Here is a 70,599-nt window from a genome sequence, read left to right as displayed (position 1 = left end):
TTTTTTATTTTCCATAATAAATTAAAAATTTTAATTGGATCTGCGGAGTCCTATACTTGTTAGAATTGAACCAAATTTAGTGTGCAGCGTTTTTTAAGGTAACCTGACAATTTAATCAGTGAATGGCTGGAATCCGGGAAAAAAGTTATTTTCGAACAGCCCTGTACGGGTGTACCGGAAATTGGTCAGTTCTTATGGGTGTGTGTGTCTTCGCGTGATAACTCCACTAATCAATCTGACTTGGATGAGTACATTGGATTGGAGTTTAAGCGACAACGATAGTGAGGTACTGCTTGATCACAATCTCTCTGAATATAATTTGCGCATTCCAATATATAATCCAACTAATTACCTTACATAATTGTATGCATATGTAATGTTACCATTCAGAAACGATAAAGAGAAAATGTTTTTTTCATTGCTACTCGTTACTCGCGCCCTTCTCCGGCTATGCAGGCTATCCTGGGATATGTCCTACCTATAAGTAACGCACGAACGCGACTGGAACCAGCTGTCGGGAAGTTCGAGATGCCATATATGCCTATGATTTATGTAAATCTTCCTGCAAATTTCTATAGCTGCGGCTTTATATATGTATTGATAAAAATCTCATATTTCTTACTGTATACTATATCTGTCAAAAGATACCTTCACACCTGAATACATGCTGGTTACGGTGTTTTGGCAAGTACCAGCAGTAAGCACGCATAGTTTCATGCTGTACGAAATAACCGCTACAAACTATAGCGGCGGGAGAGATTGAAACACCGTTAACAAATGATTCGCTTCAGCGCTGGGTGAAACGTTATCCCCTATAAATCCCCATTGTTTATGATGCCTTATCGAATCTCCGGTAGCTCGCTTACAGCAGGCTTACGTCTACCGTAACAAGGCGTTTAGATTGTGTTTAAAATTCACCCTAACGTAACGGTTTCGCAAGAATTACCGTCGTATAACGTCTCAAGTCATGTAGTGAATATTTCGCCGCTGAAACGCCGATGGACTGTGCGCTTCGAGTACGAGTGACGACTGAGGACTGAGGACCATTCTATCTATAGCATCCCCGCTTGAGTCTTATGACTTTCTATCTGCGCTAAGCCGTCAATCGAGCTGCCTGGACACTGGACACTGGACAGTAGAGCGCGATTAAGCCGTGCTACAAGCAAGCCTCGTTACATCGCCTAGGCTCGGGTGGGTGTCTGATCTCAAAGGCTACCCAAGTCGTTTCGACGCCTTCTTATCTTTTCATTGCATCGCAGTCTTGTGGTGTTTGGAATTGAAAATTCTTATTAAAATGAACCCACCTGAAGTGAACAAGTAAGCTGAGAAAGAAGTAGCCACCAACATATAGGCCCGCGATGAAATCGAAGCGATAATATTTCAAATCACATTCCCAAGTATTAAGTATGTATGTACCAATCACGATCTATTGATCATCATTACATGCAAGCCGACTTATTTTAGTTGATTACAGACCAATTTAATGCGCTATTTGGTCTGCGTCGGATGTTTTTAGTCTTTGCGATGCCGTTTCCGTGCCGCGTAGCATCTGTAAATGACTCAATGCGCGTAAGATCATACGAAATCAAGATATTCAACGTTCTTAATGAACATATATTGGGAATCACGTTAGTGTAGAAATAGAGTATATATTTCAGTTTGTAAACACCATGACTACCTCATTACTTGCCCTCTTGCAATAAGTCTTCTTAGTCATTCACCTATCAATTATATGTTGTAAATCTATGGTTCTGCTTAGCTAGTACTGGACTACTTGGACTCGCGATCCTCGACATAGAGCTGATGCAGTAGTCCCACATTTCCATATACTCGTATAACATCGAATGCACATTAGGGCTGTTCATATGAAATCCTTAGGGCGTCACCCATAGAAGTAACCGAAAGTGATGCACGAAGGAATTTGTCTCTGTGACCCATGCAGTCACGAGGTGCACAGTACAATGCACGTGCACGTGTTTAGGGTCCCGTGATAAACCGTTCAAAATGGGGAGAAAACGCGATTGAAAAGAAGGTTGCGAAAATATAATACATCGAAAGCATAGCTCTTATATTGTGACTGTTTTTCAAAAAGGAACTAGCATGTTTGTTGTCTCATCAGAATGATTTCCATCGCGTAATTAAAATGCGCTAGAACATGAGTCAGCAACCTTTATGAAACCAAGAGCTAGGGGAGATGTGGTACCGATGGATCACTGGGACCGAAAATACTTTGAAAATTCTCTATGATAATTCCATGATTACACTCCGTGAACTTTTCTACAATTGCATGCTGGTAACATCTTTCCTCACATACAAAAAAATTCGACGTGCGCGAACTATTGGGTCTCTCACAGATGTTTTTTGTTTTGGGGGGTGTAAACTAAATTTAGATCGACATATACATTTTTCTTCGTAACCTTCAACACGAACAAACCAGCAATCATTTTTATTGTGAAGTCTAGGGCTTGTATCAGGCTATATAATGGAACCTATTATTTTTTTCAGTTCTTTCCTTGAGTGGAATTTTTTTCGATTCATGTACAAAATTAGTAGGGTGGGGACCGATGATACAATAGCCAAATCAAGCAAAATAATCAAGCATACTAATCATGAAACAAATGAAACATGACTACGTACAGAAAATCTTTATGTAATAATTGAATATGATGTTTTATCGCTATAACGAGGTCTTTGGACGTCACACTGTCGATTTTCGGGTAATATGTATGTACCCTCAAATTTATAAGCCCGAGCCTAAATCGAAACGTGATTTTATGACAACATTTGAGTCAATATTTAATCTATTTTTTGACGATTGCGACCGAAAATTCTTGTTTGGCTTGCTGTAGATTAGATTATAATACTGAGCAAGAAAAGTTGTCACATCTGAGTATTTTAGGGTATATGTGTCATAGGTCCCCGGGTCGTGTGTCATTGGACCCACCGGGTGGGGACCGATGACACGTTCGAGCAACAAATTTTAAACGTCCATAAATATTTTTTGAAAAGACGGATATTCATGTATATGTGCGCGATAGGTAGAGCTTGTATCAAAGTGCCGAGCCAGCAAAAGATCTGCTGTTTTCGGCTGAACATTTTGGGGCCAGCGAACATTTTCCAATTTTTGATCCATCGGTACCACATCTCCCCTACTTCCTGCGTACTGTTTAATGCGAAGGCTACCAGTTTGATACACGCATAAATGGATTGCCAGAAATAGTTAATTTGCTCAATACCTTTACCTAGATATGTTAATTTGTATTTTTGTAATAGTAATAAATATTTATCTTTGTTGAAACACTGATCATCTCAATGATTTCTCACAATATATATAGAAACAGATAAATGTATAGGCTATTTTACTCTAAGTGAACATTTTTTAAATTTAACATTTTCAAATTATCACATCTGAGACAGTCTTGTGAAATCGCAATATCCCACTTAACTAGCTAGTCAATAATATTTTTAAACAAATCATGAATTAATTTGCACCATGTTTGTACTCGCGTAGAATACAAAAGTCAACCCCAAATCTTGCAAGATATCTTGTCACACGTTGAAGTGGACACTAAATGTGTTATCTGTCTCTTTGTCAGTTAGTGGTAATCCTGGCATTGCATAGGCCTAATGTCAATTATATTGTGTTCTATACTCTGGTGTGTAACTTGACCCTGCAAGTGAGTCTTGCATATGTACATCAGTGCGGGCTGAGCACTAGGGATGGTGTGAACGTGAGGTTCACGTTCGCGTTCTGTGTGTGAACTTCGGAAATTTAGAGGTTCGCGTTCACAACAGAACCTTGGTAGGTTCTGCACTGTGAACCTTTTTCATATATTGTAATTTTCACTTCATTATAACATCATTGGTTCAAATCTATTGCATTTCAACTGCGGGCCACTCCATGCATGGCGCTGGCAGCATTCAAAATCAACACTAAACGAGCATGCACCTTGACAATCTCATATGTTTTACTTGCTTTGTTACAAAAGTTTGCGCGAATTATCCAGTTTTCCGTTTGTGAATATTTAGTGACTCTCTGCTGTGAGCTTGACCCGCAATCACACAACATCACGAGCGAAATACGTAGTCAGCGAAGGATACTTATTCAACCAATCAATAAGATTGATATCGTTTTCTGATGTAAAAATTCGAGAAGGCGTATGGGGTCACTTTGGACTTCGTATCTTTACTGCATCATTAAAACCAAATCTGTGCGATTGAGGAGTTGGCTACTGTTGTATAACTTCTTAATGAGGTAATATCGGTAGCAAATATAGAAACCCATTTTACACTCTGATCAATATCAATGTAGCAATACTCAGACACCGAATACATTGTCCGGTCTGGCCTAGACCGATAAGGGATAAGCGTATATTCCCTGGTAAGTCCTCTTCAAAATTGTTGGCAAAGCGACGAAAGATATTGATTTTATGGTAGTATTATATCCTTTGATTGCCTCAGTTGATACATATAGCGACGTTTAAAACGCCAATATGTACTTCAGAATTGTTGCATTATGTGGCCCAAGTCGTCGCTAGGTATTGTGTACATTAATATAGGCTATAACTTCATTGAAAGATAGGGTTGGAATTAGCAATATGACGTCACGTGACGTCATGAGGTTCACGTTCGTGTTCACACAGAACCTTTTAAAAAGGTTCGCGTTCACACGAACCTGAACCTTTCAGGGGTTCACACCATCCCTACTGAGCACAATAATTCGAGTACTCTAATCTGAATCGAGTATTTCGAGTACTGACATTGTACGCTCTTTGCAACTAATATTGAGAAACATAGTTTTGTTACTGTTTTCGATCGCGGGTGGCAGTAAACCTCGATTGGTCATGTCGCAGCATACGACACCATGCAATAAGCTACTCAGAGCTACGTTATTGGAAATAACATATCTGTGCAGTATAGCGATCAACCCACTGCATCTGTGAGGCCCGTATATTTGTCCCAGAGAAGAAGAAAACGTAATGGTCAAAAATAGTGTACTTCAACCTGGTACACTCTTTTAACATCTATACTCAAAACTCGTACACCCTTGACAAAGATTCCGTATAGTAAACCTAATGCGGATACGAGCTGACTCATCGCTAAACAGCGCAGTTTGCGCGATCATTCGTTTTCGATTCATTCATTTTGTGCTGGACCGTAACTGGTGCACCCTAAACCACCCAATTGGAGAGGGGCCGAGCTTGAAAAGGGCCCAAAATTATTTGGCTAATGAACCTAAATCATAGTACATTTTTTTGAAACTGATCCCAGCATTTTTCAATTTCTTTTCGCGCTTTGCGCGATTTAGTGTCACTAACTGCCTCGCTTATAGGTGCCCTTCTCCGAGAAATACGCATGGTTTATAGAAATAGGCATTTCGGCGTCAGCCATTACCGCGCTACGACGTACCAACACATAATGACGCCTGGGCTAACATGGAACTCTGAAAGTTGTGTCAAATATCCGGCAGCGAGTAAACCGATTCAGTCATGAATGATCGAAAATTTTCGCTATTGGCGCGATTAAGCTAGATAAACTCTCTGCTTACACTGAGTAGAATTAATGTGCTCACAAGTACAGGTGAAAACATCTACCCAACTGTAGGGTCTGGGGGCACAGCCCCCGGAAGTTTGGCTTATCGCCCTGAGGGGGCCCAAGACCAATGTTTTGGGGGTGGGATGACGAAGTCATTTTTCTGCCCGGATTTGCGTATGGCCGGTATAGCTGCTGTAAGGTATTTTCCTGCGGCACGCATTGTATTCGCAGTTGCCAGAGTAGCCTGCGACTGGTGGCAGTGGGCAATGAGCAAGGTAGCACGACAAGGTGCTTGGTTCTAACCCGAAACACATATTCTCTCGCGATATTGTCAAAGACAATAATATTATTAGTGTTGGCGTGGTCGGTTAAACCTACGGCCTTCGGCACAAAAGACTGTAAACGACTCTCGGCAGTAGCACGTTTATCTGGACGAGGAAATTTCACCTCGACTCAGCAGACTCACTACCATAAAACCACATGGATGCCATCATGAAGATAATTAGTTGCAATCAAGACCCTCTAAATGTCACTATCTAGCACCATATAGTTGCAAAAAACGGTTGCATACTTAACATTTTGGCTTCATTTCAATTTTGAAAGTTCACCGGTCCGCCAGACATTTTTTGAAATTTTACCGGTCCGCGAGGCGAAAAAGGTTGAGAACCACTGATATATACTATAGTATAGAGCCGCATCTTATCGAAAAGTCTTATTTGTTCCATTTGGACTACAAATACTCGTGTGAAATTGGCGACAGGGAACTTCACACGGCAGAGAGCCCTTGTGGTGTTCTGTGCCATCACTGACTTATTGAGATATAGCCTAACTTGCGTATAATAGTTTCCGATTGCAGAAACAGCACATCCCAGCAAGCTTATACTATGTATGTACCAAGATCGCGAGTATAAATGTCAGGAAGAGTATATTCAGGATTCGTTTATTTCAACCTCGTGAATGAATTTCGTCAATAAATTAGTAAATTCACATTTTGCTGTCAAATATTTATCCTTTCTCAGCCCACGTGATCAGATTTCCGGCAGAGCTGATGGTGGAATGTCATTGAAAATTTTGGGCAAAAAGTATTGATGATACACTTCTGTTTTTTATTAAATCTTTTGTTGCATGATGTTATTTCTTGACCTCCCATCAGGATTGTCGGTATAGTCAAAATTTATTGGAATTGCCCAAACATACCAGAAAAGCCTTCGTGGTATTTCTTTATGGGCCGCATTATTTCCTCTGAGATTCGCATTTGCATGGTGGGTTCAGATCGCAAAAACACTATTGTATTAAAACGAAAAATTCTTCGTTAATTCAAATTTCTAATTGACGGCCACTGTAATTTGATTATGTGTAGACGGCGGGCAGCATAATTATTGTTTTCGGCTGCATGTGGCCGTATGTCCGCAGATTGGCCACCCCTGGCCTAATCGAAACATAGATGAGCAAGGCTGCAACCTGCAACGATGTGTGGCGAGATGGCGGATAGTGGTATAAACCACAGCTGCAACACCAATGGGTTGCGGGTTCTAGTCTGAGGTCGACTCCAGAATTCCTACCTAAGTGTTGGAGGTTTATCTAGGCCCCTCCTCGCCATGTGATCCGTGTAAGCGGTGTCTTATACCGTGCTGCAAGTCGACAGATACGAATAAATATGAAGAATATCAGCCTGATGTAAATGACAATTATTGTAGTCGACAAACACCATGAATACCACAAACATACAAACAAAAAAACAAGGCTGCAACGATCTAACACAGTGATTTTCAAATCGACCTCCGAGACTCCCTGGCTGCGCCTCTGCAATTATGTACGCGGCGCTATTTAAAAGCATCTCGCAGGAAGTATGAATTCAGAATGTACTGCGAAAGGAACCAATAAGAACCAATGAAAAGCAACTCCTTATGACATCACAATAGGTATGTACTTTACAGGTTGCGTACAGCTGATATGATTGAACAACCTGTTCTGCAGCATAAACTTGTCTATTTAATGTGATAGCTAGTCATCGGTCATCTGGTATGTACACCCCAGTAAACCTCATCCGAGGGGAACACCCTTTTATAGTTTTAGGGTGTACGATTATAGATAACTAACCTACCGTAGGTTAGTTGAAAATATGGTTGGTGGTACTAAACTTGAGTATTGCTTTCACAACTACATTCATCGCAGCAAAGAATTTATTAACTCGAAGACTTTTCCTGTGCCCCTTATCGAGAGTTAACGGCACAATAACAAGCATACAGAAAGAGATTCAAACGAAAACCAAATTGGTAAAGTACGACGTAATAATACAATAATAAAAAATTAACGCTAGGTAAAGTCCGCTGTAACGGTAGTCATACCAAGAGACGAGAGAAAATCAAATTATACAATAATACACGGAAGACAACACACAGACAAATAGCGGTATTTATTAATGGGATATTTTGAGATTATATAGAAACTCTTTCTGCCGACATAAATCCAGATTGGTCAATTTTATTATAGTTGATTCCAAGACAGACAGATGGAAGGCAGATATGCATTTAGCCAGGGGTGGCCAACCTTTTTGACCAAAGGGCCACATTTCATTGGCGAACCATCGCGCGGGCCACTAGCCGCGCGAAGCGCGAAACTTTTTGGAAGTTGATACGTCGATATTATTGTTACTTAAGTATATTGCGGGTCTGCTGTATATTGCTGGGCTCAGTTTGCAAGAACTGGATTATTCGGCGCCTGGACATATCGATTTCGAAATCTGCGGCCAACACGCGTTAATCAATTTATGCCTATGTTTCATCATAGTGTTCTAAGGTGGTGTAGACACTAGCGATCGTTCCACATCGGCAATTTGGGAAGGCTGTCGCCAAGGTGCATTCTCTGCCGCTTGAGCATAGGGAAAAGTTGCGTTATAATCAGATGTAGGAATTAACTTGGTTAGCGCGGTATGTTTTCGGTGCGCAATTCTTGATGATGAGATATCAATTTATAAATTAAGATGTCAAATTTTGCTGCCGGTAAGGTTTTTCAGACAGTGTAAACGGCATGTTATCGTGTTACATTGCAACTGGAGTAACCTGTCATAGCTTCCTTGTTAATGTTATCGCTAGTGTCTACACCACCTTAGCAGTGTTGGGATGACTCGAGTCACCTTTTTGGTATGACTTGACTTGACTCGAGTCACTTTGCTAAAATGACTTGACTTGACTTGACTCGGCGTATCAAAAATGTGGATTGACTCGTGACTCGGAGCAAAATTCACGAGTCAATTTCAAGTCATCAAGTAATCGGTGTCGATAAAAATCACTGTATCTTGCGTCTGTTCGGTTTGCTCACGAAACGCTGGTGTAACCCGCGAGAGCGACCAATCATTCAATGATCGTGCGTTTTACTGAGCCTCCATTGTTCTCTCACTCTAACAAATATATTGACCGCAAACAAAGTCGAAGCTTACAACTTAACTTTGTCGTAAACTAGTATTATAAAGTAATATAATAGCAAAATGTATATTTCTCTTCTCTGTTCTTACCTTAACCAAACCCCTTCTTTTATTGAAATTGAATTCGAATATAGTTTACCTCACCAATTGGCGCAGGCTCGAATTGTGTCATATCAATTTGTAAATGGGTAATGTATTGCATATCCTATCAAATCGTTTCTCAATTCTCTATTTTGGATGGTAACTATGAACTGAGGCTATGCAATTACTTACGTAGTTTAGCAGTTCTACGTAGCCTATATGTGAGCGATAGAGCGCCTTCTTGCGTGTATATTTAACTCTATATTCGTTCATCGGTTCGAAATCAATGACCAATCAACCTGTATTTTAGACAGCTAGCAAAATGCAATGACGTTATCATGCTTCATACTTGGAAAAGGCAACTTGACTTGAATTGTGACTTGACTCGTGACTTGACTTGACTTGACTCGACTTGACTCGAGTCACCTTTGAAAATCGAGTGACTTGACTTGACTCGAGTCACCTTTGAAAATCGATTGACTTGACTTGACTCGAGTCAAAATGTGCAATGACTCGAAATGACTCGTGACTCGAAGGTAGTGACTTGATCCCAACACTGCACCTTAGAACACTATGGTTTAATCGTCGACGGTCTTTCTGCGAGCGCAAACGCAAGGTCGCCCGTTGGACGACACTTTCTCTCGTAATCGCGATCACAATTAGACTTAATATGTAGGCGATGGTTCGTTTTCAGGAGGGGTAACAATATTAAAAGCAAGAAATCCATCTACAACATATTGCGTGAAGCATGATTTATTTTTTACTTAAGATAAATCTACTGCAGAATATTCTGCTTTATTGTAATGTACGAAGATCGACCAAAATTCGACCGGCCCATGGATCCGCCAATGCGTCGGAACTGATTTTTTGTCGTCACATCCCAAATGTTGCGGCCAGACTAATCAAATTTTTGGTTGGCCATGCAAGTTCACAATCGGGGCAATCCATTTTTGGTAATATTACTAATTTCTAAAATCACCTCGCGGGCCACTCAAAACCTTCTCGCGGGCCACGGGTTGGCCGGCCCTGCATTTAGCAATCACAGTGAACATACTGTCATTTTAATGACTGGCACACACCGGGTAGTTCATTAAATGTTGACCAATTGCAGAGTTAAAAGCTGAGACCTGGTTATAGGAAGTAGAGTCAACCGCTTCCTTGCACCGACGAACAAGCACAAAACGGTCGATAGGTTTGTTTACTGACCTAATCGATTTAGGGACATGTTGGTTCACTCGTTCAGCCAACCGCAAAGATGTGCGACCCACATACCGACTATCACGGGGGCATTGGAATTTATATGCAATATTAGCCTACTTGTTTGTAAAGCAGGAAGCACATCCGTAGGTTAGTTATGTATAGTACGATACACCCGGTAGAAGATCCCTGGTCTAAAAGATACCGCATGATAATTAATGTGATGTAGAACTGGCAGTATGTCGTTTGTAGGTATGTAATACGTAGTATACATCATTCATACTATTGTGGCTTCTACATCAGTATTACCCGACTTAACCCAAAGCCCAGCACCGTAACTGCCGCACCCCAAACCCGCCAATTGGGGGGGGGGCCCGAGCTCAAAGGGGGCCCAAAATTATTTCGTGAATTAGCATAAATCATAGAGTATTTTTTGAAAATTTATGCAATTTTTTCAAAATTTTTCGCGCTGCGCGCGATTTCATGTAGCCGTTTCTCTATATTATAGGGTATTGGGCCATTACCGCGCCACGACCAACCATGACATACAATCAAGTTTTAGGCCATATAACATGCGACTCCAAGAAGTGTGCCAGAACGATCGGCAGCGAGAAAAGCTTGGCCGAAAAGGTCTATGCTCTTATGCAGACCGAAGACCTCGTTATATAGGCTATACAAAATGCCTATAGGTTTAATTGTCCATAGGCGCCTAAATGACTGGCACCGAATGTTCCTGTCTTTGCAATCTGAACCTCACAAGACAAATACCATCCCGCTGGGAAAAATTTTATTCCGGTGAAGAAATACCAATTTGAAATCGTGTGCGTCTCTTAGTTTAGAAGCCTACGTTTGGGCGATTCTATATTTTTTGATATAGCAGACTGGAAGTCACGAAATAACATCATGTAACGAAGTCATACCAACTGGTCCGTCCGCCCGAAGATGTTTAATCAATATTTACGGGCCCTCCCGTTTTCAAGACACTTCACTCAGCTCTACCGGTAAATCTAATTACGTGAGTAGAGAGGACAATAAATTGATAGCATACTATATATGCAATCGCCGATCTGATTGACCGATTTTATCATAAATTATCGAAAATTTTCGCGCCTCGCGCTGGCTCACAATACAGTACAGATAATTTCGTGACAAACGCGAACAACGTGATGGGGGGGGGTCGTTTTATCACCCTATGAGAGCCCAAGACCCACGTTTTTGGGGGCCTGACGAGGTGCTGTTTCGTTCCTGCCAACGGGTATACGCCCGAAGATGTTTAATTATTATTGAGTGGTCCTACCTTTTCAAACACACCTCAATCAGCTCTACCGGCAAATCTGGTTACGTGAGCAGAGAGAAGATAAAAATTGATACCAATATATGCAATTCCCGATCATAGTGACCGATGAAATCATGAATTCTAGAAATTTTCCGCGCTTCGCGCGCTCAGGCGGCAAAAGCTGGTTCGCTAAACATACTCCCAATGAATTTGATGAATAGTGGTAAACAGTGTATCGCTTGACTGACTGTCCTGTGAAGAGTTTTGTACTTTAACTAGACTGATTTACTACACGCGGCGTAATAATATTGATATCGGGTACTTTGTATTCCCACGCTACTAATTCACGATTATATAGCCAACAACGAATACTCGTACGGCCAGAACTTCAATCAACTCTCGTTGAGTTCGTCCTGGCCAGCAATGTGTTAATTTATTAAGCAATTTATAGGTAAAAATGATTTGCGACATGTAATACGAGATTTTTGCCGTGGCGCACCAGACCGACAAGGTGATAAGCGCCACAATGTCTTATTTTCACAATCAATAACGTAACGTTCGATTCGACATGATCGAAACGATCACGTTATTGGCCACTGTGCATGTGCATATTCTTCGGAAGGCCTTGAATGCACCACTGGACTAAAATTACACTTGTCCGCATGAATCACCGCATAATTTCGATTCTTCATTTTCAATCATCTCTACCTCCTGCTCTGCAACCCTTGCCAATTCTTCATCTACCGCAAATCTGTAATCTAACCTCTTCATATATTGCATACGAATAACAATTTGACTGTATTACTGAAATTTTAGAAATTTACTCCAATCTCGCCATTTTTCATTGGGGGCAGGTTGCTCCCCGGATTATGTGTATATTTACCAGTTTTACTGTGAATAAAGAATATAATAATGATACAACGAATGACGATGCAACGATACAACGATGCAACGATACAACGATACAACGATAGACCAGTGTTCCAAAGTGAGTTGCGAGACATCATTCTGTCTCGCATTTGTCGTAACCGCAACATAGAGTCGATTTTGAGACACATAAAGCTAGTTCGACGTTTCCGCCATGACTCACTGTACCGTAAGTATGGTTTGCAAAATGACTTCGCAGTCGATTCATTTTGATCGATATTACCAAAAGAAAATAACTTGACCCCGGTGGTGATGTAGATCTGCGCGCATCCGTCTGTACCGATGTCATAGTGATATTCTTTTCAGAAATGTAGTTATCTACGAATGCCGTGGGCGGAGTGGATTGTATGCTTGAATGCCTACGATCCCCGAAAATTCACTAATTCATTTAACCACAGTATGACTCTGGTAACACTAGCGAGATAAGTATGGACTCACTACCATTATAATATGTGATTCCATATTACACTTGCAACAAGAAAAAGCACTATGCCAACAAGTCACAGAAAGGTTGGCAGTCTATACCGCATGTATCTACGTTCTACGGAAGCTAAATCGCTAAATAAACCCACTTTTCGCCGTGTTTACACAACCAACGGGATGATATTTGACAACAGAAAAAGGCAATAGTATAATTTATAACATTCCAGGGAATTCCTATCGAAACGGTAGACTGCATGACAATAGAATTCCAGTGCTATTGAAATACAATAATAGATAAGCTGGGAGTTTAAGGGATCGGATATTATATTTTTGAACTTTAGAACACCTTCCTTCTTGTCCTCTAGACATTTCCAACAATATCAGCATACATGTTAAGATTATAAGTAAAAGTAATATTATCTACGAATGTGTGTCACTCGATGATACCGAAATCATTATGTATAGCAGGGTTTCTAAAATTATGGGTCGTGGACTCGTGGGTAGTATCACCAATAAGCGGGAAAAGAAGAAAAACGGTTACGACAATATGGCCTGATCATAAATATGTGCGGAGCTTTGTATTACAAAAATTGTTTGATTTATCTGGCATTGGTTATTAAGTTATGGGGGCCATAACTGCGGCACCCCATAACTTTTTCAATGCGCATAATTCACAAAAATAATTCTAACCGTATTCGCAATTGTGAAATAACGGTATATTCCCGGTATCGCTTAACACTGCCGGAGACCGTTTGGATGCTTTAGTCTAGGGGTGGTGGCAACATGCTGCGGGCGAGAGACTATTAGACACAGGCATTCATGGGCTGACCCATTCCTCACATGGCATGACACGGGAAAACATACGTTTGAGCCAAGTGCGGTGCAAAAAAGAACCCCCGATGTAGATGGTTGTCTTTGAAACAAAGGGTGTTTTTAATTTTTTTTCAAACGTTGTTCTATTTATGCCTTGATTGTGCAAATACGTCTGAAAAACATGTAGTATGAACCTAAGGACGATTTGCATCCATGATAGTCGACGTATACGATGTGGGGTGGCTGGAACCCTTGAAATCGTCGTCGGTTCAACAGTTTTAGCTTGTAGATATAGATCATTTGTACGGAATGGGTGTTCTCATGATGATGACCGCCGACCGTAACAAATGCTGCATAACGATGTAGCCCTGGTTGACGATTATTTTTGGTCTGTTTATGACAGTGGTCGGAAGCCCTTTTCGTCGAAAGAGCCATATTTACCCTGTATTTTCAATTGTCAATGCCAATCCACTGTTACATCACAACTAAATTTTCGTGACGTCATGGATAAAAAACAAACATGAAAGCAACAATAAGAGCATGTTTTAAACATAATTGTTTAAATTGATTTTTGTTTAAAATGCAATCCATATTATGTTCAACTTCTCTAGCCACAAAATCGAAACTATACATTCGGGTGGTTCAAAAATAACTTTTTTTCCGGATTGCAGCCATTCACTGATTAAATGGTTAGGTTACCCTAAAAATCGCTGCACACCAAATTTGGTTCAATTCTAACAAGTATAAGCCGCCGCAGAGTCAATTAAAAATTTTAAAAAATTTAAAACTTTTCTGTCAATCCCATGAAATTGTTGAGTTGTCTTCAAAGCCGATACAAAACAAATTTGACTCAATTCCAACTAGTAGACGCGGAGTTGTTTGAGCTTTTCGTTGATCATTCTCGGATTATCCACCAATCACTCTGAAATTATTCCAAATACATGAAATCTCTTCATACTTCACTATCAAATCACTTTCAAAAGCTACCATGCGGTTGAAATTCAGCTATTATGTCACATTTCTAGTTTATCATGATAAAACATGAACCGTAGATGATTCGTGACTGAAACTTGTGATTTCGACTCGGGCGCGACCGTTCGTAAAGTTATTCGAATTCTGACTGAGCGGGTGATAAAATAAAATTGACTCGAGTAGAGTCGGGTCAAACGTAAAAATCAAAGAACTTTTTACTCCGGACACCGTGACTTGGCGCGACCACAGTCGCAACAAACTATCAAACTGTCGTGGGGAATTGTCACATATCAAAGGACCGTAGCTTGCGTTGTGTAGCGTATATAGCTATCTAATTAGGTCAGTATGGAAACCATTGGCATTCTGTTGCCCCCAGTTAGTTACATCTTGGGTGATCTTTGGTCTTTTTATCCATGCTATTATCGTTGGTGGCGATTAAGGTAGTGGTACACTCCACGGTTGTTACACCAATGGATTCTTCGGCGATTGGACATTTCTATTCCTGTGGTTCTTTACCAGGGGATCATGAACCCCTTAGGGGTTACGAAGCACCACATCAGGGGGTGCGACTACGAGATTCATTGTGGAATTGGACCTATATCCTACCTAGAGCTTAAAATTATTTTGCAAATCAACAAAAACGAAATATTTTCTGGGCCAATTTATTCAACTGAAAAATATTCTTCGCGCAAAGCGCAATTTTATGTTTGTACGGTTTTTGATGATAATTTTATAGCATAGTTTCCATCATAAATTATGTTGAAAATGGACAGGGGGTATGAGAACTCTTATTGAAAGCACAAGGGTTAGGATGGCTAAAAAAGTTGAGAACCATGCTGTTATTACTATGGCACAAACAATATTATATTTAAGTTGTTATTGATCTGTTCCAACGACATGAACAATAGCCTGCTTATCAGGACTATACCAGACTCCGGATGAGGCTGCACTGCGCAAATGCTCCAATATCAGATCAATCTTTGGTAAACTCTAAAATGTTCTACCCCTGACGAGTGTCAGCCGAAAATATTCGGGTTCATTTCAATATGAATATACTATTCAATGCTACCTATAATTGTGGCAAGTCAAATGTCCGCTAGCTTCAATTTTATAACGCGACAGCTTTTATGGTGTCATGGTGAATTTGTCATGCTGGTATCTATAGCTCATTCTTTTGACAAATTATGCCACACATAAAATAATTTTATTCAAATACTAGAAAATGTGCTATTTTTTGTGCCAACCATGAATAGTAGGGTACATAGGCGCCGACTTTTATTTTCGCATGGGGTGGCGCCAGGTGCGTAGCTAGGGGGTGTCGAAACCCCCTCCTTTGGAAATGACCATTCTGACGCTAATATTCAGTTGCAATTCAACAAGTCGTATAATCAGTGTTACGCGGGCCGCGATTAATTAGCGAGATTTCTGTGTATGCATACCGCACAACGTAACGCGACACGATCTGCCTCTTAGATATTTGCGAAATTAGGTCAGTGATTGCCGCGCACTCGGCATTCGTCACTGGACTGAGCAATAACACGGCGCAACAATTCTGGAACACAAAAGACAGATAAGATTATGATTACAAACGAGCGCGGCCAATCAGTATTAGCCCTTACCGTCAACACAATGGGGTTTTACTTAGTATTGAGTAGCTCGCATCGCGACAATTGGTTGCTGATTAAAACATCGATTTTGACTGCATTGCTGCATTTCCAGATTTACGTTCGCAAAGCATAATAGGATTAATATTATGGGCACGGGAATAAGTTCCAATTAACAGGGACTCACAATAAAACACTGTTCAGCTTTGCGCTCCAAAAATATTTATCACAAAAATGGTCCACAAAATATTTTAAACGCGGCTTGCGACCCTCCATCGATTCAGATAATGCACTTTAATTTGTAGAAGGTCAACGTATATTTGGTCGTCAAATCGCGAGAGAAGATGGTGTTTCTCAGAGCGCGCGATGAAATCTACGTTTCTAACGATGAGGTCGAATTTGTACATCTAAGGATCGTTCGTTTGCTGAAATCATCATCAGTACGCTGTGCGAAATACATAGTAGTGATCAATTTTATCGGACTGTACAATCATGCGGTAAGGTTGCCCTGATAATGAAATTACAGACATGCCGCAAACCTGCAATAATTACAATTACAGGGTGCGCTAGTCATACCTAAATACCCAGCTACGGCAATGGCAACGAGCACAATTTGTTCAGACGCGGGCGTAACTTTAATCAAATAGATATATAAACACGAACTCAAAGATTCAGAGACTCAGAGACTCAGAGATTGTTACTGTTTGGCGAAAGTGTTTCTGCGGACGGTAGCAGGCCTGCAAGCGGATACGCTAAATCAAACCATGCACCGACAATAGTGCACATGAGATATCGATGACCCATTTCGCATACAAATGATTCTCGCTAATTTGCAGTACGCAGCATTGATAGTACGAATTAGTGAATTGGCATTTCAAAGGGACGGTATTTCTAGTTATAAATCAGAAACTCCCTGGCTACGCACCTGGGGTTTTAATGCCGACAACGCGCTGGTTAATATCAGCCCGGTGCCTACGGCTTACGTATGCCCAGATCAGCCAGTCTGAATTTGATCGTAAAATGGTGCGCTTTTAATTATACACGTGTGATTGCAGCAAGAGCATTATGGGCGCATGCCGCGACCTTATCAATAGAAATACATATCCCAAAGGTTTGAAATTCGATCCGCTATATGGTTGCGCTCGATAGAGTCCGTCCAGAAATGAAGTTTATTGGAACATAGAAGGTTCCCGTTCAAACTAGTCGAATAAATTCAGAATTTGCGCTACCGAGAATCTCGTTGCATCAATACTTGGCAACGTAATTCAACGCCGTGCACTGCACAATGCGCAGTATTAATAACAAAACAAACACTGACAAGTGACACCGAGGGAATACGAGATGTATAAAGCAGACAAGAATTAGTAGCCTACAGATGATAGCAAACGAGAAAGCGCGCATCTAATCATTAATTGCTCAGCTTGCGTACAGCACAATTGGGTTCCGAGTAGGGCTGGGCAAAATCGAGTACCTGAGTGATTCGATTCTGAATCACGTAATATGCTTCGAGTCGAGTCGAGTAATCGAGTACCAACAATTATGACGTCATAACAGAATGTTATGCGTCAAAGTTCAAATATGTACCGTTTATGCCACCACAAAGAATATAATGCCTGTTATCCATCTCATAAATGATACTTTGGTATTTTTCGGACCATATCGATTTCATTCCACTTGGTGACAATGTTGTGAGATTATCATGACTTCGGAAATGTTCTACGTCCGGTAACCTTCGTAGGTTTGTACTATATGTTTCGTATGCTACGATACCCCCAATCAAGGTTTCAAGGCTTCAACAGTGAAAATTAGAATCGAAACTATAATTTTCGTTGATAAATTAACTTTCAGTGGCGAGGAGCGTATAATTGCAGTACTCGAAAAAACCATCTTTTACTACTCGACTCGAATCATTAAAATTAATACTCGATTCAGATTCGAGTACTCGAATCATTGTGCCCAGCCCTAGTTCCGAGTCTGACATCGCGACAATTGTTTGCTCAAAATGACATTCGTGTTGCATTTCCCGATAAAAGTTGGCAAAGCCATGTTAGAGTAATGAATATGAGCACTTTGCGTAGAAATGACTTTCAATTCGTAGGCATAGGCCACGCTACACAAACGCACTGTCCTATTTCGCGCTCGAAGCCTCCAATTAAAGAAACTATCACGGAACTAAAACACGAATTATTTTGTAAACGAATATGGGCGCAAATACAATTTAATTAAGAGAATGAGAACGTGAATTCGCTCGTCTGGTTGAGAGAAGATGATGTTTCTCAGCGCAAGCGTGTCGAAATCGACGTCGTAAACGAGGTTGCTTCGATCGTCTGATTACTAATCACGGATTACAATTTACAAATCACTGCTCAAAAAATTCGGTGTCCTAAACATACAAGATATGCGGAAACTAAAAATTGCAAAGTTTATGTATCAGTTCCACTGTGGCCGCTGCTCCGAAAACTTCGATGACTTCTTTACCTCGGTATCAAAAGTGCATAAGTACGACACACGCGCGTCCACGTCGTCCAACTATCATATGGTTGACAAAAAATATCATCGCTCAAATATGCCGGACCTATGAAGTGTGGAACAGTATCTCGCCGGCTATCCGACAGTCGTCGAGCATGGCCACATTCAAGTCGAAATACAAGCAATTTTTGCTGAGTGAATACTAGTCAGCCCGCACCATTTACCGGACCACGACCTGAGATATCGATCTCGCCTTCCGTCACTTGCCAGTTGCCACTTTCTATTAGCTTCTTTTACTTTCATTCAGTGTGCAATGTGCATGCCTCCTCTTTACATCGCCTAGGCCTAGGTGGGTGTCTGATCTTAAGACTACTCCTAGTCGTTTCGACATCTTCCTATCATTCCTTGTATTGCAGTCTTGTGATGTTTTGAAGTGATGAAATTCTATGAATAAACTTGAACTTGGGGCGTTTTAAGCACTAGTTCATCGTCGCCGACGAAGCTGCGTATTCAATTATTCGCGCGCGTATCGGTTAATGGAAAATAGTTGGCATTTACTTTACGCGCTATCACGGACTCGCTAATTGACAGCGCTGATGATTTGAAATCGCAGACGGGGGGCGTTCAATCTTATTGTATGCGGTGGCCGCCACCCCATAATTCTGCCATGGGGTGGCTGCGCCACTCCGCCACCCCGTAACTCGGCGCCTAGGGTAGATGTACCGATGAGACACTGGGACCGAAAATACTTGAAAAATTCTCTGTGATAATCCCATGATTACAGTACGCGAATTTGTCTACAATGGCATGCTTGCAGAATCTTTCCTCACATGCAAAAAACTTCGACCTGCGTAAGTTATGGGATCTGTGACAAATTATTTACGTTTTAGGGGGTGTAAAGTAAATTTGGATCGACATATACATTTTCTATATAACCTTCCAGACTAACAAGCCCGCCTTAATGTTTGATATGAAGTATAGGGCTTGTATCAAGATATATAATGACACATATTTTTTGAATCAATACCATCCTCGAGTGGACTTTTGTTAATTCAATTACAATATTTATAGGGTGTGGGGGACCTATGGTACCATAGCCAAATCATGCAAAATAGATGGACTAAGTAATTACTTAACATCAGAAACACGCCTACAGAGGCTGTAAATCAAAGTTACCAGTGGTATCGCTATTACGAGATATTTGAAAGACAAAATGTCGATTTGCGGGTAATATGTATGTGGCATTAATTTTGGAAGTTTGGGCGTAAATCAAAACGTGATTTTACACCAACATTTGAGTTGATATAATCTATTTTATTCTTGAAGGTGGTGACGAAACATTCTTCATTGGCTTGCTTTAGCTGAGATTATTGCAGGCTACACAATAAAACAAATTGACAAATTTGAGTTTTTGAGCGTATGCCCCATAGGTCCCATTGTCGTGTGCCTTTGGACCCACCGGGTGGGGACCGATGATACGTTCGAGCTACAATCTTTAAACGATTATAAATATTTTTTGAAAAGGCGGATATTCATGTAAATGTCCGCGATAGGTAGAGCTTGTATCGAAGTGTTGAGACAGCAAAAGATCTGGTATTTTCGGCTGAAGATTTGAGGGCCAGTGATCATTTAGCAATTTTTGATCCATCGGTACCACATCTCGCCCTACATTAGGAAATTACATTTCACGATGTTTGTGGAATGCCAGTCTGCAAGGTCACGTCAAATACGACCTACTTGTGAATTATACTGTGATTACCCCTATTATTGATGGTGCGGCCCGCAGCGTCATCAAAAAAACTAGGAAATTGGCCCGCGAACACATTTGAGTTTGAGACCTCTGTTTTAAACAGTGTTTTAAACAATGGCTTTTCTCTAAAAAATGTATTTGTATCTCTCAATTTTTATCAGTGATTTTGCCCACTATGCTAGAGTGTACGAACTTTTCGCGGACCAGTAACGAACTCCTCGCGGAACACCGCGGTTGCCGAGTGCCGATCACTGACCGACAACAGAGATGAGCATGGCTTCAGATTTGCATTCTAAATAAAAATGGATTTGGTGATTTTGGCTGGTCTCGGAATGGATCGGATGTATATTTGCGATCATTTTGAAGCTAGATTAGTTTTGGACTTGGTTACGAAATTTCATATTTTCTTTATAATCATTTTCCATTTTCATGTGAACAAGTTTCAGCTATCACCGAATACTACGGTTACCAGATTTTGGAATCCGGAAAGAGGGACAATTTTTAAAAAATCATAAAAGTTAGTTTACCGAAATTGAAAACAGCTGCTTTGTGATATTTTCTGGAAATCTTGTTGTGTCGACTAAAAAAGGTCACCACTTTGACTTGACTCCCGAATGTGGTGTTGACTGAAAGAAAGAAAAAGTACATTTAGGCGTCCTCGGAGGTAGTTTTTAATTTCCTGAAAAGGGAAGACAAATACTCCTAAAGGAGGATATATGGTAACCCTACAAAATGATATTGCCCTACCCAGGACTGAAAAGGTACTTCGTCAGTCCCCCCCCCCCCCCGCTCTCACATTACCAAACTACCGTTACAATGCAACATTCCAGGCTGATTTTGGGGGTTCCAGCGCCACGAGCAGAATAAAATTTATATTTTCAGAATCAGTACCGCGGTAGCTTTCGATTGATACCCGTTTTATCATATTTTGCGCTCGGCAAGCCGGTCAAAAATTACTGTCAAATTGCCTTTGGCCAAATAGAATGTGTGAGGTAGATCAATTTCATTTAGCGGTGAGATTTGCTTGTGTCCACACCAGAGTTGGATCAATTACAATAATTCAGTTCAATTCAATTACAATTACAATTACTCCCTTGCATGTTTCAATTACATTACAATTACAATTACTCAATACTAAAAATATCAGATTACAATTACAATTACAATTAGTGTTAAACATGTAAGTGATGAGGTAGAGAGGTGTTCTTTGACAACTGTAGCGACGTAATTAGCAACAATCTCAAGCTATTCATGTTTCATTCATGACACGTAGAATACTCTTTAATTATAATGGTTCAGCACAGGTTTCAGTTTAGCCCACTGGTTCTCTAACGTTTTGACAGTGGAATATTTCGTGCCCCCATATCGTCATATCACACAACGAAACCAGAATGTTAGCAATCATTACATATAGTTTGATGGTGTGGAAGGTTATGACTGTTGATGAGAGAATCAGGGTAGTAACCAAGTCACAAAGCTCCGAGTCACAAGTCAATCTCACTTTTATAGTTTTGACTCGAGTCAAGTCGAGTCTGTGCAACTTTGCATTTATTCATAGGTTAAATACCGTAATAAATGATCAAACTGAAATACAAAAGAACAGTTGCATCGACTAGCCTAATCCCTATTGCTCCAACAACTCACAAGACGTGGGTGCCAATATATGCATGCACGCACGTCGCACAATCACAACAACAAGAAGACGAGATCGCTCATGCGTTTAGGGAAACTATTAGAGAGAGAGATAGTAGTAAGAGATAATCACACAGAGTCATTTTCAATTCACCACCGAGTCAAGTCCAAGTCCAAGTCATCGAGCAGAGTTTCGAGTCCAAGTCATTGTGTTGACTGCTCAGTTTCCAGTTAAAGTATTGTTAAACCCACTTTTTACAACTCTGTTTGGTGATATCGAATGGTTCGTATTTATAATATACGAATTTTCCCCACTTTTAACAGTTTCTGGTCGCGTTTTCAAGTACCAGTACCGGTCTTGGCTGTCTGAGTCCGTGACTTGGTTCGAGTCATGCGCAATGACTCGAGTCCAAGTCGAGTCAATACACAGATTGTCTCGAGTCGAGTCATTTCCGCATTTTGAGAAAATAACTCGAGTCAAGTCAAGTCATCAGAATATCGTGACTCGAGTCATTACAACCCTGAGAGAATTCTCCAATATGAAATTCGGACTATACACAGAGCAATAACTATGAAATGGAGGTGAATCGCGCCAGGCGCGGAAAAAATTTCAATATACCGGAGCTTCGCGCTTTAAATTTCAATATACCAGAGCTTCGAGCTTCGCGCTTCAGATGCTTTCACGCCGTCCAAGGGGGGCACGCCCCCCAGTTTGAGAACCACTGGTTTCGCCTATATTGTAATTCACAAAGTTTTCTGTTGCTACTGAAGCATGGGAAACAGTTTAGCATGGCGGAATTATCTGGTTATAACGCGGCACGCATAGAACACCGATGTAAATAGGCTAATTATTACAGGTGGCGACTGCGTAGTGTGTATTAAGGCCTTAAGGCAGCGGTTCTCAACCGGGGGTCCGCGGACCCCTGGGGGTCCGTGAAGCATTTTCAGGGGGTCCGCGAAGCCTCTAAGCTTGCAAAATGATATTTTGCCTAATTACAGCTACAACTTCATGACTCACATCAACATAATTGTCGTCTGAGATGAAATATCCTATCTGTGCAAACTCATTTTAATTGCTAAATTGCCAATAGTCTACTGATAAAAAAAAACATATTGCCGTTTAGAGAGGTTTGTTGGGGTGATATACATAACCACACTCCCAGACCAACTTCAAAATGAGCTTATTGATGAAAATGACTAGGATGGACGTTATATGTTCAATGACAAATCCGAGTCTCAATTTTGATGGTATATATGCTTCGATCATACTCAAATGGGTCGTCGGTGCCCGTTATTATAGCCTACCATTCGCCACCACCTATATTTGTGGAAATAAATTTTCGGCAATCGTTCATATCAAACCGAAGAGTCGTATTTTCAAGACACGACCACGTAATTCAAGAAATGCAGCTACAAAACTCGCTACCGTCAGCCCAATTTCAATATAAATAGTGCGATGTTATTTTTTGCTACATTTGGCACTAGCCAGAAATTAATATTCGTAAAACACAGATGACGGTTGCACGATAATTGAGCTTGTTTGTGGTATTCATGGTGTTTGTCAACTAATATGGTCATTCGCACCAGGTCAATTTTCTTCATTTCTATTCCGTAGCTGCCGACTTATATCATGACCCACATCTAGGCTTTTATAAGACACCTCTTACACGGATGAGATGGCAAGGAGAAACTTTGATAAACCACCGAAGCATGGGTAGGTATTCTGGAGTAACCGCAACCCAGTGCTGTTGCTGCTGTGGATTATACCACTACGCTATCACGCCAAATTGACCTAAATTTAAACTAAAGTTTTGGGGGTCCGCGGGGTTCTTGACGCTCCAAAAGGGGTCCACGAAGACAAAAAGGTTGAGAACCACTGCCTTAAGGCCTTGCGGCGGCGTCGTCATCCTGGTCCGTACCGGGTTTTCACTGGCGTGACGAATAAATGATTGTTTGATTGATTGATTGATTTTTTGTGGTGTATTGAACTGATAAAATTGCTAATAAACCAATGATGATGATGATGAACTTTCCAGCTCAGCTCCCGGAAAACACCCGCCGGAGTGTTACTTCAGTGCTGATGTACTGTATCTTAGTCGAATTTGGGCCTATATTTAACCAGAAATCTCCAAAAAAGAGGACATTTGGGCGTCCCCCGAGGACACTTTCAAAAAAAAATCGAAAAAGAGGACAAATCCTCTTAAAAGAGGAGGTATGGTACTATAAGTTACGGCCCTACCGAATACTGGAGTTGGACTTGGATTTCAATCTTTGATGTGGACTAGGGATGGTGTGAACGTGAGGTTCACGTTCGCGTTCTGTGTGTGAACCTCGGAAATTTAGAGGTTCGCGTTCACAACAGAACCTTGGTAGGTTCTGCACTGTGAACCTTTTGGTAAATTGTAATTTTCACTCCATTATAAGATCTTTGGCTCAAATTTATTGCATTTCAACTGCGGGCCACTCCATGCATGGTGCTGGCAGCATAGAAAATCAACACTAAGCGAGCATGCACCATTCACCTCGACAACCTTAAAAGTTTTACTTGCTTTGCTGCAAAAATTTTCTCGGAACATCCAGCTTTCCGTTTGTAAATATTTAGTGACTCTCTGCTGTGAGCTTGACCCGCAATCGATATACGTAGTCAGCGAATGATGCTTATTCAACCAATCAATGACATTGATATCGTCTTCTGATGTAAAAAATCGAACGGTCGTACTGGGTCAATCTTGACTTCATATCTTTACTGTATCATTAAAACCAAATTCGTGCGATTAAGGTGCTTGCTACTGTTGCATAACTTGTTGTTTGTGGTATCGGTAGCGAGTATAGAAACCAGTTGTACACTCTGCTCAATATCAATGAATCAATACTCAGACTCCGAACACACTGTCCGGTCTGGCTAGGACCGTTAAGGCGTAAGCTTATATTCCTTGGTAAGTCCTCGTCGAAATTGTTGGCAAAGCGACGGAAGGTACTGATTTTATGCAATTATTATATCCTTTGATTACCGCAATTGATACATTTAGCGACGTTTAAAACGCCGATATGTGCTTCATCATTGTGGCATTATGTGGGCCGAATCTTCGCTAAGTATCGTGTACATTAATATAGGGCATAGGCTATCACTTCATTGAAAGAAAGGGTTGGAATTAGCAATATGACGTCACGTGACGTCACGAGGTTCACGTTCGTGTTCACACAGAACCTTTCAAAATGGTTCGCGTTCACACGAACCTGAACCTTTCAGAGGTTCACACCATCCCTAATGTGGACCATAGTGGAGCAGGATTTGGATTGGAAAGTCATAAATCCGCTATCGGTACAGTTTACTTTCAGCATAGTGTGCTTACAGCTGTAGTTACTGCTCTCCCTGGGCCGAATACTTGTATGAAATTTCCTAAGCGGAAAAAAGATATGACCTACCATAACTATTTTAAACAAATTTACTCCTGGAGGATGAGTTGATACCTTTTCTGGGTTCAATAGTGGTCTAAATTACATAACAACCTCAAACAACTTATTTAAGCAGCATAAGTACCAGGAAACGCCGCCTAAATATGTGTGATGTGATGGCATTCGCAACAATACGCAATTGCTTCTGTCAATATATCTGATGTGTACGATACCTGATTCTTTGTTCCGCGAATATGAGTTATACCTTTTCTGAATCTAATAGCCATATATTTTACACCCAAACTGCTGACAACTCATTTCAAGGTACACAACCCTCCGCAAAATTCACCCAAATGCGTGTGATATGATCGCATTTTGCGACAAACCACAACACTTCACACGATTTGACCATGTCAACGTATCTTATCGGTAGGGTGACTTATACTTTGTTCCGAAAGATGAGTTATACATTTTCTGAATCGACTAGACATCTAGGCCTACTTTACACCCGAATCTAAAATGACTTAATTTGAAGTACATAATCGTCCGCAAAATTCACCTAACTGTAAGTGATATGATCGTAATTTGCGACAATTCACAATCGCTTCACACGATTTGACCATGTCAATATATCTTATCGGTAGGGTGACTTATACTTTGTTCCGAAATATAAGTTGTACCTTTTCTGAATCTAATAGTAATCTATTGTACACCCAAACTGGAGACAACTTATTTTGAGGTACACAAGTAACCCTAAAATCCACCTAAATATGTCGGATATGATCGCCCGAGAGGGCAATGCAGAATCGTTTCATGCAATTTGACCATATCAACATATCTTATCGGTAGGGTAAGTTAAACTTTGTTCCGGAAGATGAATTATACCTTGAATCTAATAGTCATCTATTTTACACCCAGACTGCGGACAACTCATTTCGAGGTACATAACCCTCTGAAAAAATTCAACTAAATGCGTGTGATAAAATCGCATTTTGCGACAAACCACAACCGCTTCACGCGATTTGACCATGTCAATATATCTTATCGATAGGGTGACTTATACTTTGCTCCGAAATATAAGTTACACCTTTTCTGAATCTAATAGTCATCTATTGTACACCCAAACTGGAGACAACTTATTTTGAGGTACACAAGTAACCCTAAAGTTCACCTAAATATGTCGGATCTGATCGCATTTTGCGACTATTCACAATCGCTTCACACGATTTAACCATGTCAATACATCTTATCGGCAGGGTCTTTGTTCCGAAAGATGAGTTATACATTTTCTGAATCTGATAATCATCCATTTCACACCCAGACTAGAGACAGCTTATTTCGAGGTACAAAAGTAACCCTAAAATCCACCTAAATATGTCAGATCTGATCGCTACAAACGGCAATTCACAACCGCTTCACACGATTTGAGCATGTCTGCGCAGTCCCGTGTGATGTCACCAGGAGTATTATTGACGGAAAAATTGTCGGAAAAATTTCATCGTCGACTCGAAAATGATGACGGTGAGGTGTGCGACCACTTGCTGTTTCCACTGATATCGGAAGATCACTTTATACTCATTTCATTTTCAAAATCAAATAGCCAAATTGCAATTATAAACTCCCTGGCTGATCACAAATTATGAAACTGTTTGCTATCGAAGTTGAAAAGCAATTTCAAGGGTTTTTTCTCCGGAAATTCAAAATTGACGAACTCCAATTCGAAATGAAATGTTTGGTAAAGCAGACTGACGGAATGAGCTGCGGCGTTTGCGTTTGCTTGGCTGCCAACACTTAGTGCAAGGAGATATTGCCACCGAGATTACCAGACATGATGCGTAGTAGGATCGAAATCATCTTTTTCGTCTTTGCTAATTGAACACAGCAGTCTCCACTTCTTTTGATGAAGGATGATAAGCATGGAGTCCTCACTAAAGCTTATCCGGCATTGAAAAACACCCGAAATACATGCTGGTTTAATGCTGTGACACAGTCACTATGTCACATTTTGAAGTAGACGAACTCTTTGATGTCGTTCATACCAGGCAATAAATATTTCGAATTATTGAAGCTAGTAATGACAAGACAGGAGATTGCTGATGATTTTTATGACCTGTCGGTTAAAGAAGCATGCGATCTCTGCGATTTCGTCTATGGCGATCAGCAGGGTTGTAACCAAGTCACATGGTTCCGAGTCACGAGTCAATCATACTTTTGTGGTTTTGACTCGAGTCGAGTCGAGTCATTTTCAATTCATCACAGACTCGAGTCCGAGTCCAAGTCACCGTTTAAAGGGTCAAGTCCGAGTCATGGTGTTATGACTCGAGTCGAGTCCAAGTCACAGTATTGAAGTCATGTTCAACTCATGTTTTCAATCCTGCTTGGGTAATATCGAATTCCTTGTTTGCGAAACATGCTCATTTTGTCCCTATCAGAGTCTTGGCACGTGTTTATTTAGGCAGATAACGGACAGGTCCCGGCCACATTTACCGACGCTAAAGATAACTTTACTAATATTAGAACTTAAAATCAAATATCTCTCTTGTCAGTCTGATACATCACCAATACAAGCATTCAGTTTTTATTATGAACACATCGACGATAGTTCACAAATAGCTGATAGAGAACCAACGAATTCACGTCTACATACTATCTGATAGAGAACCAACAAATTCACGTCAAGATACTAGTTGATAGAGAATCAATAGATGCATGTTTATGTAGAGGTATTTACAACAGGCCAGCATGCTGAAAAAGCATGGATGCAACTATGTGCATTGTGCAGTGACAACAGAACAGAAACCCTTCGATTATACTAAAGGTTTTCCCAATTGCATTACAGACTACATCGCAGATACAGCATTGGAGAAATAATTGTTTAATGGGGCTGTTCAAAAGCATTTTTTCAAATTTTCCGGCTACTTCTTAAAATTGCTAGATTGCCTAAAAAATCAAATTTGGCTCAATTCCAACCAGTAGAAAGCAATGCTATGAAAGAAAATTTTAGACTAATTACAAATAGAGATTTTCGAATTTTACCGGCTATCTCATGATATTGTTACATTGTGTAAAAATATGATTCCTAGCAAATTTGACTCAATTCCAACTAGAAAAAGTGAAGTTATTAGAGTAAAATGTTTTGGATGTGAAAAAATAGTCGGCTTACTACTATGTAATTATATTATATGAAAGAATTTCTCACTAAAATACTCCATTTATTTTCAAATCCAAAATATTCTCCTCTCACATCATTGATTCCACTTTTTTCAAATTAAGCCAGATTCAGTGTTCCTTTTATGCAACATAACAATTTTATCAAGTAACCACCAGAGTTGGATCAATTGTAATTTGTAATTGAGCTGAATGTTATAATTACATTTTTCAATGTAATTGTAATGTAATTGTAATTGAAGCATTTTTATTTTGTGTAATTGTAATTGTAATTGTAATTTGACAAAAATTTTGCTCAATTACAATTTCAATTACATTAAATTGCTATTGAGACCTGACAAGCACAACATAAAATAATTGACTTATAATGCATTCTCTTTAAATGTCGACAAGGAATTTGGTGGATCCATTCGCGGAAGCCCTTGACTGCGCTCTTGCGGGCGAAGTTTTTCCTTTTTACCGCTATGCTGGCCTCGGCTTCCATTGTATACAATTATTAGATTACTAACCAACGGATGGATTCGCAACACGTGACTCACGATTGAATACGCCGAGAAGCGAACTGCTGAGCCGGCTAAAAGCAGCAGAATTGATAGTCCCATAGCTGGCGATCCAAGCGTCGAAATTTCATATGTATGGTCCTAATCGAAAGCTAGTGTCGCACTGATTCCGCAATAAAAGTATATTTCCAGGCAATGGTACCATCCCAAAATAGTCGTGAAAGTCTGGGAATCGGCATTGTTCTGAACAATCGCTGGGCGTAATTGGTCATTATTGTGGTCATGCTGCCGCGGCGCTCTCACTTTTCAGAACAGTCGGCCTTAAACGGCTATTTTGGAGCAGTTACATAGCCCTGACGAGATTTTGATTTGTATTTTCGGAATTAGTGCATCAATAGCTTACGATAAAGACCAGATGCATCAAATTTGGACGCTTGGATCGCCAGCTCTATGACTACAAAGTTTGCTGCTTTTAGCCGGCTCTGCAGTACGTTTGTCGGTGCATTCATCCGTGACTCACATCTTGCGCATCTATCCGTGGGTTGGCAATCTACAATACGATTTCAGATCACGATGCTGCATCGTTACTTCGTCTGGCTAACTAACCAGACCACTGGATATTATATAACGTCTTATCTGACAAAGCACGGTTTTGTTTTTACTCCTCATCCTAATTCCTACGTCCCTCGATAAAAAAAATATTATTTCTTTAATTATAGACGATATACGCAAATCCAACACGTGTATATATTATAATACTTTTTTCAACGACATACTGCATACTGGAATAGTTCAAAAACGTTTTTTTAAAAATTAATTAACGGGTATTTGTGTATCATGAATGAAACATGAATACTTGAATTGTTGTTAATTACGACGCTACGGTTGTCAAGGAGCACGGTTGAATTTATGATTATACAATGACATGTTCAACAGCAGCAATTGTAATTGTAATTGTAATGTAATTGAAGCATGCAAGGAGTAATTGTAATTGTAATTTGATATTTTTAGTATGGAGTAATTGTAATTGTAATGTAATTGAAACATGCATGAAAGTAATTGTAATTGTAATTGTAATTGAACTGAAATAATGTAATTGATCCAACTCTGGTAACCACCCAGTAAAATAAAAAGGAAATTATTTAAAACAGCCATATTGTACAAACATCACACAACATTATAGCCATTCATTATTACTCACGTGCACAATGCACATACCTAGCAAAACGTCAAATGGACGAGGGGCATTGTGTGTTTTCACAGACAGCAGATCAAATCACTGAGTTACACCTCAAAAATACTAATGTGGAAAGGAGATCCTCAAATATGTTAAAGCGGCATGGCCGTAGAATGAATCCACATCTACTGATTACACGCTCCACTAGTGCACTAGATGCAGGAATTGACAAGCATTTTTGAACCACACTGAAGAGCATTGAATACTCATTCTTTCTAGTCGCCCAAAAATGCAAAGAATCATCGCCTTCAAATCTACACATGAGCTTATCAGTCTCTTCACCATCTGAGTCATTTCATTGGCTCTAATTGAACTTTGATTCAATTGTTTGCTTGTATAATTGAAAAGTCTTGAGTACTTTAATTGCGGAGGATCTATTACCTCTTCATCACTGGACGATTTTGTACAATGCATTGCTACTATGTATAATTTTCTGTTGTTTTTACGGCGGCATATCTGATATCAGACAAGTGCTACGAAAGCAGTGGTGACAAATAGCGATGTCGGCAGAATTCGTCGGATGCGTTAATCTAGCCATTATGATTCGCAAATTTCTTCATCTTCAAGTCATATAAAATAAGCCGAGTCAATGACTTGGGTCGAGTCATGCGTAATGACTCGAGTACAAGTCGAGTCAATCCAAATATTGACTCGAGTCGAGTCGAGTCATTTTCCCATTTCAAGAAAATGACTCGAGTCAAGTCGAGTCATAAAAAAATCGTGACTCGAGTCTGACTCGAGTCGAGTCATGACTCGAGTCATTACAACCCTGGCGATCAGTTGGATTCTGAAGAGTTGCTGTCATCACCTTACGTATCAACTGTCTTGGAATATTTCAACTGCGTACCATTCGTGACCGTTGAACGTGAATCTCCATGCTGCAGCTGTGGTAATTCAATTTATAAGCAGAATAATCGAATAATCGATCTGATGCTCCCAGTACCCACTTCTTGCACAAGCATACAAACTTGTTTGGACCATTTCAAAAACGAAATTGATTTCAGAAATGGCAGCGTCTGCAACTCCGCCAAAAACTTGGTCATAATTAATTTGGCGTCGATCTCTAATGTTCTAATCATTTCGTTGTCAAGACAATCAACTGGCACCTCAACAGCCGCTACGTCAATTCAAATTGACGAAAAGATCAAAGTATTGCTTTGAAATCCGCAATAACTCATAAAGGTTACAATGATGCTGGTGGTCATTCGATGTCGCACTCATTCAATTGCCTTGGGGGGGGGGGGGCTATATGTTTCAACGACTATCAGGTACATTTTGTGGACGTCAAAAAAGCCTTCGATCTCATCAGAGCAAATGGCCAAATATTTTTCGACGCGGCTTAATTGTAAAAAATCAATCGCCCGTTCTTTCATTTTCGTTGAAAATAAAAATTATTGTTTTTACACCTGAACATCGGTCATCACTATGGTTATTATTCAAAGTATATGACGATAACAATCAGAAAAGAGATAACTAATCTTCCGGAACAAAGTTTAAGTTACCCCACCGACAAGATATATTGCCATAGTAAAAGCGTGTGAATCAATTGTGCATTGTCGAAAATGCGATCGTATCACACACATTTAGGTGAATTTTGCAGAGGGTTGTGTACCTCAAAATGAGTTATCCGCAGTCTGGGTGTAAAGTATATGGCTATTAGATTCAGAAAATGTATAATTAATCTTTCGGAACAAAGTAGAAGTCACCCTACCGATAAAATATATTGACATGGTCAAATCGTGTGAAGCGATTGTGCAATGTGCATTGTCGTAAAATGCGATCATATCACACACATTTAGGTGAATTTTGCAGACGGTTGTGTACCTCAAAATAAGTTGTCTTCAGTCTGGGTGTAAAATATACGACTATTTGATTCAGTAAAGCTACAATTCATCTTCCGGAACAAAGTTTAACTTACCCTACCGATAAGATATCTTGACATGGTCAAATTGCAAGAAACGATTCTGCATTGCCCTCTCGGGCGATCAGATCCGACATATTTAGGTGGATTTTCGGGTTACTTGTGTACCTCGAAATATGTTGTCCGTAGTCTGGGTGTAACATAGATGACTATTAGATTCAGAAAATATATAACTCATCTTCCGGAACAAAATATAAGTTACCCTACCGATAGGATATATTGACATGGTCAAATCGTGTGAAGCGATTGTGAATTGTCGCAAAATGCGATCATATTACACACATTTAGGTGAATTTTGCAGACGGTTGTGTACCTCAAAATAAGTTGTCTTCAGTTTGGCTGTAAAATATACGACTATTTGATTCAGTAAAGCTATAATTCATTTTCCGGAACAAAGTTTAACCTACCCTACCGATAAGATATGTAATATGTGGACATTATGGTCAAATCGTGTGAAGAGATTGCGCATTTGTCGCAAAATGCGATCATATCACACGCATTTGGGTGAATTTTGCGGAGGGTTGTGTACCTTGAAATGAGTTGTCAGCAGTTTGGGTGTAAAATATATGGCTATTAGATTCAGAAAAGGTATAACTCATCTTCCGGAACAAAGAATCAGGTACCGTACACATCAGATATATTGACAGAAGCAATTGCGTATTGTTGCGAATGCCATCACATCACACATATTTAGGCGGCGTTTCCTGGTACTTATGCTGCTTAAATAAGTTGTTTGAGGTTGTTGTGTAATTTATACCACTATTGAACCCAGAAAAGGTATCAACTCATCCTCCAGGAGTAAATTTATTTAAAATAGTCATGGTAGGTCATATCTGTTTTCCGCTTAGGAAATTTCATACAAGTATTCGGCCCAGATGACAGGATGACAGCAGTCAGTCTGTAGTTGTAGTTCCGCATCCACTGCTACGCCTTCCGCGTACAAAGTAATTTTTCCTTGATTTCCGTGATTTGGGGACCTTCTCAGCGTTTCAGCGTCGAGCCGTCCACCCTCTCGTACAGCGTTAAAAGTGACCTAGCAAAGTTTCATCTAACATCGGATCTAATGATTTATGGTGCTAACTGCTAATGCAGTAATTGCAATAAAGACACCAAGATAGGCTGCAAATTATTTCCGGTATTTGTAATGGAGGATTTAAGATGTAAAGGACGAAAAAAGGAGGCATACATGTTGCAAATAGTTGGTCACTTGACCAGCATTTCCATTTAAAGCAGAACTAGGGAAAACGGGACAGTACCTTAGTACGTTGAAAAGCATAGGGAGACCTGGATTATGTCCAACATATCCTCAGACTGTTGTCAAAAGATAGGGAAGGTTAGCGGTATTTGAAATAATATTTCTATTTTTGCAATCAAAATTATATCTTATTGTGGATATTTCTTGTATTCTCGTTGGATTGGTATCTGGACTATCTGATTTCGAAAGTAGTTTTTGGAAAAATCTGTACAGCATCATTCAGATGTTTTTCTAGGACTTGTATTTGATTCGCTGGGCTTATCTCAGTACTTTATTCAATCGTCAATGTTCACACAACTGTAAGCGTTGCATTGCATCTCTTGTCTTATATTTCCATTATATCTGTGGGCTAATGTTTTGGTATGTTTGCGTTATATCATGCATCGAACTGAGTTTTGATGTTTTTGTGATAGGCCTACCCGCACTTACATCACACACTTCTATATAGTGTGCATTCATCGAACCAAGATAAAAAAAGTCTAGGGAGTGAAGCGAATAGGCCTATTTTTCATTTTAGCCATACTCCAATATCAACAAAAATATTCAGTTAATGTGATATACAGTGTTACAGATGTTACAAACTTTTCCTAAAACTACCTTCTACTTTATATGTCCCAAGTGTGAACTGTTATTTGTTTTTGTTAGTATCAAGTAGAAGTGGCAAGTGGTAAAGTCGCAAAACATGACTGCTTGACGACATAGGTCAATTACCTAGAAACCATTCAAGTAGGCCTACTCTGGAAATTCCTTTTTACTGGCTACCTCTGTCTCTGGCGGCTAATTTATATTTTTGAATTGATAGGTTCCTGGTATTGGTAGTTGAATTGAAGGCAGGTATGGATCTGAAAAATGCAGACATTGAAAATTTTGTGGCTGAAACTGATACAGTCAACTTAAATCAACAAGGTGAACAGTTGATTGTTGGTAAGTATGATCCCCGTTCAGAATTCTTAATTTTGAAGTATTGCATCATAATTATAGTAGTGCCTACCGGCTACCGCAAATTTATGTAATCATTTTGTTTTGTCTTGTGTATCCATTGGTAACTTGACAGTGTTACAGAGCAATGTTGTAATTTGAGTACAAAGCCAATTCACAAATTCTAACCCGTCCAATCAATTGGTCATACATTGGACAACGACAACGGACATACTGAGGTAAAATTAATCAGGTTTAATGTTCGTGTTCCGATTATAATGTGATGACTGGCCATCTTTCCGTCAAACATGACTACCATATATGTCAATATCAAGTAACAATCATTGCAATTTTGCTTGATACTAAATTTTAGATGCAGAATTTGAGTCTCTTGTTTTAAAGCCTACCATCTGATCTCATGCAGGCCAGACCAGTGAAATATTGACCATGTCGACATCAAATCCTAATTTTTCTGTACAATGCTGTAACTTGATCCGCTGTTGTTAGATAGCCTACATATCAAAATACCTATCATTGGGTATCTAGGAGTGTTGTGATGACTCGAGTAAAATTTTTCGTACGAATTGACTTTGCAAAAATGACTTGACTTGACTCAATGTTTCGGAAATGTGGATGGACTCGTGACTCAAAGCAAAATTTACGAGTCAACTTCAAGTCATGCATGAGTAATCACTGTCAATTGAATCTCTGTATCTCGTATAAGTTTGGACTGTAACGATATGCTGTTGTGGTCTGTGAGAGCAACCAATTACTCAATTATTGTTCATATTACCAAGCCTCCATTGTTATATCACAATTAAATTGACTGCAAACGAAGCGACCAGAGCTTACGTTGTCGTAAACTAGTAGGCCTAATAATGTAAATTGAAAAATAGCAATGCATCTCTGTTCTATAAACTGCTCTCAGGGCCATGTGCTCATATGACCAACCCAACCCTCTTCTATGATTTCATTCAAACAAGTATCGTTTATACATTTAGTTTGCTCATCAACAATTGAAGCTGGGAGCAGGCATAATTTGCATAAATTGTAGGCCTATATCATGGATTTGTAGTTGGGTAGTGTGTTGCATCTTATCATTGTTACCATTTATTTCAACTTTCTGAGGTGACTTGATCCCAACACTGGTACCGAGTAAGGCGACAAATTCAACTCAAAACAATGGAAATGATTAGGCTAAAACAAGATTAGTTTATCAAGTACACTAGTATTGCAGTTTTGAATCACTGAACCGATGCCGCAACAAACACCTATAGATAAATTATGTTTGCTTGAATTGATAGATAAATTATGTTTGCTTGAATTGACATACTTTTAAAATGCATTTTGTGTACAAAGATTGACCAGCCGACTCTAGGCTATTCTATGGCTGCACTGCACATGCACAATTGAGTCAAAAGTTATAGAACTGCAGAAGCATTGTGAAGGGTTGTAATGACTCGAGTCAAACTCGAGTCTCGATTTTCTTGAAAACGAAAAATGTCTAGACTCGAGTCAATTTGTGTATTGACTCGACCTGCACTCGAACTTGAGTTATTGCACATGACTCGGATCAAGTCATATGACTCGAGACTGGGTCTACCAAGCCAGGCATTTCATTGTAATTTTGAAGAATAGCAAAGTTAGCACACTATTATTATTTCAACAGCTTCTTTGAGGTACAGAACTTGAATATACAATTGAATAGTATATTCATATTGAAATGAACCCGAATATTTTCGGCGCTTCTTCGATATACGCCCGAGATCGAAACAGTGTTTCACGTAACACCAGCAAGTGCTTCCCATGAGCACGATACAATTTTATAAACGTCCAAATAAATTGTTTTTTTTGCCTTTGGAGAGACATATATTAGGGTTGGTGGTGGTTAGGGTCAACGTTGGGGTTAGGGTATCCCAAGAATAGGGTTGGGGGAGGGGGTATTAGCAAAGAGGAAGGAGGGATATTAGGGTTGGATGTGAGTTAGGGTAAAAGTTGGGGTTAGGGTATCCAAAGATTAGGGTTGGGGAAGGGGGATATTAGGGTTGGGGGAGGGGTATAAGAGTTGGATGTGGGTTAGGGTTAGGGTCAAAGTTGAGGTTGGGATATCCCAGCATTAGATTTGGGGAATGGGTATATTCGGGTTGGGGGGGGGGGGTTCGTAGAGTTGGATGTGGGTTAGGGTAGGGGTCAAAGTTGAGGTTAGGGTGTCCCAATATTACGGTTGGGGGAGGGGCTTGGATGTGGGTTAGGGATACACCAACCTAAACTTTGACCCCAACCTTAACCCTAACCCACATCCAACCCTAATACCCCTCTGCAACCCTAATATCCCCCTCTCCCCCAGGCCCCTACCCTAAACTTGGGATACCCTAACCTCAAATTTGACCCTAACCCACATTCAACCCTAATATCCCTCCTTCCTCTTCCCTATTACCCCCTCCCCCAACCGTAATCTTGGGATACCCTAACCCCAATTTAACGCAGAGCGAACGTTTGTAGTTGTATAATTGTATATCTGACTCCAAGAAGGTTGCGTTTACAATTCGCTGCGTGTTTCTTCTTTCGTTCGACGGACCGGCCTTATGGCTGACGTACCACGAAGCCTGTCTATTGTACACGTATTCGATGGATCACACTGACGAATATATTTTGTTCGCATGCACCACAAAGTAATGAAAATGAATAATGAATATAAACTAAATGGGACATATACAATGTAATTCATAGACGAAACCAGTCTATATGCGCTGACGAATACCATCTACGTGTATGCAAGGTCAACACCATAATTCATTCAGCAATCATGCTTCAAAACCCACAGAACATGTTATTCACTGTCATCCGTCACTCCTTCTACTCTCCCCCCTATTACTGTTAAAACCCGTCCAGCGGGAACAGCAATCATTCCTACCAAATCCATGTTGTTCGCGCGCAACAACAGAGGGCTTATGGCAACTCAACGACAATTCTGCCGTGACCATCTCAAATATGACGCACAGTTCCGTGACGCATAAGCGGGCCTACACGAGCCTAACATTTCGATGTCAGCATTTATTAATACATCGCATACTTCAGCAATGAGCTTCGGTGACCCCACCTTACATTCTACAACGGGGAGTCACAACATGATGCAGCAATCCTGCATTTACATAGCGTATTAATGCACAAGGCACAATTTTCAATCATGCGTATCTATATTCTACGCGATTTACTGCAACACATAATCATTCAAATGTCTTGGTCTAACAATTCGTCTCCCTCTGGACGTATATCTTGGACTTGACTCGTTGAGAGTTCTGCCTTCATTACATGTTTGGGTCTTAGATTTGGATTCATGTCCATTATTATCGCGATCAACCTCAACAGGTAAGCTATCAGAGATACGCTCTCGGGACGCGCTACCAATACTACTCGGACAATCGCTCTCGGGACGCGTCACTAACACTACCCGGACAGTCGCTACCGCTGTCATCACAACTAGACAAAATTACATGTACGTCACCCGGATTTCCCGCGGAGTTTACAAATCAACAACATTAGGCGATCAAAAAAAAAAAACACAAACATCACTTAATACCTCAAAACAACACATACACGATATTACGGCAACAAGGATACATTACATTGGGCATTCAGGAAACCGATAATATCACTCGCACACGAACTAATCAGCAAGACACTGTTATGGGTATTAAAAGGCCTAAATTCACTTGCAGTCATTTTATTCTAAATTGATATGAAACTTCCTAATTCATATCACGTAGCATTTAACGTTGATATATACCAACCGAACGAGAGTGTGCCCTATTTATTGTATTACATGCAAAGCAATGTTTGCAAATATCATGCACTACCGCGGTGCATATTTTCTCAATGATATACTCAACATAAGGGTATCGTCGTATGGCAGAGGCCTAATATCTCTTCATAAGGCTTGCAATATATCATTATTCATCACACATACATATCAAGCTATTCAGCTATTGGATGCATCATGGCATCGAATAAATAGGGTAGCCTTCTTGCCACGGGTTTACCCGCACACATCTCTTAACAAAACATCATGCTATATAAGCACCTGCGTCATACATCTGCAAGCAACGCAGTATTTGACCCGCAGGAAATGCGACCCCTACCTGGGTAGAGAAACCAATGATTGCAAGTTACTCTACTAAACTATACTTTGTCAATATCCCAATAACAGCAACCAACTAACGTCGTAGTGCAAGAGAATAAAATCGATCTACCTTAAATTTTTCTAATCCGTGTGATGCATTAATCAGCGATTTCAGAGCTCTGGGGTTCATGCCCGGAACTGCCTCGGCATAAAAGTTATTTAACTTCTGAGTAATCGTAACATCAAAACGGTCCAACAGAACTTTTTTAAGCAAATCGTAGCAATTAGGATCATGTGAGCTAGGAACACTTTCGTCAATAGCGTCGAATTGCGCGTCATTCAAGTTCCTCAGCAAAATGAGATATTTAGCTTTTTGCGACCGTACATTCTCGCCCTCGAGCTGATGTTCAAATATTCTGAAATACAGCGCCGGTTCCTGCTTGTTAAAAGGTCGATCGATAGTGATCTCGCGAGAAGTGAATCTATCCAGAGGTTCGTTGTCACTACTTTCCACTTCCATTTATGACAGTGAATAGCAATTGCTCATGCGAGAATTGAAAATGATTACCTTTTCGTTGCCCGTACACGCAAATGTCGCACTGCACACAGACGAAGATTCCGCCGCAAAAACAGATCAGCTTCTAGCACGAATTATTGGCTATATCACTGAGAAAACAAAATTAAAGTAAGCCACATGGAATTTACACCGCAATACTAGAAATCATCTACTTTTAATTTACTTAATTCATCGGAAATGGAATATTCACACCACAATACACATTTACAACATATCTCGACTCTCTGACATGACTCAAAGAATTAATTCTGATATTTATGCAATTCACTACACACTCCACCGTCTCTGAAACCGAAATAAAATGCAAAACCCTCTCCGGGAATGCTACTTAACTTCAAAATATGTTACAATCCTCCGTATCTTCTGCGCAGGCGCTCTTCGTTGTCAATTCTTCTTGCGATAACGTCGCGATTGCTTTTGATGTCCGTCCTCGTCACTGATTGTGGATTGAACGTTCCCACCGTCGCCGTTTTGCAAGGCGAATCTTTATATTGATCGTTTCCGTGGTCCGTTGCTGTATTGCTCTTTCTCGCCGTCGTGCAAGGCGAATCTTCGATTGTCAATTCGTTTTGCGAGAACGTCGCGATTACTTTTGATGTCCGTCCTCGTCACTGAATGTTGATTGAACGTTTTCACCGTCGCCGTTTTTGCAAGGCGAATCTTCGTATTGACTGTCTTCGGTCGGCCGGCCGGTCGGTCTTGATTGATTGAACGTCGGAAGGTCAACCACTTTAACGCAGAGCGAACGTTTGTAGTTGTATAATTGTATATCTGACTCCAAGAAGGTTGCGTTTACAATTCGCTGCGTGTTCTTCTTTCGTTCGACGGACCGGCGTACACGCCGTACGACCTTGTTGGCTGACGTACCACGAAGCCTGTCTATTGTACACGTATTCGATGGATCACACTGACGAATATATTTTGTTCCGTCTCCACGACTTGTAATTTTATTGAATCTCACGTACGGTTCAAAATGCAATATCTTTCTCGCAATTAGCGAAGCACTTATAAATGTCTATCGACTTCCGAACCGGCTCATAATCATGCATGTATATCGACTTCCTCACCAGCTAATAATCACCAACGAATGCATCAACGTCTCTACGTGGTATTACATGCACCAAACATCGTACGATTTATACTTCTTATCTATCATTCACACGACAAATAAACGACTCACAAATGTCTTATCAGGTCTCAGTTCAGGGAATTAGGTAAGCTTCACAACACTCCCTATTGTTCAAATCTTAAAATGGTGTGAACAATATATTTCGTTAAACCCAACTTTGACCCTAACCCACATTCAACACCAATATCTCCATTCCCCCAACCCTGATATCAGTCTATTCAAAAATTCAAATGCAAAAAAAAATATTTCGACGTTTATAAAATTTTATCGTGTTCATGGGGAAACATTTACGGGTGTCATGGGGAACACTGTTTTTATCTCGGGCGTTTATCGAAGAAGCGCCATATTTTCAGCTGACACTCGTCAGGGGTAATCGTCAGCAACTAGTAGAGAATTCGAAAGAACAGCGTATATCAACAACGATTGTTGATTACCCCAGACGAGTGTCAGCCGAAAATATTCGGGTTCATTTCAATATGAATATACTATTCAATTGTATATTATTATTTCGTCTATCAGTCTGGTACTTGAAAATGCGACCAGACACTGTTAAAAGTGGAGAAGATTAGTAGCCTAAGTTATGAATGCGAATCATTCGATATCACCGAGCAGAGTTGCAAAAAGTGGGTTTCACATGACATTAACTCGAGACTGAACAGTGAACACTATGACTCGGGCTCGACACTATACTCCGTGACTTGGACTCGGACTTGACTCGGCGGTGAATTGAAAATGACCCGACTTGACTCGAGTTGAAACTATTAAACTGAGATTGACTTAGGTTACAACCCTGGCATTGTGACCGAACAACTTTTTCTGGTGGATACTGGACACGGAGTGACTGAGAATTATGTGCGAAATGACAATTTGAGAGTTGCATAATCATTTGTTGAATTCGTAGACTTTCATGTGTTCTCCTTTTTCGAAGATTTGTGGTGCTTTTTTTCTTTCGTGAGCTTTGAGGTAGGGCTGAAACATGCTAATTATGAACCTAAATAGGCATACCAGTCATCATTATTTCGCATTCGCCTTTGTCCTCTAACGTCTGTTACAAAGGAAATAGTGAAATTTAAGATTCTTTTACACATACTGGGAAAGTATCCCAGACCGGACCGGGCCCGAAGGCAGTATGTTTGACATGCTTGACCTAGTTTTTATGAACTCCATTAGTAGGCCTGTGTTTTACCTTGGGTAAGGGAATAATACATATAGCAAGTCACGGATATCTGACGAATTCCTCTCAAATCACAAACAAGTCTGACACCAAGTGTTGGTTCAAATAATTGCAAAATGTTTATTGGTTTGAATCAGATCGTTTTAGTTCTTGATCCATTCTCCTTCCATCAATTAGGAGGACGAGAAGGGGAAGAGAGCTTGGCTGCATACAACTTAGTTGCCGACGCTGGTGATGTTGACATTGATCAAAGTGGTGCTACAATGATCGTACAAGGTACTGGTATTGAAGTTTCCCCATATATTTTTCAAAGCTTCCTTGTGATAGCATGAGTTCCTCGGGGACAATGAGCTTACACTTAGAGACAGAATCTATGTTAACCTTTAAGACGATGTCATTGAGCGATTGAAAAAATGCGTCAATTCTTAAACTTGGTTTTTATATCCCGGTAATTCAGTACGGTATTAGTGCTTTTTCATACATGTATGATAGGGGTCTTAAAAAATGACTTTTTTTCTCAAATCGTACTGACTAGGTTACTTGATAAAATTGTTAGGTTACCTAATTTAAGCCTACACACCAAATTTGGTTCAATTCCAACCAGTAGCCGCATTGCTACAGGAGAAGAAAGTTTCTATTTATTATATAAAAATAAATAACAAAAAATTTGAAAATTTTCTGTTCACCTCATGAAAGTGTTAGGTTGTCTATAGAAACGATGCTCACCAAATTTGGTTCAATTCCAACCAGTGGAAGCGGAGTTATTGCCGTCGAAAATTTTGGATTATGAATAAAATAGTATTTACGGTGACCAATAGAAACTTTCTTCTGTAGCAATGCGGCTACTGGTTGGAATTGAACCAAATTTGGTGTGTAGGCTTGAATTAGGTAACCTAACAATTTTATCAAGTAGCCAGTACTATTTAAGAATAAAAGTCGTTTTTGAAGACCCCTAATGTATAATCATCTTGCAATCGCACTGAGAGGCTGTGTTTTTAATGCTGATAGCCACCAGACATCATGGGCTTCAACTGCAGGCAGTCAGGACACCGAATTCTCTCACTTGTCCTTCCTGAACTAATGTTACAAAAGAGATTTTGATTGTTGCCATTATATGTTTATATTTATTTACATGTATCCCCGTCCTATATTTCATCTGCTGCAAATGGTAGTATAGTTTGTTCCGGCAAGTTGCATTTGGGATTTATTAACAACTTGGCGACCCAAAAATATATAATCGAATATATAATTTGCAAATCTACCTCCATGTTAACACCGAAACCAGGATTATGAGTCCTCTGATTGTGATAATTACGCAAAAAATACCATCAACATGAAAATCTGGCTATAAGCAAACTGGCTTGAAAATTCAGTAGCGGTACAGCAGTATTGAGCTGACTATTCAGAGTACCTTATGCTGATCCTGATACTATTTCAGCACGCAACCCATTAGCATTAGATCTTGTTGATTTGCAAACCATGTATGAAAAAGAACATGCATGGGGAACTAAGGACATCGGTCATCATTTATTTGAGGCATTGTGCAAAATGGGCAAAATAGTTGGTACCATCCCACAGCAAGATAACGTTATTTTTCATCATCTTCGCTATCAAGAAAATCAGTTTTTAATTTCATTCGGCTCCCCATTTGATTCTCATTCGAAATGTGAGCCGTCTAGCCCCTTCCAATTCTATCAAACTAACGGTATACGTGTAGGCTACATGTTAGTAGAATTTCCGTGAACATTGCAGGCGGTGATGGAGAAGCCGTTGTAAACCGGTTGAAAGATGTTGACAACGTTCATGTGAGGCAAGACAACACGGAGACATATGTCGGTAAGTGTTTGCGACTGCCGACACCTTTACTGTGATGGTTACAGAACCTTGTATCTATCTAGTCGCCGGCAGTAACTCCAAGCTCACGGCCGTCAACCACTTGTCAGGAGTTACTAATTACCATCAAACCATGGATAATGCCAATGTGGTGATTGATGGAAGGGGTAGCGGTGAGTTCTTTCGGTATCTATTGTGTCTCATATTGTACTATGCAGATATCGCATGTGTTTTGCTTCTGTGTTGATGGTACGATATTCCCCTACAAGTGTTTTGCTGATATTCCAAGTGTTTCCCCAGGGCAATGCATCTCTAAATATGTGGTCTCATTAAAGTGTGAGGTAGCATTTTGGCAGCAGAGATTTTTGCTCGGAAAGCCATTTTATTTTAACTCTAGCTAAAAGTTCGAATGCGGTTTCTGGGGAAGATGGTTTCTGTAAAAATGTTTTTCAAATGTTCAAATTTAATATGAGACCACCTCAGATTTACAGCGCAGTACCGTATTTAACTCCATAAAAAGGTGAATTGTACTGTGTTATTGACCAGCATTTTTCACCCCGAATATTGAATGACTTGCACCGTCACTTGGTCTACCCTGGACTTGACTCAACGGGACTGAAATCAAAACTGAACTGCTTTGGATGCATGGCTGCCAGCAAACGCTAGAATTAGAGTGGGTTGTTTTGGTTTTGCTTTTGTTATTGATTTCGAGTGAAGTGCAAATTACGACGCAAAACACAAGCTCAAATCAAAAACACAGACCTATTACAACTTACTAGTCATGTACGCTGTAGGCTTCAAGTCTAGTGGTTTTTGCCAAAATATCAATTACAACAGAATTATCGAAGTTCAGACCACTGGTCTCCCAGAGTGAACGCTAATAGGATCCCCTGTTTATTGATATTTTCACAAGCGCTTGCGTGTAAGGGGCCGGCAACATACGGCCCGCGGACAGCTTCTACCGTATGAACCCGAATATTTTCGGATGATGCTCGTCAGCAACTAGTAGAGAATTGGAAAGAGCATTGTATATCAACTATCGTAGAAAACGTGCATCACGCTTGGTGAAAAGCTCGCCCATCACTCATCCGCTCAATCTTGATGCTGAGCGATCAAAGGCCAGAAACTATGCCATTGGCAACCATTTGTTGGATAATCCCGCTTGTGCAAAAAATTATCGAGAAGACAAATTTTCCGTCGTCGGAAGGGACAGCTCACTTTCATCTGTGTGCCTTGGAGTCTACCTTTATCATAATACATCAGCCCAAGCTTTGTCTACAGAAGGAGCTCGTGTACCATCTTAAAATGATACATTGAACGCTCTCTTATTTGAGATTACATTTCAAGTTGGTGACGTCATATTTTGTGATACGATTGTTGATATACAACATTCTTTCCAATTCTCTACTAGTTGCTGGCAATTACCCCTGACGAGTGTCAGCCAAAAATATTCGGGTACATTTCAGTATGATTATACTATTTAATTGTATATATGAAGTTCTGTACCTCCGAAAAGCTCTTTAATCTGAAAGTATCATCAAATTTTATGCGTCTCAGAACGAATCCAAGTTCGCCAACCTGGGAAAGTTGGACATGAAACTACTTGGTCTGGTCGGGTGTACATATATTTTCGATCGTGAACATTAACGAGACAAGGATACGTTTCAATATAAATGATGCTAACGTGCAGTCTTTAATAAGGGTTCCTAAATACTACATGTAGTCAGCGTCCAAAGAACTTGTTGACAACTATGACCGGCCACAGATGCCTGATTGACTTCAACAGCTACTGTTAATAAGTTCATTAAATAGGCTACTGTTTTGGTGTCTGTGCTTTGAACTTGATGTTCACATTAATTACGATTTATTCCTTATATAGGTAGATAAATACGCGATTAATGTATAATGTATGTATTCTGTAATCCAGCCCGCCAAGTGCTTCATTTTCCCATATCCGGAGAAGTTGCCTGCCCCTGCTGTATAGCATCGTATGTTAACATTACTTCCATGCTCCGAAACCACCTATGCCCTCAAGTGCGTTGTGTAATCAGCGTTAATTAAATCTATTATTTTCTGAATAGTCGATGAATTTGAGATGTTGACCATTCTGCCGAGCTTTGAGTGGCCATATTCAATAATTTTCCACCTGAAAAATTAGTTCTAAATAATGTATCAATGAACTCTTGTAGAGAGGATATTTCTACGTAGCCTAATGTTGCTTTCAATAAGAATTCATTTATCGCACATCGTTGTGTTGCTGGCGTGGAAGTTTGTGCATTCGTCATACTGTTACACTATTAGTTTTCCATTCCAAATTCAGCGTTTGTATCTCGCAGTTGCGAATTCACTCATGTGTGTGCAAATGAATGGTATCGAATGGCACTTCAAAAATCGCTGACATTTTCATAATTCGAGCATTGTATGTAGCTGGCGTCAAACTAGCTGTAATGCGCGAGCTTTCTCACATTAGTGTTGCTCAATCGATAGCTTAGGCTTGTTTGTTTGAACTCTCTCCATCTATTTTGTGACATACCCAAGCTTAGCTCTTGGTCGAGTGGGACAAAGCGCTTTGTGAAATGCAAAACTTTGTGCAGTATGTGCCTATGTATAATGCGTCGCATATTCTCATTACAGGCGGGACAACGGCTCATACAGTTGTCGATGGAGGTGGCTCGGTTAATATGACGATAACAAATTCCACCTTCGTTATCAGAGGCGGCCGGTCGAGACGCACGTGAGCTGTGGATCCTATCCAGAATCGCTGGAAAAATTACTTTCAAACGCATAGATTCTTCAAACTGTGTCTTTTTCCTAATTCCGCCGTTGTCATGTTATCACAGAACCTTCCCTTGTCTATATCGCAGCGTAGAGTTCCTGACTATTCATTAGGAAAGTAGTTCTGTCAACTCACAAGCAACGGACCGTATATCCACCATATCGTTCCATAATGTTACGATTTACGTTTGATGGACAGTGTCAGTGACCTAAGTGTTTAGTGACCGTCGAGACTATCTTACCCTGAAACTTGGGTGGTTAGCAGGGGGTGATGGGATATCGGATGCTACTTGAAGATATAGAGCTGTTTCCTTGCATTGGAATGCTCATCTACATCATGAACGTCAGTTCTACATGCTGTTGTTCTGGATATTGAAGGCGAACCAAGTTCCCATAATTCTTGCGTGTGTATCGTTTAATAATAATAATTAATTATAAATTTGTGCTTTTCATTAACGTGTCATCTTCATGGTGATAATGATAGATATTATATTTTCTATGCAGACTTGTATTTACTGTCGTCTGTATGAAATAAAAATGATGTATATTTTCTTCGCGTGTTATTACCACTTTATAGTTATCGTATACACCAGTGGTCGGGAACCTATGGCTCTTTTGGGCATAAGATATGTCTCTTTGACATCTTTTTAATTCTGTACATAATTTTATCGATATTGCAGCAACTTGCTAGGAAATTTTATGAACGGCCAGAATAATTATTCTCGTGGCAACATAACCATGTATTTGAGAGGTCAAGGCAGTGGCGTTTCCATGGTTAAGGGCTCGGGCCCCTTCAAAAAATCCTAAAATTTGAGTTGCTGTAACGCTAGCGACCAGTATCCCTCGCGAATTAGGGGTGGAGGCCAAAAAGCTGAGTAAAAACATCCTGGATTTTCGCCTAATCTGCGAGTTCCAAGATCTCTCGATTTAGAAGTAGATGATTCGCATGCCAAAACATTGGATGTTCGTTCGAAGTTAGTAGATCTACAAATCCAGGATGTAAGACGCTATTGCGTCAAAATAGGCCTATCTACATGTCGCTAGATGTCCCGACAAATTACACGACGTAAGGTTACGCATTTGTGCGTCACAGACGACGCAAATCTGTCGGGCAAAATTGTCTCGCGAGGTTACCCGATAAAACAGCAGGGGAAATCGGGTAACGGAACTGTTCGTCCTGAGATTTTAGTTTGGTTTAGGTATTTCCATGGCTGTATAATTGATTTTAAGTCAGTTTTATAACATTATAGATGACTTTTAGCACCTGTGGGTATAATTATATCGTCGAATGGCGATATGTCTAAAGTACCGTACGAAGCGAACCTGATATGGAAGAGCCAATTTAGCTTCCGATACAAAACAACCCGCTTTGCCAAACATATTATAATTTAAGCTGTAAAAATGTTTGTTGTAGCATATTTGTGAACTTCAGGTGTTCACTAAGGTTATTCACGTTGAGAACCGGTCCTATTCGGAATATACATGGCACATGAATAGTAGGGTGGAGTGAAAATGACTTTTTTTTTCAAATCAAAAAAGGCCTTCCTCAATCCTGACAAATGACCTAAAACTTCAATTAAAAGTGACTTCAGGGTTTTGCCCCCATTTTCCAGCCGGCAACCCCCCAATTTCTGCGCGTGGGGGGGTAAAATGGCCCATCTCGGCAACCGCTGGTCGTAGAGTCATGATATATAGCTCAAAATCTGCGGAAGCATCATGTTTCTATCTGTCTTCTGAAGAAAGTTTTCTCTATTGTGAACACAAAATGAGTTATAGCCAAAAAACTATATATACGCACATTTTTGTTGAAATTCAGCATTTATTCTGACGAATTGTGATCTGTCATTAGTTTTTTTTAAAAGTAAAGTAACACACTGGCAATACCGAATATTGGGCCCATATTACAAATATATTCACAACACAGTCCTTTTAAAATCGGTTCAAAACATCATAATGAAACATTCACATTGAACGTCTTATATTAAAAATGCATTCTTTTGTCAAGTTTTTTCATCAGTTTACGAGACTTAATTTTTCGGCGAATGAGGCCATCTCGTCTTTGAAATCCCGAAACGTGCCCTGATGCTTCTGTTACGAGCTTTACATGATGTTCCATGCACTGTTTGATTGCGGCATGGATGAAACAAAATCAGAGGCTTCTCGCGGCATTCTTCCAACTCTGCATCAGTTAAGTGCTCAATCGCTGGAGAAAGTTGTTGATATAAGGTTCAATATCAACCGAACTGAAAAGCCACCCTAACCAAACTTTTTCCACAAAATCTGGAGTTCGACAGGGCGGTCCCGAGTCCCCTATCCTCTTCAATCTTTACATGGACTATGCCGTGAGGGTTTTCCTACACAGAGCGGAACTAACCGATATCGCTTTCAGCCAGTATCATTTTCGCACACCGGACTATGCACGAGAAAATAAAAGGGACAAAAACTACCAAGGAACAGCTGTCAACATGGGTTAAGGCTATGCGGACGATCTTGAATTCTTTTTCAAAGACCAATCTTCTCTCCAGGAAGGCCTGAAACTGCTATCAGAAGTTCTTACTGATTTCGGATTACAAATTAATGAGTCGAAAACAAAAACTATGATATTTAACCACAATGAAGAACTGGCTTACCCGACTTCAATCTGCTCTCTGCATAATCATCATATTGAAAACGTAAAAACTTTCAAATACCTTGGGTGTATTGTTCACTATAAGGAAACGAATGTGGGAATAACCGAAATCAACAACAGGATCAGCTCGGCTCATGCAGCTTTCCAATCCAATAAATACCTGCTTCGAAACTTCAGAATTTGGATTGGTACAAGAATAAAATTTTTAAATGCTTTTGTGAGAAGTCGACTCACATATGGCTGCAGCGTATGGTCTCTTTCAGAAAATCAAAGAAACGTCCTGGATGTCTGCTACAGACAATTTTTGCGAAAAATGATACATGGAGGCTACACTCGAAAGGGAACCGGCCACGCCTTCAAAATTAGTAATAAAAGTCTTCATAAAATCTGTCGCACTGAAGATCTCTCATCCTTTATTGATCACCAACAAGCTAAATTTCTTGCCCACATAATTCGGAAACCTAATGATAGTGTCGTGAAGTCGATAGCCTTTGAAGATGAAAGGAGAACCAAAAAAAGGAAGACCGTCTGCAACGCTGATGAACAATGTCCTTAATCGGAACGATACCGACATCAGGACATTTTCGAAAGCAGCACTTTCACGCGAAATTTAATTTATATTTGAAATCTTTATTGCTGTGTCCTTTTTCGGTGGATATTTCCATCACCTCGGTGATGGTGCTCTTAGTCTGAATGCAGACAGAGCTAGACCTATATATATATATATAGGTCATTTGTCAGGATTGAGGAAGGCCTTTTTTGATTTGAAAAAAAAAAGTCATTTTCACTCCACCCTAATGAATAGGCTCCTTTTTGCAGTGTTATGCGTTCTTATTTGACTCTGACAATTATGCAATGGAAAACATCACACGGATGAATGTTAATAAACTAATTATAAACTATCGAATGTAATGTGTAGTTTCGATAGATAAACCTGTGACATGTAAAACGGCGAATCTGTCGGGTAAGCTGTCGCCATTCGGGGAGTCCCCCTACGTAATAATCACTGTCGGGTAAATATAATGGACATGTAGATAGCTCTAATGACGCAAAATGTAGTGATCCGTGGAAGGTTGCCATGTCAACGTATCGACTTCGTAGTAAATATTGCTTTGGCAATGCTGGTTGGAAATGGCGTCGACTTTGATCATGTGCTATGAATGCCGTCGTTTCCTAGGTAGACTTCTGCAATTTATTTTAAGCTACTTTGCAGCTTTACTGCATATTACTCTGTAGTTTATTCACAGTTATAAGTTCTAAGGACGGCATTGCAAACTGGTACTGTTGTTATTACACCACCGTGATTGGCAACCGCTTTTTATGATATTTGAAAATTTTCCAATCTGAAATATATAATGTTCCCATCGTATTAACAAGTGTTTCTCATATCGCGTACTTTTTCTAATAGAATCACGGTGGTAATCCTGGTGGCGACCAGGATCAAGAAGCAGCAGTCTATACTCAGTCCGTTCTGGCAGAATCTTACTAATCTACCTTTCTGGTCCGTAGAAAATCCAGCAACGTGCAAAATCGCCAGATCTTTTATTTGATCTATATTTTTGGCCTCCACCCTAGATGTACCCGGCATCGCGCTGCGTAATGTTGGATTGCACCATACGTTGGTTGATCAATAGAATAGCAGACATGGGGACGCCTATATCGCAATCTGGTTTTCAAATACACATTGTCTTCCTGATCTACGCCGAGAAATTAACTGCCTTGGAAGTGATATTCCAATTACACATCCAAATTACAAACAACGTTGCGCTATCCACGTCGGAATTGATAAGTGGCTTTCTAATATTGCCGTTAAAATTTAGGCGTGTAGTGTAACTTTTATTACCGCCGAATCCGAAGTGGATTAATATTTAGTTTCGGAGTCAGGGCTATGGTTATATCAGATTTATAGATTCTGAGCTATTTACCATGAATCGCGCTATCACAGGATTACTACTATTATTTGCAGACTAGCCGTTACGGGCTAGTCTGCACGCACTTCTATATACTCGACTTTGACAACGAAATTACTACCCTAGTCAGCTATAGAGGTGATTTTGAAACTTGCTACAGTGTTAGATGACATCATCAAGATATATAATTCGGAAGCTAGTCGCTCATCTGGGTATGCAACACAATCAAAATCCACATAGACCGATACCGGCCTTTGCGAAAAATACGCTACGACAGTGGTTCCCAACCTGTGGTACGCGATGGTCTTCCAGGTGGTACGCGAGTAGATTCTGTTTCTTTCGACCGAAGGGAGTTATTATAGTTCAGTTGGGATGGATTTTGAGTTTTCTGAAGCCACCGTCATCGTCGTAGTAAGGGTACGTCGAAGAAACCGACTTGTTGCGCTCATGCATGACTTTCGATGCGCTGTGAGCAAACGTATGCCACGCATCGACCAGCTAGTGGAAAATAAGCTAATGCAGCCATAGCATTAAACCAGGGGGGCCAACCTGCGGCAGTAGAAGGAAATTTGTGCGGCCGTGGACATGTATTTCAATTTGTATGTGTTGGCGGTCGTCGACATGAAAATTGAATTTACGAATTTACTCCCAAATTTTTAGCAGATTTTGATTAACTTTGAAATTTTCTTCGCGCTGGGCGCGATTCAACGTGACTTCATTTTTTTTTCGATATTAATGTAGTAGCGCCCTTTGCAACCTAAGCACCATAGTACAGATGTGAACAGCAACGAAAAATGATGCGCCCCAGATAAAAATACCAACTTGGAATCGTGTCCTTCTCCAAGAAATTTGTTTCTATGGTGCGTTTGGCCGATTTCAATATCTTTCCAATATACCCCCAATCCTGATGGGAGGTCAGGAAATAGCAGTATTCAACAAAGTGACTTATTACATTAGGTCCATCCGAAGACACATAATCATTTATAACTAATGCCCTAAATTTTCGAAAACACACCGTCCATCAACTTTACCGGAGAATCCGATCACATTGGCTGAGAAAGAATAAATATTTGATAGTAATTTGTGAAACTACGAATACTAATGACAAAATTCATTCGTGAATCTGAACATTTTTCGCGCGTCGCGCGACCATCACGAAACCAAAATATCCATTCAAACAGGACCACCACAATTTCGGTACGTAGGCCTACACCGATATGAATAAACAGGTTAGTCTGGAGCTCACCGAAAATGGACATGGACAGTTTAAAATGGGTATTTGTCATACAGTTTGTTCATTACGAACTATGTCCTGGAATGCGGCCGTAGGCTACATGACCAGACATGGGGTAATCGCGATTAGTAATCGTAATCGATTACGACGATTACAGCATTCTCAAGTAATCGTAATCGCAATCGATTACATTCGAAAAAATTCCGAAGTAATCGTAATCGTAATCGACTACTTCCCATATCTAATCGATTTCTTTGTGAAAGAACGATTACTTTTTATTTGTACAAGTACTATGACATAAATAACTGAACATTCGTGAACAAGGAAGATGTATTATACCAGGTTCATGATAGCACAAAACGTCCGATTTTTAAATGCCCTTGCTCATTATTACATCAGAAGTAGCCTATTAGCTTTGCTAGTCATTGCATAAGAAGTATCCACAGTAAATAGATATTCGATGTGATTGTAAGAACACCCGCCGTGCTGTATATCAGGTTATCAACACGTTCCACACGCCAGTACCCCGCAGCAGGATAATTAATCACCACTGTACCGAGTAACTTGTGTATTAATGTTTGGTTATGCCAACGCAGTTTGACCGTTGCTGCTTAGCGAGCAGTAGGCCTATATGTGGTACGTATACGTACGTGCACCGGATAGAGATTTGAAATTTTGTACTCGTCAAATAAAACATTACGGTTTCCACAAAGAAGCAATAAAAATCAACAGCTGCTGATATATATCATAACCGAGCCGTTTTGCCGTTTCTCGTAGCGGTAGCTTTCAGTACATTATATGTATTAAGTTGAAGGCAGAGTTTTATGTTTTCTTCATCTTCTTCTCATATCACTCTATTCGAGACAGACGCCAATCGTTATTTCATAATTCTTTACTCAACATTGCGACCTGCCGCCATAGCCATGAGCGTATATATCATGTTAGCGTGGGTTTTAGCTAGAATCAGGACCAAAACAGCAATTCGTCACCCAGTCCAAACGTTGGTCTTTGGCCACCATAGGGTGATATTTTTAAGTTGAAGACTGAATTTCGTCAATAATAGCGGTTATTGCATTACCGTATATTATTATTAATTTTTAATCCTCTTTTTTTCTCTGCTCCCCGATGGTCAGATTTACCTGTAGAGCTGGGGGCACGTAATTCATAATTATAACGCCTGTTATCTTGTTATAATTACTTTATCGTATGTTGTTCATTCGTGACTTCCGGTCTGTTATATAATCAAAAGATAATGTTATATGCCAAACGTAGCAGACTAAAAGAAAAACTTCCTGAGACGCACACACAAATTGTCATGTCTTTAATGCTCTGTGGGTGTACGGGGGGCATTTGCATTGTGGGCTCGGATTGGAAGGACCGGACCAGTAGTCACGCCCACCCAGTGTGGCTATTGACAATGGACACATGCCCTAAGTTTCGGCCAAAGTCTTTCTTTAGTAGCACACTTTGTGAAGTCGCGTGTTGGTCGAAATTGCATATGTCTTTTGGTGTGTTGTGGCACGGTATTGACTGAAACCTGAATACCTATTGCTATAAAATAGGGTTGCATTTAAAACAAAAATCAATTTAAAGAGAGCACGTTTACAACAAGGCCCTTGTTAAAAACATGTTTTGTATTTTATTTTATTTTATTTTTTTAAGCCATGACGTGACGAATGTGGATTGATATTGAAAATAAAAAATATGGGGTAAATATGGCTCCTTTGACGAAATATCCGTACTATATAACTGTTGAACGGACTATTTTGAGGGGTTCCAACCATCCCATATCTATGTACGTCGGCTAAATCGGGTGGTAATTGTGGAAAGCATTTTTTTACACAATTATGGCATAGTTTAAAAAAAATTTAAAGCCTTTGTTTATAACATGTTTTAAACAGTGTGTTTTAAACAACCATTTGTTTTAAATGCAATCCTAAATTATGTATGCTTTTTTGTTGAGGGGGAGACGTATGCATTCCAAAATCAAGAGGGAATTTTCAAGTTAATTAAATATCTCGAGAATACTCTATAATTTATGTTGGTTTACGAAATACTTTTGAGTCCCCTTCGAGCTCGCTCCCCACCCTATTGAAAAATTTGGGGTGCGGCAGTCATGGACCTGGCAAGAATGCAAATTGTTGGGTGCAGTAAATCGTCCTCTATAAAAATCGACAATGGGTACTTTATGACGTAACAAGCAAATAACGCATATATTTTAAAAAGAAGTTTGTTATCTCATTAGGCCTTTTCAGCGCAATCCATATATTGTCTTCCAATATAACTTCTAAAATGCAAAATAAATGTAATCGTGAGTAATCGTGATTACTTTTCCAATGTAATCGTAATCGACTACTTCCTGATTTTGCTGTAATCGTAATCGCAATCGCGTCATTCGGAAGTAATCGTAATCGCAATCGATTACATTCATGAAGTAATCACCCCATGCCTGTACATGACTACTCGAAATGCGGCTGTTAATAGCAAAAAGGTTGGCCACCCCTGCATTAAACAAATGAACTTATGTTGTTTGTTTTTATTTCATTATGTTGTTGTTCCTCTTGTGACTGGTGGTGAAAAAACAATTCCATGCATCTCATCATCAACCCTTGCTGATAATGCCTAGTTTAATAGAATTTGTTATTACCAGGGTTGCCATACCGTCCTTATTTCTAAGATTTGTCCTTATTTTGAAGGTCCACATCTTAGAAAACTCACCTGTCCTTATTTCTAAGAAATGTCCTTATTTTCGACTTGCGTCCTTATTTTGTCTTATTTTCAACCACTATAGAACTTCGATCGTTTTCCTCTGGTATCTGTGTTGCATTTTATTCTAAAATTATGCTTTTGCGTCGAGATTCTATGACATCATAAATGAAAGGTACTCTCGTGACGTCCACAATATAAGATTTGATTTCTAATTGGTGAAGCTAGGGCAGTCTCGTCTGTACCAAGCTACCGCAGCGGACGTCATTTTAGCAGTAAACAGCAGTACCAGGTTCCTGCTGTTCAGTCTAGAATAAGCTGTGGGGAATGCAACATTTACTGCGCAGTAAAAAAAGGCGCAGTGCAGCCGACACTTGGGTTAAAAAGTAGTAAAGCCATAAATCATTGATAAATTTATTTGTATTTTGTGATACGATTGTTGATATACTATGTTCCTTCCAATTCTCTACTAGTTGCTGACGATTACCCCTGACGAGTGTCAGCCGAAAATATTCGGGTATATTTCAATATGAATATAGCCTACTATTCAATTATGATAAATTTATCTAAATTATATTGCATATATAGTTTTAAGGTAGGGTTGCCATACGTCCGGAATTTCCCGGACATGTCCGGAATTTGACTGTTCAAGCTAGCGTCCGGGAGGAATTTCTAAAATATGCCAAATGTCCGGAATTTTGAAGACTCGACGTAGGCTCATAATTTTTTCGTAAATCAACATAAAAACATTATTTTATGGGACTATTTATGCTGATGCATGATATTTTTCTTCGCGCTGCGCGCAATTTACTATAACATATATTGATTTTAATATGGAGACTACCACCCCCGCAAAAACTGCAATAAAATATAAATAAAAATAAGCTTCATTTACTGGAATAAGCCTTATTGTAATCGCAATTATAGGAGAACGGTATATTCCTTCGTTAAGGCCATTTAAAAATGCTTTATTCAAATATAGTGGTTCCAAACATGGGGGTCGTTTGCCTTTATTCTGGGGTTTACTAATATGTTGAACGTAATCTGATTCCAAAATAGCCGGTGAGTAAGTTTGGGCAAAGGTGCTGATTTCATTTAGTAATCATCTCATCAAATTTTGATCTGGGGCACGGAACGTTTTCCAATTGGAGATGGAGTCGCGACCATAAAAGATTGGAAACCACTGGATCCGGGGTGGTAATAAAGCTCCGCGGTGTTCACCGGCATAAGGCTGATAAACAATCTTATCGTAGGACATGAACTGACTTGACGATGTACAATTACGTTCCCTGTATATTTGAACTCATCATCCTCCACCAGCTCTATCGCTAACTCTGATCATGTGGGCGGAGAGTAGTATCTATATAGTAATATATGGAACAACCAATATTATTGACAGAATTCAGTCAAAAAATTGAACGACCAGATGCATATAGAAACCAGATTCGTATAGCAAGCCCCCCTCCAGAAGTTGCATCTATTACCCCATAGTGTGGGCTCAAAATCAGCGTTTATTTGGGCGGGACGGGGCTGAAAACATTAGCTTTCGGTCCCGGTTACACAACACACAGCCACATACTCCTGAACCGGGTCGTCACCATCTCTGGTCCATGGGAAAAGCTTTGCTAGTGTGGCATCATAAATCTTTTTAAAAATCCGCTAGTGGGCGCTGAAGAGTGTCCGGAATTTGGGTCGCAGAAATATGGTAACCCTATTTTAAGGCTAAATCTGAGTAGGTAAAATGAGCAGGCGCAAAAACATTTTTCGTGACGATTATATGAGAGAGAATTCAAAGGCGAGTGTTTCGCACATTGCAATATATGCAATTGTGACATTAACCTGGAGGCCATAGGAAAGACCACTATTTCAACTCACATTGATACCCAAAACACAAAAAGGGTGTCATAATGAGCCAGTTGAGGAATAATTTTTTCACAAGTCGTTCAGCATCACGATCACAGATTACAAGGCAGCTGCTGGTGATGGTCTGGGTATTCCATAACACCAGCAATCATTCCTCACCAACGATTGCACATTGCAATGGTTCAAAGCCATATTCCCCGATTCCAGCATCGCAAAGAAGTTTGCTTCGGTCAGGACCAAGACTACACGCATTGTTACTGGAGTTCTTGCTGCATACGCTCAAAAATGATTTTGTCTAAACTTGGTGTACGGCCTTTTTTCATCTTGGTTGACGCCTCTAATCACAACGAGGTGAAGAAGTTTGGTGTATCACCCTATGGTGGCCCAAGACCAACGTTTTTTGGGTTGGGGAAGGGGGCTGACGAAGTGCTGTTTCGGCGCTGCGTAAAGGTAAATCTAGACCTGAGCTGTCGTGAGATCCATGAAGCACTTTCTAATAACAAAGAGTTGCTGGAGCAGATTGTTTGCGCGAAAAGTATGGAATGCCTTATGGCACGGCTCGTATAATTACAAAGTATGCACAAAAACGCTTTTTAATGCTAATCCAATTTTCGACTGTCCTTATTTTTGGGTCCATGTCGATGACAACCCTGGTTATTACACCTCGCATAGGTCAAATACGTGATTATGACGTCATAAATGGTGGATGTAGGTGGTACGCGAGCACTGCATAAAACATCGAAATGGTACGTGGGTGGAAAAAGGTTGGGAACCACTGCGCTACGCGCTAGGCTGCGCGCACCTATATACTCGCGTAAAATCTATTATGAGATAGCGCACTTTGCGCACACCTATGCAATTTACAAATACACGCAATTTCAAATGGGCATTTCGGAGTCGGCCATTACCGCCCCACGACTCTACGAGACATACACCGACCGAAAACTTCGATATATATACGTAGGCCTATATGCTTAATTGTCCATGTCCATTAGGGCTGTTCAAAAATAACTTATTTTTCAGGATTCCAGCCATTCAGGCATTAAATTGTCATGTTACCCTAAAAAACGCTGCGCACCAAATTTCGTTCAATTCTATCAAGTATAAGGCTCCGCAGATTCAATTAAAACTTTTAAATTATAATGAAAAATTCAAAGAAATATTCAAATTTTTCCGTCAGCCCCATAAAATTGTTGAGATGTCCTCAGAGACGATGCAAAACAAATTTGACTCAATTCCAACCAGTAGAAGCCTAGTTATTGGAGTTTTTCGTAGATAATCCGCGGATCCATGGATCCCTCGTTTTGGTTTCAACTATTTCACTAAACGCCTCTCGGCCTCGGCCAAACAAGTTGTGGGGTTTTGTACAATAACGCCTATACCATAGTGCTTGGACGGCCATGTCTTAAGCACTGTTCTGCACTCCTATCCAAAATGCAGCGTATTTTCCGCGAGTTAGAGCTCATTAGTGTTTTTTTTTCTTTTCGATTTCCCATTTCCTGTCTCACGGGCATATGAGACAGTCAGTCAGTCAGTATGCTTTTATTCATCTCACCAACAAACACATGTAAATTGGTATAGATTGGGAGACGACGGGGGACCGGTAGGTCTTAGATTCAGTCGCCACCCAGCGGAGTTATAAATGAGTAAATATGGCAAGATCAATACTAACGATTATGACAGTTAACCAATGGACATAAAAATAAACAAAAGATAAAAGTCATGGAAAATCAGCAGTAAGCATCCAAGCACAGTACTGGTACACAATGCACAGTGTGCACAGCAAAAATATGCAGCAAAGCAAGAACAATGAAGACTAACCAAGTGGAACCATATTACATCACAGTCAATGCAAATCATGGACCATGACAGTATTTTTCAACAACAACAATAACGACAACAGAGGAAGGTGTAGCAAATAAAGGAGCAAATAAAGTCAGGATACCGCTTGTTTGGCCCTTTAGCTCAATCTAACTTGATCATTTATAACAGTTTAATAACCTCAAAGCAGCTTTTTAGACTACCACCAAAATCTGAGATTTTGTGACATCTCGCGACCCGAGCCACACCCATGCAAAGGAATTAATTTTTAGTACTACAGTATAGTAAGCTACGATTTTACGGACATGTCATTTTTGGCCAAGGTTTTGTCGCTGCTGATGTTTTTGGCACCGCATTTTATCAGCGGTATGTTGGCCAAAACTTTACGTCAGGGCCGGCCAACCCGTGGCCCGCGGGCCACATGTGGCCCGCGAGATGGTTTTGAGTGGCCCGCGAGGTAATTTCCGAAATTTCTAATATCATCAAACATGGATCGCACAGATTGTGAACTTGCAAGGCCAACCAAAAATTTTATTAGTCTGGTCGCAACACTTGAGATGTGATGAATAAAATATCAGTTTCGACTCATTGACATATCCATCAACCATTCACATATTGGTAGCCTATATCTTCGTACACTACAATACAGCAGAATAATTTGCGATAGATTTATCAAAGGTAAAAATTTTCTACAAGCTTAGCGCAATATGTTGTCCCTCGATTTCTTGTTTTTAAAATTGTTGCCCTTTTGTGAAAATTGAAGAACACCCAATGTATCAGATTGAGTCTAACTATATTCGCGATTACGAGACAAAGTGTCGTTCAACATATGCGACCTTGCGTTTGCGCTCGCAGTAAGACCGTCGACTATGAAACCTAGGCACGAAATGATTAACGCAAGTTGATCGCAGCTTTCGATATCGATATGTCCATGCGCCGAATAGCCCAGCCATCGCAAACTTATCCCAACGATATACAGCAAGCCCGCAACATAATTAAGTGACAATATTATTGACCTATGAACTTTAAAAAAATTTCGCGCTTCGCGCGGATGGTGGCCCGCGCAAAAGTTCGTCAATCGAATGTGGCCCTTTGGCTGAAAAGGTTAACCAGCCCTGCTTTACGTCTTCATGTGCCCCGACGAAGAAAAGGTTGGCCTCGAAATTAATGAATCTCATAGGCCGCTGAACTCGCTGGTTGCACAATGCACATGCACACCCCTAGACTAGTTCATCCCAGCGATTTTCGTCCATGTTTTCCAAAAAAACAACATTCGGACAAATCTTATCATGAATTCAAACCAAAGGTCGGCTGATTCTCATGATCAAGCCACATTTTCTGCGTGTCTCTCTTATTGACTACAGCACCCAACACAGTGACCTTAGATATCTAAGAACTATCGCAGGACCTTTTGACAATAAATTCAACAAATATTACATACATATTAACAGATAGCTCTCGCACCGTGTCAACTCGAAATTATACCCATACGGTCCCGACTTTAATAACCCTTGAAGGGGTAAAAATTTGCGTTACAGTAGCTTGCAAATGTGAGTCTGTAATGATGGTATTTCCTACTATCCTCGTTTCTCGCGCTAATCGAACAGTTATTACGAATATATGACGATTATTTAGCGAAAAAAGCAGGCTCAGATGGGCTGATAGGCTGTATGTCTGCAACTACACCAGCTTCCAAACCAGGCTTTTGGTTACGTAATGATTATAGTGCGAAAATATTAATTCACTACGGCTTGTGAGAGCTACGATTAGTGGTGCGTCAAGTTTAACAAGTTTTTACGATTGCGTCTCAACTACAACAGTAACACTGCCCTTGAATTTCCTATTTGGTTTATTTGAATTATTCCACGTCTGAAAAATTACCAATTATTCTCGATTTTCATTCGCACTCATCCGGATTTTTCATTCGCACTATTCGCACCACCTTCGTCATTCGCACTGCATTTTTTTCATTCGCACTATTGTCACACAGGTTGAAAAGCACTGACATTGACCGATTTAATCGTGAATTGTTGAAAATTTTCGCGCTATGCGCGTTTAGGCGGAGCAACGCGCGCCCTAAACAGTAAAATAATTTTCGATGATAAGTCGCGGCTAGGGCTGGGCAAATTCGAGTACCTGAGTGATTCGATTCTGAATCACGTAATATGCTTCGAGTCGAGTCGAGTAATCGAGTATCACTTATTATGACGTCATAACAGAATGTGATATGTCAAAGTTCAAATAAGTACCTTTTATGCCAACACAAAGAACATGATGCCTGTTAGCCATCACATTAACGATACTTAGTATTTTTCGACCATACCGATTTCATTGAACTTTGTGACAATGTTGTGGGATAATCATGACTTCGCAAATGAGATATTTCTAGTAACGTTCGTGGCGTTGTACAAGTACTTTATACCCTGTTTTGTATGCTGCGGTACGGCCAATCAAGGTTTCATGTCTGCCAAAGTGAAAAATAGTATTGATGCTATAATTTTTGTTGATAAATTAACTTTCAGAGGCGAAGAGCGTATAATTTCATTACTCGAAAAATTCGTCTTTTACTACTCGACTCGAATCATGAAAATAAATACTCGATTCAGATTTGAGTACTCGAATCATTGTGCCCAGCCCTAGTCGCGGCCAACACGACCAATCTGTTGGGGGATCTGGGGCGAAGCCCCCCCAGAAGTTGGGTTTATCACCCTATTGGAGGCCCAAGACCAACGTTTTTTGGGGCCTGACGAAGTGCTGTTAAGGTCCTGCATCCAGCCTATGACTGCTGAACTGATTTTACGCAAAAACCGGTATTGCTCTATAGATTTTGAAGGTGTTTCCATAGCGGGAGATATATAACGAGACTTCGTATCTATTATTATTCGGATTATGCGTTCTAACTCTGTGTGAAAGTGAAAGGCTCTTCCTAAACAGTTGGGTTAGTAATTTCGATACCGAAGTCGAGTAGGCCTATGTATTGTATAGGTGAGCTTGCGCAATGCGCAGCCTTGCCAATAACGGATTTTTCATAAAAGCCAGTGTCGGTCTATGTTGATTTTGATTGTGTTGAATAGCGAGATGAGCGACTAGATTTCGAATTGTATATCTTAATGATGTCATCTAACACTGGAGCAAGTTTCAAGATTGCCACTAACTGATTAGTCTGGTAATTTTGTTATCAAAGTCGAGCACCTATAAGTGTGATATGCCATTTAATCTAAAGCAAATTGTTCGATTGTTGCGCTGCGATTGACCAAATCCGCCAGTTTCAGTCGAGCGTGACCTAACAATGGGAAAACGGGAGTTTCCGTTCCATATAGTCACATTCGATAGTTTGACTATAAAAACGGTCAACTTTCCGGCTCAACTCCCGAAATCTGTCTTTTTTCACATTTACCGTTGGTTGACTAAAAAAGGTCGTCGCTTTCGTTTGAACCACGAATTTCCTATTTAGCGTATTTAGCGTCATTTATGCCCGTTTTCACTCGAATCTATCCATTATCTTAGTTCTAAAAGCTGTAAAAGAGGACGAATTGCCAAAAAGTAGGACATTTAGGCGTCTTCCGCGAACATATTCAAAAACCTGAAAAAGGAGGACGTATGGTAACCCTAATAATAATTCGATTTAATTCAAGATAAAGATTCATCGGACGTAGGATACAAATGTGTTCACTCTAATATTATTTTTAACAGCCTCTAATACAGAGGTCTCAAACTCAAATTGCTCGCGAGCCAATTTCCTGGTATTTGATGGCGCCGCGGGCCGCAGCACTAATAATAGTGGTATTCAATGTATTTCCAAATAGTCCTTATTTGACGGGACCTTGCAGACTTGCAGGCAATCCACACACATCGTGAGAATGTGATTTACTATTGTGAATTGACGACCGGCACGAAAAAACACCATTTTAAATATTTGAAAAGCTTATAATTTTGCGTTATAATTTTGTAGCTAGCGGACATCTGATGTGTCGCAATTATAGGTAGAACATTTTAGAATTTAACAAAGATTGATCTGATATCAGAGCATTTTAGATCAGCGCACCGTAATCCAGGTTTTCGGGAATACTCCTGATAACTATAGTTATAGGCTACTGATCATGTCAATACCAAAGTCAAATTAAATCAGCGTTAGATTTAATCCCGAATATTGGAACAGATCAATAACAACTTGTATTGATTGTGCCATAGTAATCGTGACCGGACAATACCGAGAATGCTATTACCGAGAATGCTATTATCGAGATGGACATTACCGAGAATGGACAATACCGAGAATGGACATTACCGAGAGTGGACTGTACAATACCGGGAATACCGTTATCGAGAATTGACATTACCGAAAATGACATTACCAAGAATGGACATTACTGGGAATTGACAATACCGAGAATGGATATTACCGAGGAAGACACAACCGAGAACGACAAGACCGAGAATGACACGACCAAGAATGACATTAGCGAGAATTTAGAATACCAAGAATGGGCACTACCGAGAATGGACAATACCAATAATACTATTACCGAGAATGGACATTACCAATAATACTATTACCGAGATTGGACATTATCAAGAATGGACAGTGGACATTTGGACAACCATTCATCGGTAACAGTATTCTCGATGATTTTAACTCTCGGTAATATACATTCTCGGTAATGTCTATTCTCGGTAATATAATCCTCGGTAATGTCCATTCTCGGTAATAGCATTATCGGTGATATACATCCTTGATAATTTCCATTCTCGGTAATGTCCGTTCTCGGTAATAGCATTCTCGGTAATAGTAGGTAATCCATAGCGATAGACATGTCCCATCGCTAAAGAATCCATTGGTGTTACAGCGGTGGAGGGTATCACGTATCACTACCTGACTCGCCACTTTTAATTGGCGATAATAATATGTATAAAAAGAGTAGATCCAAGATGAGGCAGGATGTTAATAACAATACATCAATGGGAAAACCGAATGTCAATGGTTGCCATTTCCATGTCAAACTGATTAGCTAAATGCATAGGCAACGCAAGCTACGAACTCTGGATATATTATTATCATTACCCATAACAGTCTGATATTTTGTTGCGTCCTTGGTTGTACCAACCTCGTTCCGAATCACAAGTCCTTCTCTGATTGCCACGTTTGACCTGACTCAACTCGAGTCGAGTTATTTTTATTTTATCACCCATTCATTACGAATTCGAGTAATTCTACAAAAGGTCACGCTCAAGTCCAAATCACAATTTCCAGTTATGAATCAGCAACAGGTAATGATTTTGGAGTAGTTTAAGGGCAAATTTTATGTTCTTAAATCTAAAAAAATAATGTGGCAGATAAATATTGTCGAATTCTTCAAAATCCAAAATGCCGCCCAAAATGATCTCGCGGCGGGCGGCATGTTTGAGACCTCTGCTCTAAGCCTCTTACTTGGTTAGGTACGCGAGTAAACAACACTTTGTTACAGACCTAATGTGCTAATTCTTATAGTTGAAAAAAGTGGAAAGTGCCAATGTCGTAAACGCAAAATTCGGGTGCCAACCAACATGAATATGTGCCAAAATTTCAATACTTTACATTCACATATGCCAAATGTCAACACTGGCACCGGTTGCTATTACCTACAAGGTCCGTACACGGCAGGGATGCCACTGGAATATTTCGGAAAAACCCAGATCCTATATTTAATTTAAATATACATAAAATGGCTGTGAAACTGAAATGACTGTGAATTACCGCTTCTGCAGCAGTAGCTTTACCTACTCTCTCCCCAATACTGTTACATTTAGGTTGATTATCGTTCGTAATGTCATGCTCTTTCTGCTCTGACACGAAATTAATTCCAATTTGCGTGGCAGGGGGCCTAACTGGCTGCGAATAGACTAAAAAAAAAATTTCCAAATTTTTTTGCCAACCCCATGAAATTGTTGAGCTGTCTTCAAAGACGTTGCAAAACAAATTTGAGTCAATTCCGACCAGTAGAAGCGGAGTTATGTGAGTTTTTCGTTGATAAATCGCGGATTATCCACCAATCAAGGATAATCCGAGAAATATCATCGAAAAACTCACATAACTCCGCTTCTACTGGTCGGAATTGACTCAAATTTGTTTTGCAACGTCTTTGAAGACAGCTCAACAATTTCATGGGGTTGGCAAAAAAATTTGGAAATTTTTTTTTTTTAATTTTCCATAATAAATTAAAAATTTTAATTGGATCTGCGGAGGCCTTTACTGGTTGGAATCGAGTGAAATTTGGTGAGCAAGGTTTTCTACTGCAACCTGACGATTTAAGAGGTGACCGGCTTGAATCGGGAGAAAAAAGTTATTTTTGAACAGCCCTAATGCACATTGCACACTGAATGAAAAGTAAAGAAGATAGCATCGAAAGAAAGCAAGCGACAAAATGGGGTGGCATGTCATGAAAGGCGAGATCCATAGGTCAGTCGTGGTCCGGTAATCTCGAAGATGCACTAGTATTCATTTAGTAGTAATTGCTTGTATTTCGACTTGAATGTGGACATTAGGGCTCTTCAAAAATGACTTTTTTTCTCAAATCGTACTGGTTACTTGATAAAATTGTTAGGTTACCTAATTTAAGCCTACACACAAAATTTGGTCCAATTCCAACCAGAACCTCTTTGCTACAGGAGAAGAAAGTTTCTATTTATTATATAAAAATAAATAATAAAAAATTTGAAAATATTCTGTTCACCCCATGAAAGTGTTAGGCTGCCTATAGAAACGATGCTCACCAAATTTTGTTCAATTCCAACCAGTGGAAGCGGAGTTATTGCCGTCGAAAAATTTGGATTTGAATAAAATAGCATTTACGGTGAGCACAACTATAATAAATAAACAAAGAATCGGCCACCGTAAAGACTATTTTATTCAAATCCAAATTTTTCGACGGCAATAATTCCGCTTCCACTGGTTGGAATTGAACCAAATTTGGTGAGGATCGTTTCTATAGACAGCCTAACACTTTCATGGGGTGAACAGAAAATTTTCAAATTTTTTATTATTTATTTTTATATAATAAATAGAAACTTTCTTCTCCTGTAGCAAAGAGGTTCTGGTTGGAATTGAACCAAATTTTGTGTGTAGGCCTAAATTAGGTAACCTAACAATTTTATCAAGTAGCCAGTACGATTTGAGAAAAAAAGTCATTTTTGAAGAGCCCTAGTGGACATGCTCGTCGACTGTCGGATAGCCGACGGGATGCTGTTCCAAAGACTCGAAAATTGCTATCCGCAGCTATTATGCTACGCGCTCAGCAATCGCGGATAGCATGAAGGAGAAAAAACGGGGGCGCATACTAGATGACCTCACGGCCGTATCGCAACTCCGTCGTCAAAACATCTCGATGGTGCAGGCGAGAAAGAATATCATCTTTCCCTATATATATCCGCTTCCGTGGTTCATTGCCGCTCACCGCATAGGAATAATTGTTTCGCGACTCATTTTAAAATCAAACGCGGCCAGCTCCACAACAAATATGATGATGCGCTGTGGTTCATGGTTTCGTGCGTGGCACATAGCCTACTCTACAGTGGCACAATACACGGCGCGGCACGTTGCACAATTCTATAATAACCTATTTTCTGAGAATACCTTGTGCTGCCGCGTGACTGTGCGCAGTCAACCGCGAGATGATCGTTTCTCATTACCGTCAACAGCAACATACTGGTGACAGCTAATGGCGCCGAGCCTCAATCGGAGGATATAAAGCAACATATCGAACATACATTGCGGTATATAATGCTCTAATTATATGCATTGTAAGCTGGATAGTATACTATACTACTAAAGTGCAGTAGGACCATAAGAATGCCAATAACTAAATATTACGGGTATCTCTTTCACCGACTTAACCGGGTAGTTTTACATCGGGATTCCCCAGGTACGCGTCGAGCATCAACGGTACATAATCATTGACAATAACGGAGTGTAACGATTTGTTTTTATGTGTTGAATGAGGTAAAGCACAGAATCACAGGCAATGGATGACGTAGAAAGTGAGTACCGATTCAAAGTAAATTTATGCTACTGTAAAGGAACCTTTAAATTGGTTATGGCTGGGCGAAATCGAGTACCTGAGTCACTGAGTGCTTCGATTTTAGACCGAGTATCAGGCGTGGAGTGGAGTATTCGAGCATAACTCATTATCTTATCACTACAGTATGAATGGTGTGGAATGATTAAATATTTACCTTTCATGCCATATCTCCATCCACTAACGTGATTAGCCTGGTACTAGGATACATGTTTTGTATTGCGACATCAGGTAGTAGCCGTCCGTTAGTCTGTGATAGTATACGGCAAGTCCGTGGTCAACGGATATCAGCTTACAGTTTATACTTAACTGGCACTTCCGCAGTAGCTGACACGAACGTCCTGTGTTCTGTCTAGTTCTTGACTAGCAGTTCAATAGACGACAATATTGCCTTTTCCAGATATATTGTACGGATGGTTAGTAATTAGGATAGTTTAAGAAGTAAGTACAGCGTACATGAGTCTCGTATATAATCTGAGTCAATTATACGATATGCGCTAGGTAATATACCAGCAATAAGTCACGTGATATAGCATTATACCATAACAGATATAGGAGAGAGAAGGGGCCAGAGCTCCACAGTATGTTGTTATGTGACCAACCAAGGTTTACAGCCTCCCACAATGGAAGATCGTATCGAAACTATAACCCTCGTTGATGAATTAACTCTTAGTCGCACGGGGCGTATAATTTTACTACTCGCAAAATCATCTTTCAATACTCCACACGGATCATTGGAATCGAATCGAATCATTGTGCGCAGACCTAAAATTCATACGTGTTCCGTTTGTCTCTGTAGATGCGACACATATCCACAGACGAATTGACGGTTATGCTGCTGACCGCCTGGAAAATGATTTAGTGGTTACAGGTAAGTGCACGTCATTGTAGAAACACAGGCTCATCATACAGTAACATATTTCATGCTACAATACATTACAACTGATGCATTCGAACCTCGAATTTCCGTAGGTACATGCACTGAATGCACATTGCACATATACAGTCGATTCCACTTAATTCTGACACCGTATAACCCACCCAGTTAACCGCTTTATTCGACCGATATACTCGGAAAAGGAACAAATGCAAAAACTGCATGTAAAACTCCGGTTAATTCAGACAATTATCCGTATAATTCGGATCGGACACAAGGTCGCAATTGTTATCGTTAGGTTATGGCACAATCAGTAAGTACATCGTTTGCTTTAACACAACATGAATGATTATGGTGAAACAAAGTCGATCCATCCGTTAACAATCTATAATGAACTCGTATAATGCCATGTCAGCCTTATAGTCTCTTTTAATTCGGTACAATTTCGTCCGTATTGTAGAACAGAATGTACAATTAAATAGTATATTCATATTGAAATGAACCCGAATATTTTCGGCTGACACCCGTCAGGGGTAATCGTCAGCAACTAGTAGAGAATTGGAAAGAACATTGTATATCTACTAGTTGCTGACGATTACCCCTGACGAGTGTCAGCCGAAAATATTCGGGTTCATTTCAATATGAATATACTATTTAATTGTATATTGAAGTTCTGTACCTCCAAGAAGCTCTTAGAACAGAATGGTAAGCTAAAAGCTATTTGTTTTTAATTTCCAGATATCCCTGTCAATTTCCTACTGTTTTGTGCAGTACTTTAATCAGGCGAAAATAGTCTTTCAGCCTTTGACGAACCACTCTGCTATTTTAAACCTATATGTACGTTTTGCAGAGTAATATAGTAAATAGTACGCAGTAATTCTTTACTCATTTGGTATCGAAATACAGTAGTGCAGGGGTCACCAACCCGGTGCCCGCGGGCACCAGGTAGCCCGCGAGGATTAGATGAGTAGCCCGCGAGCCCATTCTAAAAATAGGTGGAATAGCAGCATTCACCAATATTCGTCATATTATTACCAGTGAGCTTTTAAATATATAGATTGATTGATTCAGCTGTTCTTGTTTAAAACACACTAACATGTAACTTACATATACAAACACTTGAAAATATCTTCAATTACAGTTGATAATATATAGATGTATGTGATAGAATCACGAGAAATTCAAGATACGGCGCATTGCCTATACAGGCGACATGACGGAATGCCGTCCACGGTCGTCTTGAAATGGTGGGGGTTCCGTTAAGATAGCTCAACGACCAGGACAATGCCAAAGTAGTAAACAATATTACTATTCGGAGTCAGATAGCCGTGAAGTACTAGCAGATTTTCAATATCTGTATACCCATTACGTATTGCATCTTTTAACACAGCTTGTTTCTGTTACACTCAACGCAGTTTAATATACCACGTTTCTAACATTCTATAATCGTTGCTGCTGTCCGGTATAATGAAATCTTGTAATTTCTGGATGCTGAACAGTTGGAGATTGAAATTGTAACACTGCAAAATGACCCCCACCTCAGTCTGCAGCAAACGTTTGGTGCATTGTTGATACGGAAAAGTACAGTGGTGTATGCGCAGCAGCTATGAAGGTTGCAAGCGTCTATGGTTCAACTTATCGTTGTGAATCAGCCTTTTCAGACATGAACTTCATCAAAAACAAACACAAAACACGCTTAATTAATGCACATCTGGAACACTCACTCAGAATTGCAGTGTCAAGTTAAATACCAGAGTACAGCGCACTAGTTGATATCATACAATGCCAGGCTTCCCACTGACTGCTATAGAAACAGGTAACATGATGTCCAGTCCTGCCCAGTGCTATGAATATCAAAGCGGAAATTCAGTGTGATATGGGTAAACGGCGGGAGTGAATAGTAGCCCGCCGCTTCAATTATTACGCAAAAGTAGCCCTCGGTTGCAAAAAGGTTGGTGACCCCTGCAGTAGTGTACATTGTGCAATACCATAAACGCGATAATGTAACTCTTGTGCGCTTTATGCGACCAGTGCCAATTACGGCCGTATAGTGCAGCTGTAATTCACTAAATGTGCAACATAACGCGAAAAATGTAACGAACCACTCATTTCAGCTTAATTCGACGAATAATGAGCTGAACCAAAGTGTACGAATTTAGGCGGAATCGGTCATCCTATAAATCCTATCAATCCTATAAATGGATTTACACTCTAAGTATAATTAGTTAATTGATTATCCGTAATTCAGTTATGCCTATTCCGCCTGATTTAACTATGGTCCTATTTCAGCGCCTCCAGAACCCGGGTCCGGAACAACCATAGGTACATACGTGGGAGAAGGCGCGGTGCAACAGAAAACATCGATAAATACCGCGCATTTCATTGGGGGAATACCAAAAGGAGCCGCAGGTATTTGATATTAATGTTGGCGAGAACTACCCAAGTATTTAGGCCAGGGTATCTATATTTCCGATTGTGTTTTCTATCGAAGGGTACAGTAGTATGTCTATATATGTGTAATGTATGCGCATTTTGTGCATGCGCATTGCGCAATTTTGCAAGTGCAATAGGGTTGTCCAAAATTTTGACAATTTCACAAATATTGCATTTAAAGGCTCAATCTCTAGATTTTTCGATAAAACATCAACGAGCCTGGAAGAAGCTCGGAAAGTAACGCAAGCCGTTTGAAAGTATAGCCGTCGCTGTAGGGTTGCATTTAAAACAAACAGTGTTTTAAACAAAGGCCTTTAAAAAAATAATATTGTGTTTTTTCAAGTTGTACAATTATGCCATAATTGTGTAAATACTTTCCAAAAAACATGTTGTATGAACCTACGGACAAATACCACCCGATATAGCCGACGTGTATCGATATGGGATGGTTCGAACCTCAAAATAGTCGGTTCAACATAAATAGTACAGATATATCGCCAAAGGAGCTATATTCACCCTATATTTTCAATTGGCAATGCCAATCCACTATGACGTCACAATTGAATATTCGTGACGTCATGGCTTAAAAAACAAACAAACAAAAACAATAAAAAGCATGTTTTAAGTTAGGGCCTTGTTTTAAACATCTTTGTTTTAATTTGATTTTTGTTTTAAATGTAACCATACGATCGCTACACTATCAAAATGGCAGCCTGATAGCAAGCAAATAGAAGTAGTGTATCAGGTCAAATTTATTTCGCAGTAACGAAGTAGCCCAATTTACGCGGTGGTCATAGTAGTCATTAATGTTACCCAAGTATAAGAAGAAGTATTCTCAGGAAGTATAGTTTTATAAAGTGGGTCAGGATGACTTGTTGCAGACTTTGACCAGTCAATTGCTGGTGATAGCTTTCTAAAATGCAAGATGTACTTTCGCGATTTACGCTGAATGACTCGTGGTCGTGGGGC

The 70,599-nt window shown here is 40.0% G+C and overlaps 2 protein-coding genes and 1 long non-coding RNA gene across 3 annotated transcripts in view; all 3 read left to right on the top strand.

The window, feature by feature from the left end:
- Positions 1 to 7,002, top strand: part of LOC145441289 (uncharacterized) — a 10,402-nt gene extending 3,400 nt beyond the window's left edge. Inside the window, exon 2 of the long non-coding RNA XR_013915790.1 lies at positions 6,226 to 7,002. This is a non-coding gene — a long non-coding RNA (uncharacterized LOC145441289). The remainder of the gene's footprint in view (positions 1 to 6,225) is intronic.
- Positions 7,003 to 34,344: 27,342 nt separating this feature from the next.
- On the top strand, positions 34,345 to 46,658 carry LOC145441268 (uncharacterized). The gene is made up of 5 exons (XM_080319088.1): positions 34,345 to 34,504; positions 41,676 to 41,774; positions 43,251 to 43,334; positions 43,397 to 43,504; positions 45,966 to 46,658. Exons 1-5 carry the CDS (start codon positions 34,417 to 34,419, stop codon positions 46,067 to 46,069), a joined length of 483 nt encoding a protein of 160 aa, XP_080175214.1. The 5' UTR covers positions 34,345 to 34,416; the 3' UTR covers positions 46,070 to 46,658.
- Positions 46,659 to 66,048: 19,390 nt separating this feature from the next.
- LOC145441266 (uncharacterized) overlaps positions 66,049 to 70,599 on the top strand; it is a 5,298-nt gene continuing 747 nt past the window's right edge. Inside the window, exons 1-3 of the mRNA XM_080319087.1 lie at positions 66,049 to 66,282; positions 67,120 to 67,191; positions 69,487 to 69,606. Of these exons, the coding sequence (XP_080175213.1) occupies positions 66,267 to 66,282; positions 67,120 to 67,191; positions 69,487 to 69,606 (208 nt within the window). The 5' untranslated portion in view covers positions 66,049 to 66,266. The remainder of the gene's footprint in view (positions 66,283 to 67,119; positions 67,192 to 69,486; positions 69,607 to 70,599) is intronic.

Source organism: Botryllus schlosseri, chromosome 6, assembly GCF_051294905.1.
Source record: "Botryllus schlosseri isolate E-star chromosome 6, Bs_hap1, whole genome shotgun sequence".
Lineage (NCBI taxonomy): Eukaryota > Metazoa > Chordata > Ascidiacea > Stolidobranchia > Styelidae > Botryllus > Botryllus schlosseri.
Note: the sequence above shows the minus strand (reverse complement) of the source record. Positions and strands in the feature narration are given on the sequence as shown.

Coding starts and splice junctions, on each gene's coding strand:
- LOC145441268 (XM_080319088.1), top strand. CDS start 34,417: ATGGATCTGAAAAATGCAGACATTGAAAATTTTGTGGCTGAAACTGAT. Junction 34,505..41,675: donor AGGTGAACAGTTGATTGTTG/GTAAGTATGATC, acceptor TCCATCAATTAG/GAGGACGAGAAGGGGAAGAG. Junction 43,505..45,965: donor GATTGATGGAAGGGGTAGCG/GTGAGTTCTTTC, acceptor TTCTCATTACAG/GCGGGACAACGGCTCATACA.